Raw genomic sequence first — 60,948 nt, 5'->3', positions numbered from 1 at the left:
TGACCCAAGATCAATGTCTAGAGGAAACGTCACCCTACACCAACTGGCATAGTCAGCCGGTGACTGAGTGGATAGACAGTATACCATGTCTATTTGTGTGTCGGATTTCTTAATATTGGTATCCCTTATACAAGCACAAACTGCCATCTAGTGTTAGAATCAGTACATTAAATTTAGACATGCCAGGAATTTGCACAAGATGGTTCAAAGAAAATTGAGTTTATTGTTTCTGGTATAATCTGATAAAATATGAAAATGATGAATCAATCCCAGATAATATTGGCAACAGAACTGAAAGGACACATTTTAGATTGACAAAATCACAACGGTTAAACTCCCCTAAAAAGCCAAAATAAGTGCAAAGCAGCTTTTTTTCCAAACAAGGAAATGTCCACGTTGAACCTGGAAACCAAGTTGCCTTTGCAGCTGAATGCAAATAGGAACTAAAAACTGATTGAGGAAAGACAGGTGTGAATCAGAAAACTATGATCACAGTTCTTTGCAGACTGGAGATTAAAGTTCAAATTCAGCTGTGCAAATTATATTTATTTTCCGATTCTAAAACTTTGGTTGCGCACCCTATTCCCCATGTAGTGCACTATTTTTGACAAGGAATTAGGACGCCATTTGGGGCACATTCAATGCCTCTTACTCCATCTCTTAACCTCAACACCCACCTCGGAACCCCCTCAAACACTTTTGTTGCTGTCGCAATTTTGCAATATCTTGCGCTTCTTTTCCTCTGTTTGCGATTTGAAAACGTGTGCTCTGTAGAAGTGCAGTTCCTTGATGCTCTCCTGAATGTCGTCCAGTGCTCTAGAAAGGGAAAGTGAAAGACGATTACAAGATGGCACTTTATAACTCATACACAATCTGTATAATAATTTTAAGCTGTTCTATATTGGGTATATTCTCCATGACTTCTAACTCTACACTGTATGTACACACATGTATACATAGAGAATATTCAGTACCAGTCAAAAGTTGACACCTACACATTCAAGGGTTTTTCATTATTTTCGACATTGTAGAATAATAGCGAAGACATCAAAACTATGAAATAGACATATGGAATCATGTAATAACCAAAGTGTTAAAAATGAAATATATTTCATTTGTTTGAGATTCTTCCAAGTAGCCACCCTTTGCCTTGATGTCTAGTTAACTTCTTGTCAATATGGGGGCGCTGTTTCCACTTTGGAAGAAATCGTGCCCAAATTAAACTGCCTCGTACTCTATTCTAGATCGTACAATATGCATATTATTATTACTATTGGATAGAAAACACTCAAGTTTCTAAAACTTATATCTGTGAGTAAAACAACTCATTTTGCAGCAAACTTCCAGACAGGAAGTGAAAAATCTGAAAACGATGCTCTGTTCCAGGGCCTGCCTATTGAATTGCCTTATATTTATGGATATGCATGCACTGCATACGCCTTCCACTAGATGTCAACAGGCAGTGGAAGGTGGAATGGGGTGTCTAGATTGATCTGAGGTCGAACAAGAGCTCTTGGAATGACGTGTCCATAATTTCCTTTGTCTACCAGTGCACGGGAAGTACCTCCATATTGTCTTATGATAAGCGTTCGGTATACACGGCTAATATCTCCGGCTTTGTTTTTATTTGATACATATTAGAAAAACATCATAAAGTAGGTTTTTTCAACCGAGTTTCATCAGTTTATTCAACGTTTAATGGGACTTTGAGTTTTCCGTTCTCTGCGTCGAGAGAAATTGGGAATGTCATCAACATTGGCTAGCTTTGTGGAGCGAATTCGACAGGAGAGAAGGACATTCTAAAACCAAACAACGATTTATTCTGGACCTAGGACTCCTTGTACAAGATTCTGATGGAAGCTCAGCAAAAGTAAGAACAATTTATGATGTTATTTTGTATTTCTGTGGAAAATGTTGAGTCCTATTATTCGCCCTTTTTGCGGGCGCTGTCTCGCTATAACGTAAGCTGTTTGTATTGGTAAAGTTATTTAAAAAAATCTAACACTGCGGTTGCATTAAGAACTAGTGTATCTTTCATTTGCTGTCCAACATGTATTTTTTTGTCAAGTTTATGATGAGTTCTTTGGTCAGATTAGGTGAGTGTCCAAAATAGCTCCGGACAATTTGGTGAATCGATGCTACATATTCACAATGTATAACCACGGTTTGCAGCTCTAAATTTGCACATTTTTGAACAAAACATAAGTGTATTGTATAACCTGATGTTATAAGACTGTCATCTGATGAAGTTGGTCAAGGTTAGTGATTAATTTGATATATTTTGCTGGTTTTTGCGATCGCTACCTTTTGCTGCTAATAAATGCATTTGTGTGTTTGGCTATTGTGGTAAGCTAATATAATGCTATATTGTGTTTTCGCTGTAAAACACTTTAAAAAAAATCTGAAATATTGGCTGGATTCACAAGATGTTTATCTTTCATTTGCTGTACACCATGTATTTTTCATAAATGTTTGATGAGTATTTAGGTATTTCACGTTGCTCTCATTATTCTGGCTGCTTTGGTGATATTTTTGATGGTAGCTGCAATGTAAAACTATGATTTATACCTCAAATATGCACATTTTCGAACAAAACATAAATTTATTGTATAACATGTTATAAGACTGTCATCTGATGAAGTTGTTTCTTGGTTAGTGACTAATTATATCTCTATTTGGTCGGTTTTGTGATAGCTACCTATGCGGTAGAAAAATTGTGAAAATATGCGGTTGAGTCTTTGGCTATTGTGGTTAGCTAATAGAAATACATAGTGTTTTCGCTGTAAAACATTTTAAAAATCGGAAATGATGGCTGGATTCACAAGATGTTTATCTTTCATTTTCTGTATTGGACTTGTGATTTCATGAAAATTATATTATATGATATCCCTGTCGCGTTAGGCTAGGCTATGCTAGTCAGCTTTTTCATGAGGATGCTCCCGGATCCGGGATGGGTAGCAATGAAAGGTTAAATAAAACATTTTTAAAAACACAGCTTTGTACACTTGACATTCTCTCAACCAGCTTCATGAGGTCCCCTGGAATGCATTTCAATTAACAGGTGTGCTTTGTTAAAAGTTAATTTGTGGAATTTCTTTCCTTAACTTCTTATGGCTGCAGGGGCAGTATTGAGTAGCTTGGATGAAAGGTGCACAGAGGTGCCCATATTCAACGGCCTGCTCCTCAGTCCCAGTTGCTAATATATGCATATTATTATTCATATTGGATAGAAAACACTCTGAAGTTTCTAAAACTGTTTGAATTATGTCTGTGAGTATAACAGAACTCATATGGCAGGCAAAAACCTGAGAAGTTCCACTTCCTGTTTGAATTTTTTCTGGAGGTGGCAGATTTTCAACCAAGCTCTCAATGAAATTACAGCGAGATATGGATGAGTTTTCACTTCCTACGGCTTCCACTAGATGTCAACAGAACTTTGTCTGATGACTCTAATGTGAAGGGGGGCTGAAGGAAACAGGAATGAGTAATCACTGCCACGAGCTGATCACGCATTCACATGAGGACGTCCGTTCCACCGCTCTTCTGAAGTCAATCGAATTCTCCGGTTGGAACGTTATTCAAGATGTATGTTAACAACATTCTAAAGATTCATTCAGTACATCGTTTGACATGTTTCTACTGACTGTTACGGAACTTTTGGACATTGTCACGTTATAGTGGAGGCGCTTTGTGATTTTGGAATTGTTTACCAAAGGCACTAACCAAAAGTAGCTAATTGGACAAATAACGGACATTATCGAACAAATCAAGCATTTATTGTGGACCTGGGATTCCTAGGAATGCATTCTGATGAAGTTCATCAAAGGAAACATTTATCATGTATTTTCTGGTTTCTGTTGACCCCAACATGGCGGCTAATTTGGCTATTGTTCTGAGCTCCGTCTCAGATTATTGCATGATTTGCTTTTTCCGTAAAGTTTTTTTAATTTTAATTTTAAATCTGACACAGCGGTTGCATTAAGGAGAGGTATATCTATAATTCCATGTGTATAACTTGTATTATCATCTACATTTATGATGAGTATTTCTGTTGAAACGATGTGGCTATGCAAAATCACTTGATGTTTTTGGAACTAGTGAATGTAACGCGCCAATGTAAACTCAGATTTTTTGTTATAAATATGAACTTTATCAAACAAAACATTCATGTATTGTGTAACATGAAGTCCTATGAGTGTCATCTGATGAAGATAATCAAAGGTTAGTGATTAATTTTATCTCTATTTCTGCTTTTTCTGACTGCTATCTTTCGCTGGAAAAATGGCTGTGCTTATTGTGGTTTGATGGTGACCTAACATAATCGTTTGTAGTGCTTTCGCTGAAAAGCCTATTTGAAATCGGACACTTTGGTGGGATTAACAACAAGATCACCTTTAAAATGATATAAGACACATGTATGTTTGAGGAATTTTAAATTATGAGATTTCTGTTGTTTGAATTTGGCGCCCTGCACTTTCTCTGGCTGCTGTCATATCGATCCCGGTAGCGGGATGCAGCCATAAGAAGTTAATGCAATTGAGCCAATCAGTTGTGTTGTGAAAAGGTAGGGGTGGTATACAGATGAAAGCCATATTTGGTAAAAGACCAAGTACATATTATGGCAAGAACAGCAAAAAGAAACAGTCCATCATTACTTTAAGACATGAAGGTCAGTCAATACAGAAAATTTCAAGAACTTTTAAAGTTTCTTCAAGTGCAGTCGCAAAAACCATCAAGTGCTATGCTGAAACTGGCTCTCATGAGTACTGCCACAGGAAAGGAAGACGCAGAGTTACCTCTGGTCTTCATGGTCGAATTGCTGCAAAGAAACCACCACTAAAAGACACCAATAATTAGACTGGTGGAAATCTGTCCGTTGGTCTGATAAGTCCAAATTTGAGATTTTTGGTTCCAACCGCCGTGTCTTTGTGAGATGCAGAGTAGGTGAATGGTTGATCTTCGCATGTGTAGTTCCCACCATGAAGCATGGAGGAAGAGGTGTGATGGTGCTTTATTGGTGACATCGTGGGTGATTTATTTAGAATTCAAGGCACACTTAACCAGCATGGCTACCACAGCATTCTGCAGTGATACGCCATCCCATCTGGTTTGCGCTTAGTGGGACAATCATTTGTTTTTCAACAGGAGAATGAACCAACACACCTCCAGGCTGTGTAAGGGCTATTTGATTAAGGAGAGTGACGGAGTGCTGCATCAGATGACCTGGCCTCCACAATCACCCGACCACAGAGTAAAGTAAAAGCAGCCAACAAGTACTCAGCATATGTGGGAACTCGTTCAAGACCGTTGGAAAATAATTCCAGGTGAAGCTGGTTGAGAAAATACCAAGCGTGTGCAAAGCTGTCATCAAGGCAAAGGGTTTGAAGAAACTAAAATATATTTTGATCTATTGTGGTTATTACATAATTATTTCATAGTTTGTTTTCCCTATTTTTCTACAATGTAGAAAATAGTAAAAATAAAGAACCCTTGAATGAGTAGGTGTACAAACTTTTGACTGGTACTGTATCACACCTGGCCGTGATTGGGAGTCCCATAGGGCGGAGCACAATTGGCCCCTGCATTGTCCGAGTAAAATACACATACCCATAAATAGTAAAACCAGAGAAACTGATAATTTTGCAGTGGTCTCTTAATTTTTTCCAGAGCTCTGTGTGTGCGCAAATATATAAATAATTTTGATATTTAAAAAATGGAAACTTTTTTTTGCTTTCCCCCCCCAAAAAATGACATTTCTAAGTGACCCCAAACTTTGGAACGTGTGCGTGCATATATATATATATATATATATATCCATCCGACTCACCTATACACCTATATACCCTGACTCACCGATTGCTGCTCTTTTGAACCTATGATTACTCGGCTACACAGCGGATGCCCCCTGGACTGTTTCAATACCAAGGTACCTCATTTTGTTAACCTGTCGGCCCCAGCCTTGAACTCAGGTCCTGTATGTACCTAACTGACCCGCTCTGCCCATTCATCGCCATTTACCCGTTGTTGTCTTAGCTCTCCTGATCAACACCTGTGATTGCTTTATGCCTCTCTCGAATGTCAATATGCCTTGTCTACTGCGGTCTTGGCTAGCTCTTATTGCTTTATTTCACTGTTGAACCCTCAGTCCCGCTCAACATGCCTTAGATAGCTCTTTTGTCCCACCCCACACACATGCGGAAACCTCACCTAGCTTAACTGGTAACTCCAGAGACACAACTTTTCTCATCGTCACTCAACGCCAAGGTTTACCGCCACTGTAGTCACATCCTACCATAACATTGTCTGTACATTATGCCCTTAATCTATTCTACCACACCCAGAAATCTGCTCCTTTAATTCTCTGTCCCCAACGCCATAGAAGACCAGTTCCTATAGCCTTTAGCCATACCCTTATCCTCCTCTGTTCCTCTGGTGATGTAGAGGTTAACCCAGGCCCTGTAGCCCCCCAGTTCCATTCCCCAGGCGCTATCATTTGTTGACTTCTGTAACCGTAAAAGCCTTGGTTTCATGCATGTTAACATCAGAAGCCTCCTCACTAAGTTAGTTTTATTCACTGCTTTAGCACACTCTGCCAACCCGGATGTCATAGCCGTGTCTATATCCTGGCTTAGGAAGGCCACCAAAAATCCTGAAATTCCTTTCCCCAACTACAACATTTCCCACCAAGATAAACTGCCAAAGGGGGTGGAGTTGCAATCTACTGCAGAGATAGTTGTGCAGAGTTCTGTCATGCTATCCAGGTCTGTGCCCAAACAAGTCGAGCTTGTTGTTAAGTCTCTCACTGTTGCCACTTGTTATAGACCCCCCTCAGCCCCCAGACGTAAAGCAGCATAATAAGTCTTGTAGCAGCAGTTGTGATGTGTGTGTAGCATGAATGTGTATACAGTTGAAGTCGGAAGTTTACATACACTTAGGTTGGAGTCATTAAAACTCGTTTTTCAACCACTCCACAAATTTCTTGTTAACAAACTATAGTTTTGGCAAGTCGGTTAAGACATCTACTTTGTGCATGACAAGTAATTTTTCCAACAATTGTTTAGACAGATTATTTCACTTATAATTCACTGTATCACAAATCCAATGGGTCAAAAGTTTACATACACTAAGTTGACTGTGCATTTAAACAGCTTGGAAAATTCCAGAAAATTATGTAATGGCTTTAGAAGCTTCTGTTAGGCTAATTAACATAATTTGAGTCAATTGGAGGTGTACCTGTGGATGTATTTCAAGGCCTACCTTCAAACTCAATGCCCCTTTGCTTGACATCATGTGAAAATCTAAATAAATCAGCCAGGACCTCAGAAAGAAAATTGTAGACCTCCACAAGTCTGGTTCATCCTTGGGAGCAATTTCCAAACGCCTGAAGGTACCACGTTCATCTGTACAATCAATAGTACGCAAGAATAAACACCATGGGACCACGCAGCCATCAAACCGCTCAGGAAGGAAACGCATTCTGTCTCCTAGAGATGAACGTACCTTGGCGCGAAAAGTGCAAATCAATCCCAGAACAACAGTAAAGGACCTTGTGAAGATGCTGGAGGAAACGGGTACAAAAGTATCTATATACACAGTAAAATGAGTCCTATATCGACATAACCTGAAAGGCCGCTCAGCAAGGAAGATGCCATTGCTGCAAAACCACCATAAAAAAGCAAGACTACGGTTTGCATTTGCACATTGGGAAAAAGATTGTACTTTTTGGAGAAATGTCCTCTGGTCTGATGAAACAAAAATATAACTGTTTTGCCATAATGATCATTGTTATGTTTGGAGGAAAAAGGAGGCTTGCAAGCCGAAGAACACCATCCCAACCGCGAAGCACGGCGGTGGCAGCATGTTGTGGGGGTGCTTTGTGGCAGGAAAGACTAGTGCACTTCACAAAAGAGATGGCACCATGAGGAGAGAAAATTATGTGGATATATTGAAGTAGCATCTCATGACATCAGTCAGGAAGTTAAAGCTTGGTCTCAAATGGGTCTTCCAAATGGACAATGACCCCAAGCATACTTCCAAAGTTGTAGCAAAATGGCTTAAGGGCAACAAGGTCAAGGTATTGGAGTGGCCATCACAAAGCCCTGGCCGCAATCCTATAGAAAATTTGTTGGCAGAACTGAAAAGGCGTGTGCGATCAAAGAGGCCTACAAACCTGACAGTTACACCAGCTCTGCCAGGAGGAATGGACCAAAATTCACCCAACTTATTGAGGGAAGCTTGTGGAAGGCTACCCAAAACATTTGACCCAAGTTAAACAATGTAAAGGCAATGCTACCAAATACTAATTGAGTGTATGTAAACTTCTGACCCACTGAGAATGTGATGAAAGAAATGAAAGCTGAAATAAATCATTCTCTACACTATTATTCTGACAGTTCGCATTATTAAAATAAAGTGGTGATCCTAACTGACCTAAGACAGTGAATTTTCAGAAATACAGTGTCGACATTGTACATTTTGTAGTGTGTGTAGGCCAGTGACAACATCTCAATGTCATCCACTTTCAATTCAGGCTGTAAGACAACAAAATGTGAAAAAAGTCCAGTCCTGAAGGCACTGTATTTAAGGGTATTTTATAAATGTATTGACAGTTCTGAAAAAAAGAGCAGGATACAGGCAGGTGGGAAAAACAATGGAAAGGGTGGGCATGGGTATTGAACACCAGTCTCCATTTGGGAGATTTATATATGTGAGGGGAGTGTTACCACACAACAGTAACACTTCTATGCATCAATATCTACTTGATCCAATGCTTTTACTGGACTGTTCACTTTATGTATAACATGGCACAGCTCAAAGACATCTGTCAAAGGCCAGACATTTCTAACATGACCATGGTACTTTGAGCTTGACTCTTAAAACACTTCTGTCAGACTTGCCTGTGAGACGCTTTCTTCTGTGGTGCGAGCTTGTATTCTTCTGGAAACCACCGTCTTGAGTAGCGGGACACATACACAAATTAAACTCTGCTCCTTCTCAGAAATGACATCACATAGCAGCAATATTTGTCTGTTTGAAGACACTGTTGTTTCATATATTTATGAAGTAAGGCATTGAACAGGTCATTGCCTTTAGAAAGTTAAATGTAACCTCGTACAAGCAAGTTGCTAAGCAGAAGAGAATCTCCTAAATTAACAAAATGCATGAAAGTGCATGAATACCACAGTTCACACCAAGGCACTTAAATTGATAAATAGCCATTAAAGGAGTAGTTCACTATTTTACAACTTGATGTTAGATGGTTTCTCACCCTGAAAGTAGTCTATGGGCCAGGAGAAACTGTAGTCCATGGTTTAGTTCTCTTTAAACAGCCATTACAAACTTCAGCTAACTTTAGCCACTGCTAGCTAACTTAAGTCTATTCCACATATGGTTGTGTTACTTAAAAGGTGATTTAAAGAAATAAAACTACAAAATCAAACATGCTCACAGGCCATCACTTCCATATATTATTTAGCTAGTGGCTAGTTTGTAATGGCTGTTAAAAGAACTGAACCATGGACTACAGTTTCTCCTGGCCCATAGACTACTTTCAGGGTGAGGAACCTAACATCAAGTTGTAAAAATAGTGAACAACTCCTTTAAGTGTGCTAAAATAGGCTAACAAAGCTCCACACAGTACTTTGTTGGTCTGTAATTCCCTGTTCCAACTAATCCTAACTGACAGATACCATTACACCTGGACGTGATACAGCATTTGGTTAAAAATTGCAATTCAAAAGCGTGGGAAAATGCACTTCGTAGGAGGGCAAATAGAGGGTGAGAGTTCTCAGCTGTCTGACTAGGGCTAGAGGGGAACTTGGCCAGTTAGTTGCATCACTTCAGCTAGACACCGTCACACACACAACAAAAATAATAATATACAGTATATGCCATTTAGCAGAAGCTTTTATCCATAGCAACTTAGTCATGCATACATATACTTTATGTATGAGTGGACCCAGCGGGAATCGAACCCACAGCCCTTAGCGTTGGAAGTGCCATGCTCTACCGACAGCCACACACACCTGCAACTGCCCTGCGCCTGTTCTCTATCCATCTGAGTTGACTGAGCAAGAGACACATTGGACTGGCCACTCTCTCTGAGGACATACTGACTGACTTGGGTAAACAGGTGAAGTACCTATGCCTTATCGACACACACACACACACACACACACCTGCAGAGCTCCTTGATCGTGCTCACGTCGATGATCCTGTAGTGGAGGTGGTGCATGAACTGGGGCATGTACTTGTCCAGAAACTTCTTGTCAGCGTGCACAGAGTTCCCTGTATGAAAAAAGAAAGCATCAGTCATTCAGTTTTGGATGTGCCGAAAGTGCTACAATGCTTCCTCAGCAAGAAAAATATATATTTTCCACTCAGTGGCATAGGAGGACCTTAGCATGGTGTCGTGGCTGAATCAGAATTAGTTAGGTAACATAGATAAATAAGATGTTTTATTTACTTTCATATTATGCTTATGTGGGATACTTGTCAGTTAGAATCTCTTTTTGAACTATACTGTCGGCAGTTGCATTTTCCTTTCTCTCTAGGGAAAAGTCACTTGTGGCCCAGAGAGGGGAGGAGAATGGCAGTGTCTGGAATCATTGTATTACCCCTCTGATGTGTTGAACTTATCTTTCATGGTATATGACCTAGAGAATCACTCCCCTTTCTGAGCTTATCCAGGAGCGGGTGTATGAGATCGGAGAATCTAGAATTGACAATTGATATATGCCATTGGATGAGGTAATGTTTTGGTCCTAAGTGTTACCAAGAACGAGATTAGAACCTCGGTTAAAGAGACCAAACTGAACGATAATTTATAGCTAATGCTATAAACTATGGGATACTCCTCTTTCAAGTAAAAGCTTCTTTGAGAACTGTTCCTAAGATCTGTGTTTCATCATGCGAGTTGAGAGGGGTGTGTCTTGGCTATAAATTATACTAAGAATTGTTTTGTAGAGAATTCATTTATAGACACTGAATTGATCTGAGAGTCAAAAAGGGCTATGGTGAAGCTCATATATAATTAAATATGGACTTTATAATATAACTCCGACTTGTGTGGTTTGCTCTCTTATCATTGAGTAATACAGGAAATTACCACGACAACAGCAAAGTATAAGTTAAATTTTGCAAAGTGACAAAAGAAATGGTAACAGTGTTAAAAACATTCTAAACAAGGTGGTACCAAAAACACCTAGCCTTGTCCTAGAACTGTTTGCGCTCCTGCCAACTCCATTGCTTATTGTCAAGTCAAACATGTTTGGCATGACAACAAGTGACAAGGAGTTGGCATGATAGCCCAAACAGATCTGGCACCCAGGGAAACTCCCCGTTCCCACTGTTTTCAGAGTGTTTTCTACTGAATACGACCCAGGTGTGACAGTGTTTTAATGATGGTATTCTCTACGTTTATAGTCCAGTGAAGAAAGAGGGCCACTCACCTGCAAGGGGACAGTGGCCCGGTGGGGTGTGCTGTCTGATGAAAGAGAGGAACTCGTACTCAGCCTGCTGCAGCGAGATCTTACTGTCCCTCACTGCCTGTGTCAACCCAGACTGGGAAACAGCATGCACAGGGGTAAGTATACACTATTAAAACCGAAAAAAACTATTTTTATGAATCCGGAAAAGTGGAATAGGCATTGCGGTGCTCAAGTGAATTTACTTTATTTATCAGCTTCAGACCAATGCCTATTCTCAATTTTTATGGTTTTTACACCGGAAAGTGATTATGCAACATTACAATAGAACATTATAAAATAGCTTAACACATGCACTCTTTGTGAACCCTACAAAGTTGTGCATTTTATTTATTGATAAGATCCCAGCTCATAATCCTACTGATCATTGCTCAAAGCAAATTGAGAGCAAGGAAACAAAGACTGGAGCAAATTTTTACTAGGCAATTTAATACACAATGTAGCTGGCTAGATGACAGCGTGAAATATGGATGAGCTGTTCTCAATGGAAGGGTTCTGAAATATTCTCTTCCTTGAGAGTCAGAGCTGAGCCGTATCCACAAAGCGTCTACGAGTAGACAATTGGTCATAAGTGCTGAGCATAGTGAAAACAATCTAGACCAGGGCTTAAAATTAACACCTGTGGGTAGATTTTGACATTGGTGGGTAAAATGTCAATATCACCAGCCACGTCGCAGGGTGTCAGGGCTCCACATGTATTTCAGAATAAAAATAGTCAAGTATGATCAAAGGTATAGTAAAATAAATGCTGCAGTAGCTGTTCTCAAAGTATTTCTGCCATTTTGTTTCATAGCTGGTAAATTAATTGCACAAAGTCAAATAACTACAAATCCTGTAGCCTATTCCAACTCGCGTTGCAACACTGCCTGGCTGGGGGCTGTGCGCACGTGAAGAGCTGAGTGAAAGAATCATTTTTAGAAGCGCTGCGCACAGGCATGAAATTAGTTTAATTTACTTGAAACGAAAGTCTACAGTGAGACTCTGTCCTTGTGTTTCTTGGCTATTTACATTGTTTTGTTCACAAGCTAGGTTGTTTTTCTATGTTTGAGCATCAACTATTAGGGAAAAGAAGACAATGCTTCTACTAGTCAGACTCAATCACATTGGCACAAACCCGACTCCAGCCACATTACCACGGTAACCTCCCACCCCGTGAAAATGTTTGTCTCATCTGTGATATTTTAGTTAAACTCAGGCAACAAAAAATGAAATTAAACAATATACCACGACTTCTTACTAGTAATACATTTACTGTTTTAGAAACATTACAAAGCATGCTCATCCGTTTTTTGTTTTGTTAGAGGCCCCAAAAATATTTTGGCTTGTAAAAAATCTGAGTGGCTATTTGGAAGGGCACACACACCTGTCTATATAAGGTCCCACAGTTGACAGCGCATGTCAGAGCAAAAACCAAGCCATGATGTTGAAGGAATTGTCCATGGAGCTCCGAGACAGGATTGTGTCGAGGATAGATCTGGGACAGGGTAAGAAAAAAATTTCTGCAGCATTGAAGGTCGCCAAGAACACAGTGGCCTCCATCATTCTTAAATGGAAGAAGTTTGGAACCTCCAAGGCTCTTCCTAGCTGGCCGCCCAGCCAAACTGAGCAATCGGGGGAGAAAGGCATTGGTACGGGAGCTGACCAAGAACCCGATAGTCAATCTGATAGAGCTCCAGAGTTCTTCTGTGGAGATGGGAGAAACTTCCAGAAGGACAACAATCTTTGCAGCACTCCACTAAATCAGGCCTTTATGGTAGTGGCCAGACAGAAACCACTCCTCAGTAAAAAAGGCACATGACAGCCCACTTGGAGTCTGCCAAACGGCACCTAAAGTCTCTCAGACCACGAGAAACAAGATTCTCTGGTCTGATGAAACCAAGATTGAACTCTTTGGTCTGAATGACAAGCGTCACTTCTGGAGGAATCATGGCACCACCCCTACGGTGAAGCATGGTGGTGGCAGTATCATGCTGTGGGGATGTTTTTCAGCAGTAGGTACTGGGAGACCAGTCAGGATCGAGGGAAAGCTGAACGCAGCAAAGTACAGGGAGATCCTTGATGAAAACCTGCTCCAAAGCATTCGGGACCTCAGACTGGGACGTCGGTTCACCTTCCAACAGGACAACGACCCTAAGCACACAGCCAAGACAAGACAGGAGTGGCTTCGGGACATGTCTGAATGTGCTTGAGTGGCAACAGCCAGAGGCCGTACTCGAACATCTCTGGAGAAAAGTCAAGGGGTCTGAATACTTTCCCGAACGCACTGTATATACGCATTCGGAATGTATTCAGACCCATTCTTTTTCAAATCAATTAAATTAAATGTTTTACTCATCTACACACAATACAGGTATTGTGGTTGTTGGCACTAAGATAATGTCACTAAGTATGTCACTGAGTAAAGACTTATGGAACATAATTTAGAGTTGAAGTCGGAAGTTTACAGACAAATACATTTAAACTCAGTTTTTCACAATTCCTGACATTTAATCCAAGTAAAAATTCCCTGTCTTAGGTCAGTTAGGATCACCACTTTATTTTAAGAATTTGAAGTGTGAGAATAACAGTAGAGAGAATTATTTATTTCATCTTATTTAATTCATCACATTCCCAGTGGGTCAGAAGTTTACATACACTCAATTAGTATTTGGTAGCATTGCCTTTAAATTGCTTAACTTGGGTCAAACGTTTTGGGTAGCCTTCTACAAGCTTCCCACAATAAGTTGGATGAATTTTGACCCATTCCTCCTGACAGAGCTGGTGTAACTGAGTCAGGTTTGTAGGCCTCCTTGCTCGCACACGCTTTTTCAGTTCTGCCCACAAATTTATGGGATTGAGGTCAGGGCCACTCCAAAACCGTGACTGTTGTCCTTAAGCCATTTTGCCACAACTTTGGAAGTATGCTTGGAGTCATTGTCCATTTGGAAGACCCATTTGCGACCAAGCTTTAACTTCTTGACATGTTGCTTCAACATATCCACATAATTTTCCTCCCTCATGATGCCATCTATTTTGTGAAGTACACCAGTCCCACCTGCAGCAAAGCACCCCCACAACATGACGCTGCCAGCCCGTGCTTCACGGTTGGGATGGTGTTCTTCAGCTTGCAAGCCTCCCCCCTTTTTCCTCCAAACATAACGATGGTCACTATGGTCAAAGAGTTCTGTTTTTGTTTCATCAGACCAGAGGACATTTCTCCAAAAAGTACGATCTTTGTCCCCATGTGCAGTTGCAAACCGTAGTCTGGCTTTTGTATGGCAGTTTTGGAGCAGTGGCTTCTTCGTTGCTGAGCGGCCTTTCAGGTTATGTCGATATAGGACACATTTTTACTGTGGATATACACTGCTCAAAAAATTAAAGGGAACACTTAAACAACACAATGTAACTCCAAGTCAATCACACTTCTGTGAAATCAAACCGTCCACTTAGGAAGCAACACTGATTGACAATAAATTTCACATGCTGTTGTGCAAATGGAATAGACAACAGGTGGAAATTATAGGCAATTAGCAAGACACCCCCAATAAAGGAGTGGTTCTGCAGGTGGTGACCACAGACCAATTCTCAGTTCCTATGCTTCCTGGCTGATGTTTTGGTCACTTTTGAATGCTGGCGGTGCTTTCACTCTAGTGGTAGCATGAGACGGAGTCTACAACCCACACAAGTGGCTCAGGTAGTGCAGCTCATCCAGGATGGCACATCAATGCGAGCTGTGGCAAGAAGGTTTGCTGTGTCTGTCAGCGTAGTGTCCAGAGCATGGAGGCGCTACCAGGAGACAGGCCAGTACATCAGGAGACGTGGAGGAGGCCGTAGGAGGGCAACAACCCAGCAGCAGGACCGCTACCTCCGCCTTTGTGCAAGGAGGAGCACTGCCAGAGCCCTGCAAAATGACCTCCAGCAGGCCACAAATGTGCATGTGTCTGCTCAAACAGTCAGAAACAGACTCCATGAGGGTGGTATGAGGGCACAACGTCCACAGGTGGGGGTTGTGCTTACAGCCCAACACCGTGCAGGACGTTTGGCATTTGCCAGAGAACACCAAGATTGGCAAATTCGCCACTGGCGCCCTGTGCTCTTCACAAATGAAAGCAGGTTCACACTGAGCACATGTGACAGACGTGACAGTCTGGAGACGCCGTGGAGAACGTTCTGCTGGTGGCAACATCCTCCAGCATGACCGGTTTGGCGGTGAGTCAGTCATGGTGTGGGGTGGCATTTCTTTGGGGGGGCTGCACAGCCCTCCATGTGCTCGCCAGAGGTAGCCTGACTGCCATTAGGTACCGAGATGAGATCCTCAGACCCCTTGTGAGACCATATGCTGGTGCGGTTGGCCCTGGGTTCCTCCTAATGCAAGACAATGCCAAACCTCATGTGGCTGGAGTGTGTCAGCAGTTCCTGCAAGAGGAAGGCATTGATGCTATGGATTGGCCCGCCCGTTCCACAGACCTGAATCCAATTGAGCACATCTGGGACATCATGTCTTGCTCCATCCACCAACGCCACGTTGCACCACAGACTGTCCAGGAGTTGGCGGATGCTTTAGTCCAGGACTGGGAGGAGATCCCTCAGGAGACCAGCCGCCACCTCATCAGGAGCATGCCCAGGCGTTGTAGGGAGGTCATACAGGCACGTGGAGGCCACACACACTACTGAGCCTCATTTTGACTTGTTTTAAGGACATTACATCAAAGTTGGATCAGCCTGTAGTGTGGTTTTCCACTTAAATTTTGAGTGTGACTCCAAATCCAGCCCTCCATGGGTTGATAAATTTGATTTCCATTGATCATTTTTGTGTGATTTTGTTGTCAGCACATTCAACTATGTAAAGAAAAAAGTATTTAATAAGAATATTTCATTCATTCAGATCTAGGATGTGTTATTTTAGTGTTCCCTTTATTTTTTTGAGCAGTGTAGATACTTTACTGTTGTTCTGGGATTGATTTGCACTTTTCGCAACAAAGTACGTTCATCTCTAGTAGACAGAACGCGTCTCCTTCCTGAGCGGTATGACGGTTGCGTGGTCCCATGGTGTTTATACTTGCGTACTATTGTTTGTACAGACGAACGTGGTACCTTCAGGCATTTAGAAATTGCTCCCAAGGATGAACAAGACCTGTGGAGGTCTACAATTTTCTTTCTGAGGTCTTGGATGATTTTATTTAGATTTTCCCATGATGTCAAGCAAAGAGGCACTGAGTTTGAAGGTAGGCCTCTAAATACAGCCACATGTACACCTCCAATTGACGTCAATTAGCCTATCAGAAGCTTCTAAAGCCATGACACAATTTTCAGGAATTTTCCAAGCTGTTTAAAGGCACAGTCAACTTAGTGTATGTAAACTTCTGACCCACTGGAATTGTGATACAGTGAATTATAAGTGAAATAATCTGACAAAACTACTTGTGTCATGCAAAGTAGATGTCCTAAACTACTTGCCAAAACTATAGTTTGTCAACAAGAAATCTGTGTAGTGGTTGAAAAACGAGTTAATCACTCAAACCTAAGTGTATGTAAACTTCCAACTTCAACTGTATGTACAATATGCATGTATTAACTATTCAGCTAGCTTGGTTTGTGTATTGAGTAATTAAACTGATGACTTTTGAATTAGGAGACTTATTTGTGCTGGTGCAGCATCTTGTTCACTAGGCAAAACGCATCTGACCATTTTAGTCTGTCTGAGACAACTTGCAATGAGGTGGCATAGGCAGTCCCAATTCTGCATCTTTCTCCATTCACTTGCAAACTTTCTAACATGGATTTTTACAGTGGTGTTAGTTCCTTACAGCCAACATTTACACCAATGTTTTTAAATCCATGACAAGGGAGTGTCAAAGTTCACATTTCAGGAAAAGGTTAGAGAATCGGGTCCTAGACAAAGTTCCACAAGTTATGCTTACATTGCCATGATGTTCTTTACACCAGTCGTCCATCCCGTCCAGCAGTTCGCAGGTTGTGTTGATTATCAAATTGGGACCCTGTCAACATAACTTTCACGTCATTCTTCACATAATGTACAGGGGAAGAAAATGCAACCAATTTAATGACAGTCTAGCATCCCTGTGTAGTGCACTACTTTTGACCAGGGACCTTAAGGCTCTAAACGTAGACCACTAAGTAGGCAATAGGAATTTGGGTGGCAGCCAGAATGCGAATTACCTCAGCTAAAACATTTAATTCTTTATCTGTTATGATGCACGCCATCTCAATGATCTGGTCCTTCTCTATGTCCAGTCCTGTCATCTGAAAAAAAGAATGTACACAATAAGTGAAAATAGTGTAGGTCTACTGTAGCTAATATGCATAAAGAAGACATTCCCATTCAAAATGCTATGCTATAGTAAACAACTACATCACCAAAAATGCACCATCATTCTGCTCTGGCCTTTTCTTGCTTTCCATAACATACAAGAGAATCATGAGGCATTTAAAATGAAAAAGTTAGATACTAACGTTAATCATGACACTTAAAATGGCAGGTATGTTTAGCTAGTTAGATACAGTTACAGTACGGCATTTGAATCTCAGCCCTAGAAAACCATTACGTTACACTGACAAAATAATGACTAGGTTGACAGCTCACTGCAATGGGAGTGATGGATTAGTGGCAAAACGCATGTATAACATATTTAGTCATTTGATAGCTAATAAAGACAACTAACTATGACGTCTGCGAAAATGATTATCTGAGAGAAGCAGACATTTGATGTGGACTAGCTAAAAAGCTAACACCATGGTGTTAATTATACTAACACTAGTTCGGTATCCATAGCTGGCTGGCTAGCTGTCAAAAGTTGTTAGCCGCAAATTACCTCATTACAGTTGTCACTCTCAGGCCAAGTTCTATCTGAACAGCTAGCTAGTATGTTTTATTTTAGCTAACTTAGCTATAGCCTACCTAACAGCTAACAGTTGTTAGCTAACGTTAGCTAACTACCAGTAATGGACAAACCCGTTGCAATTGCTAGCTTCTAGCTAGCAAGGCACGTTAACGTTACCTCCAAGTCCACCCACACCATCCTCTGTCTCATGCCAGGGTCTGACCGCGAAGATGACATTTTCTTGCGGTATGTGGAGATATTATGTACAAAAATATTCAGCCCGGTCAGTCTTGAAGCTAGGCCTTTCCTCTGCACAGAAATATAAGCGCAGTTCCAACGTGTGCTTGACTGCAAAAATAAATGTCGACTGGCTGAAAACCTTTGACTGCTGCTTGGGCGAAGAGTAAGAAAATTCGCAAACTTGCAAATAAGTTTCGAGCTGAACGACCACGCTGATGCTCTAGTGCACAAGAACGCCGGCATCCTGGATCAACTTCCGATCTAAACTGCCGTAAAACCGTTGCGTCACCAACATCTCCAGCGTGCATGGAATGTGTTGCCTAGCATGCCTTCTTCTTAGATGTAGAAAGTATTTTCATGTCCAGCAACTGCACCGATTTAAATAATCAACCAATCGGGTATTTACAAGGCATGGCATTAACTATTGTGTGTACTGATATCGAAGCAATGGCATGGTTTGAGAGAGGTGGGCGCTGCTCGACGTGTTGTGTATAACTTGTAATAAACGGCCATCTTATCAGCGTCTTATTGTGCCTCAGATTGTGACATGACACCCCCTTTCTCCCACTACCCACCACTCCCATTCAAAACGAAAGAACATGACAATATTGTGCAAGAAAAACAAGTAATCAATATGCACAAGGGGAAATAGTTTGTTACAAAAGGAAGTGTGTCACCTATTTTGGTACCTAACATCCAAAAAGGGTTTTCTGAAAATATATTGAGATTTTATATAATTAAAATATATATGTAAAACCAAGTGCAGTGCAGATAAACAGAAGTGCCTGTCAGGCCGTCATACAAAACAGCTTACTGCAGACTCCGACAGGTTTGATCCACTTTGCTGGATGGCTAAACAGCAGTATTAGCCAAGTACATAACAACAAGCAGTTTCCGCAGACACTCTTCAAAGTTTAATCCACAGTGGGGCTCACACGATCAAATCCCCCCATTTCTCACATTCTAAAACATGGAAAAACAAACACCAGGTCCTGATGTACATTGCTGTCGTTGAAGAAACTGCCATAGGCATATTTTGTATTCAGACTGAGGAGAAGCAGTTGTCTTCATCACCGCTGTGAATGAACTCTAGGGTACAGAATGATGTATGAGTCAACATCTGCCTTGGAAATGGCACCCTATTTCCTATTTAGTGAACTACTTTTGACCAAGTTACATAGGAACATAGGAAATAGGGTGCCATTTGGGACACATTTAAACTTCACACCAGTTGAACTCGGGGGCCATGTCTGAAGTGATACTGGCCGTGTGTGACAGATTCAATGTTCTTCTGCTCGACCAGGCGACCATGGGACATGGGTTGTGACATCAGCGAGACAGGAAATTGCACCAGCTGCCCCAGGCGAGTGAACAGTGTAAAAGGCCAGGGACATCTGGGTCTTATTCACTAGGCACCAAATGTAAGAAAACAGACTAAAACGGGGAGGGACTATACCAGCACTTGTCCAATAAGAAACACAATTTTTTGTTTTCCGTTGCAAAACATTTCTCTACGGTGTGCACTAATGAATATGCCCCATATTCATTGGTCACCAAACAAAAGGTGGCTTGGTCAAAATAAGCGCACTATATACGGAAAAGCGTGCCTTTTGGGACAGAGTGTTGTCATCACAGCAATGTGATGCAACACTAATGCAACAGATAGACAGACATTGCGTTCACTTCTTTGGAGCATGATGTGTTTGATGTCAGCCATTTTACCTTCACTTCTTTGCAGCACGATGTGTGCGATGGGACATGACAGCACAGGTTGATTTAAAGTGAAGGCCCTGTGTAGCATAAATGTCCTATAAAATGCGTTCAGGATGACTTCTGAATAATACAGAGGTAATTTAATATGCTGTACAGGTGCTAAAGGCTGCTTCGGTGTCCTGCTAAGACAGGCTGACCTAACATGGACACAGTACAGTTGCATGGCACTCATTGATGATCCTACTCAAACTTGGATATTATATTTTTTTCTGCATGACATAGTTGATTTTGATTTGGCTGGAGATCTTGTCTGAGTTACGAATGCACTAGCTGGTTCATTCCCCTCAGAATACCCAGTAGCCAGAAATGTATAGGCCTATGTACTGTAACGATATGGCCACATATTCTGTATTGGTCACAGGAGTAGGAGTAAGTTGCCCCTATTGCTGATCTTGGGTAGGCTTTGCATTTTCCTCACAAATGGTAAAGGTCAGGATTGGGTGAGGGGAAGCTGATCCTAGATCTGTACCTAGGAGAAACTTCACCCCGGAGCTTGGTCGTAGCTGTATCTTTTTCACAAGGATAGTTTTAAACTGAGCCTTTGAATGGTGCAAGAGCATTGCTAATGTTTCATATTGCTGTAAGTGTAGAAATAGTTGGAAGATCTGGAAACAAATGTTTATAATTACTGTATTGCAGTGTCCCTTTTGGTAGGTACTTTATTGAACCATAATAGTCTTTGTATTCGGCGCATGTGACAAATACAATTTGATTTGATTTAGGGTTTTCCTTGTCAAGTCACATGGCCAGGAAAACATCAGGGGAGTACTGAGGAATGAACTGACGCTTTAATTCAAATTCAGCTATAGCATAGATTTAGACAAGTGAAGAATAAGACAGTTGTTTTTATCTGAAAGCATACTGGAAAGCATCCATATAACAATCGGTTTATTGTCCTCTCCAACTCACTCCATGATTGACTTCATGACTGAAGAAGCTAGAAAAGGAACACTTGATTATGACTCAGTATGAAAGTCATTTTATTGTGCTTCATTTTTTTCAAGACATACTGTTCTCTTCCTATGCTCTTTTGACCCTGACAACAGATACTTGGCTTTGCTGTAACGATAATTTGGCATGAGAAAGACGAAGCCTGAAATCGGAGGAAAAAGAAAACCAGGGACGACGAAATGAGAAGTGAACCAATCAGACAAGCCTTGGGAGGTTTGCTAAGGTTACCAGTGTTATTTGGTGCATTTGATATGCTTTTATTTTGTGATGTGCTCTGTTCATCATTTGTATGTAGGTACTGTAGACCTATGTGTACACTTTGGCCCTGAACTGCAGTCAGGAAACCTCTCTCTATCTCATGCCTGAACTGCTATCAGAGGCAGACGATGCCACACCTGTGTGTGTGTGTGTGTGTGTGTCTGTATCTGTACATGGAGTACCTTGATATATGCAGGTATCTGCACTTCATATATGCAAGTATGTGCCTCATGTTGGGTATGCTAGAGAGGACCTGTGTATCTTGCTATAGTCGTCAGGCAACACTATCTTCTCAGTGTGAGAGCATGCTTTCAATTGACACAGATCACTGCCCAGGGGGCGCCTAAAAAGTAATAACCCAAGTCCTTGGAAAAGCACTGATGGGTGAAATTGTAAAAAATAATCGCATTTACTATTTGCCATGCAAGTCTTCTGACGATACTACTACTATAATTAGTAGAGGAAGAAATTGTCATAATTGTCACATTGTTGTATGAAGAATATGACAACAACAATGAACATATCTCCACAATGGCCCTTCAATGAGACTTTGGAATTACATTAATTACTTGTGGTAATTCATGCAATATAAAAGAGTATGCCTACAAAACCAGGGATGAAAGGAAGAAAGAAAGAGAGAGAGAAAGAAATTAAGAAAGAAAGAAAGTGAGTGAGTGAGTGAGTGAGTGGTAATACATACTAAGATTGATATGTGTGATTGTTTGGTGCTAGTGAGCTGGCTTTAACTGTAACTAAGAGGAAGCTGTTGCTAGGGTGAACATGTAGTCATCCCAACAATCACAAAGTACTGCATTGCCCCAGGTCTTGAAAAGGAAAAATGTAACTGATTTAAAGTATAAGGAGATATCGGTGAACAAATGCCGTGGTCAAGGCTACGATGGCGCCAGTACAATGAGTGGAGCTTACTCAGGTGTTCGAAAGCTCATATCAGACCGAGAGCACAGTGTTTATTATGTAGGCTAGTTCTTTCTAAATTTTAGTTTAGAAAACAATCTCTCTGTAGGAGCAACAGTTACAGGGATGGTAAAAACAGCTTGATTGCCGTAGCAACAGCAGGGAAACTGGGCAAAAGAGAGGAGTGCTTCAAATACAGCAGTCCTGCAACATCTTTAATTGAGCCTCTCATTCTCCTTAATTGCCGGCCTCAACACGTTATGTAAAGAGATTAACTGTATAGGAAGCTCTGGGGAAAGGTATATCTGGATACTGGACAGCAAATAAATTGGCAGATGCAAAGAGATTATCATATTTAGCTGACAACAGTTTGAGGGCTTGAACAAAAAAAGTGGTTTGCGTTTTTTTGTTCATACTGGTGAACCGGCGTTTGAGTTGTGTGGTTGCGATATCAACAGTCTCTTATCTCTGGTATACAGTGCTTTCGGAAAGTATTCAGACCCCTTGACTTTTTACACATTTTGTTACGTTACAGCCTTATTCTAAAGTAGATAAAAAATATATACATATTCAACAATCTACACACACTACCTCATAATGAAGCAAAAAAAACAGAAATACCTTATTTACATAAGCATCCAGACCCTTTGCTATGAGACTCCAACCATCTCTGCAGCACTCCACCAATCAGGCCTTTATGGTAGAGTGGCCAGACGGAAGCCACTCCTCAGTAAAGGCACCTGACAGCCCACCTGGAGTTAGCCAAAAGGCACCTAAAGACTCTCAGACCATGAGAAACAAGATTGTCTGCTCTGATGAAACCAAGACTGAACTTTGGCCTGAATGCCAAGCGTAACGTCCGGAGGAAACCTGGCACCATCCCTACGGGGAAGTATGGTGGCAACATCATGCTGTGGGGATGTTTTTTAGAGGCAGGGACTGGGAGACTAGTCAGGATCTAGGGAAAGATGAACGGAGCAAAGTACAGAGAGAAGTCCTTGATGAAAACCTGCTCCAGAGCGCTCAGGACCTCAGACTGGGGCGAAGGTTCCACTTCCAACAGGACGACGACTCTAAGCACACAGCCAAGACAACACAGGAGTGGCTTCGGGACAAGTCTGAATGTGCTTGAGTGGCCCAGCCAGAGCCCGATCGAACATCTCTGGAGAAACCTGAAAATAGGTGTGCAGCAACGCTCCCCATCCAAACGGACATAGCTTGAGAGGATCTGCAGAGAATGTGAGAAATTCCCCAAATACAGGTGAGCCAAGCTTGTGTCATACCCAAGAAGACTCGATGCAGTAATCACTGCCAAAGGTGCTTCAACTTTACTGAGTAAAGGGTCTGAATACTTTATGAATATGCAAAAATGTAAAATAAATAATTTAAAAAAAAATTTGTTTTTGCTTTGTCATTATGGGCTATTGTGTTAAGATTTAATCAAACATTTAATACTTTTTACAATAAGGCTGTAAAGTAACATTTTGAAAAAGGGGTCTGAATAATTTACATCGGCACTGCATCTTGGCATGCATCATTCAAGACTAAGTTTCAATTGTGTGCAGCACAATGGATATATAATGCACAAGGAATGTCTCAGGAAAGACTGTCTGGGTTGGCAATACTTAGTATAGAAAACAGTTGGGCGAGCACCCTGGACCTACAGGCACTGGTGAAAACGTTTACACACACAAAATGAGGACTTCAGGAGAATTTCTCAAATTGGATTTAATTTGATTTACCTTGAATATTGCAGCCCATTTGTGTAGGCTATTAGCCAGATAAAACTGTTACGCGGAGCAGCACAGGGGAACCCAAGAGCAGACTCTGACGAGGAAACAGATGAATGAACCAAGGTATGTATTGTAACACAGGGAGATATGGAGTGCAGATCCGGGGAAGCTTGGATGAGTTGTAGGAAACCAGATGTGGAGGCTGAGGTTGGAGTGTGCTGGATTGGGACAGGGTAAACAGGTCCAGAGGGGAATCCAAGGGATTGGTGGTGTGGTGAGTCCGGAACAGGGTAGCAGGGTGGTGAGATGTGGAACAGGAGACAGGAGCCAGAGTCAGGGCGGCAAAACTGCAGTGAGAGGATAAACAGCGTCAAGCAGGCAAACAGGTACAGCTGGGTAACAGGATCGTGAATAATAATAATGGCTAGAAGCATAACAGATCCCTACCAGTTGCAACTCGTTCCATTATCAACACCTCTACAAATACTCAGTTCTGCCACTTAAAGTGGTAGGGATCTGGTAGGGATCTGTTCTGACTCCAGCACACCTGTCTCCAAACACACAATCACACACAAACAGAAAGGGAGGGGGAGAGAGAGTGTACTGGGGGAATGGCTGCAGGTCAAGCAGACACCGGATGACCACTAGGGGGTGTGGCAGGAGCAGATGTTACAAAAACCCGCTGAGTTCAACAAGAAATAGTGGCTGAATTTATCCTCAAGCCGATTAATTTTTTCCTCATTGTTAGGCTATTTGATGTGTAATTTTTAGCACTTAAATCTTAGCTAAAGACATTATATACTGTAGGTATAGATAGTATACTACATAATGAAACAATCTGTAGTAAGCTAGTGTGGACTGACTGTATTATTTGGCATTAATAGACTCACAACAACTTTCTATCCAAGCTGGGAGAGGGCGCGAGGACAGCTCATGTCATGCAGGTTCAGGTAGCCTATACAGGACAGCTGTATATAAAAAAAATCAATTGGTAGCTGATTAGTATTCTGTTGTAACGAAAATTGATTCGACAATCTGCAGTGTTTGAATTTCCAACTTTAATTACTGAAAAAGTAATTACATTATTGCCACCAGTCAGCAGTCTAAAAATGGCAGCATTGCGGCACTGTATAGCTTTGTGAAATGTTAGGCAAACGCCGACCTTACGAGGGCCCAGAGAAACTGCGTTACGCCAGCGCTGCAGTGTATTAGTGGAAATCTATTGCAACACAGCTCTGCCTTGGCAAACGCACAAGAAACTAGCAATGGACTTGGTGCTCTTAATCAGACGTTAATAGCATCTCTCTCCTGCTTTAAAACAAGCATTTCAGAGCATAAACCAGTCTGTTTTTTTACAGTCCAGGCAGAGTTGTAGGATAGATAGGGGATTTAACAGAAACGAGTCACCTCTTACCGGTACACACATTTCAAAGATTAGAAGCCAATTCTGCATTCCAATGTGAGGCAGAGAGGGTAACTAGGCCCCTTGGGTGTTCCACTCAATAAGGAGCCAAGTGTGCATTTTCTTTACATTACTTTTGATTGCTGTTGCAAATTTTGCATGTAAATCTTGGTGGGGAAACTAACTTTTTTTTAATGCATGCCAGCAAAGCCACTACACAACACAACACTAAACAATACATTAATTGCACTATAATGGTGCCAAATGGTGCCCACAAACTGTTAGGGCCTACATAAAGCTGTCCCCGAGTGGCACAGTTGTCTAAAGCACTACATCTCAGTGCTAGAGGTGTCACTACAGACCCTGGTTCGATTCCAGGCTGTATCACAACAGGCCATGATTGGGAGTCCCAAAAGGGCTGCGCAAAATTGGCCCAGCGTCGTCCGGGTTAGGCCATCATTGTAAATAAGGATTTGTTCTTAACTGACTTGCGAAGTTAAATAAACAGCAGAGCTTTCTTTTCAGCACCATGGAGTGAATCCTTACCACTGCCACACCTGGCTATCAGCCTTGTCTGGATGCAAAACAGTTAATTCAGCCTCATTTATTGCTTTAAAAAAAAGTAAATGTGGTTTCTACTGACAATTGAGATCTACAAACTATGGCTTGAGGGAACGATGAGGCAACAGGTGGGGCATCTTCCCCGAATGATCGGTTGCCACTGCCGCTGTCTAATAAAGCATGGAGAGAACTGTAATTAGCAACACCGGCGGCAGAAGTAGCAGCATGGGCTATCCATCTGATACCTCTCCCCTTCTGTATCCCACCACTGCTACTAACGTTGATTATACCTGGGGTCGTATCAAGCATATCAGAATAGAAGAACTGATGTAACCTTATTCATTGTGACTTAAAAGGCAAAACTGATCCTAAATCAGCACTCATATGAGCTGCTTCATGAATATGAGCCCTGTTCTCGCATTACTGTCTAGGACCACCAGGGGGCAATTGCTCACTCCTCTAACAATGCCTTTGTGTGTTTTGATCTCTCTCTCTCTCTCTCTACTCTCTCTCTCTATTCTCTCTCTCTCTACTCTCTCTCTCTCTACTCTCTCTTTTTTTCTCTCTCTCTGTCTTTTTCTGTTCTTTTGGTGGAATTCTAACAGGCATAATGACAAAAAAATATTAAACAAATAAGCACTTAGTGGGGAAAAAAGTCTCTAAACCTTGTGGATATTAGTATTGACATTATTTGAGGTTGCCATATGCATCCGTTGCCAAGACTAGAATTGGAGCGACCACGTTCATATCCATATTAATGCATGTTGACATACTTATAATATAACATAAGATATTTAATGTATTTAATAATAGCATTACATTTACTATGGATAATAATGATGAGAACAGCTGTGGGAATTAGTAGATGTAAGTGTTTTCTCACTGCTGTGTGTTGCGTTTTCTTCTTCTCCGCTACCTTTGTTGTCAGTTTATTTCACACGGATGCTTGGGGAATAAAGTTAAATAATTTGACAAGAAAGATCAACTGGCATCTGAATTAGTAAAAACAGTGTTATTAGTGCCTTCACTTAATGGTAATTTAATGTACAGGTGCCATGAAGGCTGCTTCAGTGACTATACAGTTGTCTGGTGACCTGCTGAGGATGTCCTAATATGGACACCGTACAGCTGCAAGGCACTTATTAAAAGGCCCTACTCATGATCTGTTTTTCTGCATTACATAGTTAATTTTGATTCGGCTGGAGATTTTGTCTGAGGTACGAACACACTAGCTGGTTCATTCCCCTCAGAATACCCAGTAGCCAGACATGTATAGGCCTATGTACTGTAACAATATGGCCACATATTCTGTATTTGTCACAAGAGTAGGGTATTTTTTCTCAAGGATAGTTCCAATCTGAGCCTTTGGATGGTGCAAGAGCATTGCTAATGTTTCATATTGCTGTAAGTGTAGAAATGGTTGGAAGATCTGTAATTTTTTTGGTATAATTACTGTATTGCAGTGTCCCTTTTGGTATGTACTTTATTGAAAAATAATAGTCTTTTCCCCTTTTTTGAATACTACAAGGTGATGCTTTTTGCATCAAATGATGCGTCAGGGCAAGTTTCTGCTCTCCTGAATGTGTTTTATCTTAAAAAGTTGACTGCTGAGATGCACACTTTTTGGGGTTTATATTTACAGTGGACTAATTGACAAAATACTAAAAGATAGTTTAGAGTGTCAAATTCCTTTAACAGTATCCATGTCTGCACGCCATCTACCCACTGGTAATATATCAAATCAGTATAAGACTGTCAGGTGTTGGAAATACGTATATTATTCAACCATATACTGTTATGCTAGATATCCATATGTTTTTTTGTGTTATTTGTAACTTATTTTGTACATAATGTCTCTGTCACCGTGTCTTATAACCGAAAAGATCCTCAGAACAGCGATTACTCACCCCGTACTGGAGGAATACTTTTTCTTCAATGAGATGGATGGAAAGCATTTACAAGGCCCTCCTCCCCGTCATTCGCAGGAGAAAGAGACGGAGGTATCGTGGACGAAGGTCCGGGTGCCTTGTAAGGATCTGTTGCCGAGAGGGTAATCTACCTTTACCATCGGTCCTATTAGCCAACGTACAATCAATCGATAATAAAATAGACAAACTACAATCACGTATATCCTACCAACGTGAAATTAAAAACTGTAATATCTTATGTTTCACCGAGTCGTGGCTGAACAACGACATGGGTAACATACAGCTGGCGGGTTTTAAGCTTTTTCGGCAGGATAGAACAGCGACCTCTGGTAAGACAAAGGGTGGTGGTCTATGTATATCTGTAAACAACAGCTGGTTGAAGAAAATTTCACCAGAGAGGATAGTTTAACAGGTTAATTCATGCAAATGTTGCACACATACACAATCCATGTCTCAATCGTCTTAAGGCTTAAAGATTTCAGTCTATGTTAAATGTCATGGAAAGAGCAGGTGTCCTTAATGTTTTGTGCACTCAGTGTAGAATGACCAGGTGAATCCAGGTGAAAGCTATGATCCCTTATTGATGTCACTTGTTAAATCTAGTTCAATCAGTGTAGGTGAAGGGGAGGAGACAGGGTAAAGAATTTTTTTAAAGCCTTGAGACAATTAAGAAATGGATTGTGTATATGTGCCATTAGGCTATGTGTTTGTACATCGATTGAGGTGAATGAAGCTACAGCAACCAAGGTGATAATGGCTGGGGTAATTTTTTGCTTGTTTTTGCTGTTCTCCAAATAGCATTTTAGAGTTTTAAAATTGTATAGAAATGGAGTAAATGACTTTCAACTTTCTTCTTCAAAAAAAATGTAGATTGGTAAACGAGTCTAGTTATTATGACCGAATTACTGAAATTAGCCGAAAAACCGGACATTTTTTTCTTCTGTTAAAGCAAACTAATTTGTTTACTTTTTGTTATTAAAATACATTTTCTGCTAAACAGATCCCTTTGTTTTTATTAAATAGTTTTTGTTGTGTATTGATATTCTAGTTTTGTCCCTTTAGGGCACCTGTAACCCCCCCTTGCTTACCTACGTTGAAATGCTTGGAATGTTCTTCCTGTGAAACGCATTAAACAATGCCCACGTTAATTTCTACTCCCGTCTCATGTCCTGTCCTTATATTAGTTGTATAAGTAATACAGTGTGCTATACAACAAAACTGGCGACGAGGAAGAAACGTTCTCACGTTTGTGCTCATCATCTTTGGCAGAAAGTCTGAGTTATTGTTTTTTCGCCTTAGAAAGACGCAAACAAAACGTGGAGCTAGCCAGTCGAGTGATGCTAGCTAGGCTCTTGTTGCCGTGACATCAAAAGCTAGAGGGATAGGAAGAGTTTCGCTGCGGGAGAAAGTGAAGTCAGCGTGAGTTAAAAGAAAGAACAGGGTCTGGGAGTAAGGGACCGTCTGAAAAGTGTGAGAAAGAAAAATAAACCGAAAATGTCTGCATTGATTGGAAATATAGGAAGATTTGATGAATCTGTGGCACAATGGAGTTCTTACACAGAACGTTTTGAGTACTTTGTGTTGGCAAATGGAATTAAAGCAGAAGTCGTTGTGCCAACATTTTTGACTGTTATGGGGGGAAAAACATTCAATCTACTGCGCAGCCTAGTAATGCCTGAAAAAACAGGTGATAAATCATATGATGAAATTGTGGCTACCTTAAAAGGACATTATTCTCCCAAACCACTGATAATCGCAGAGAGATTCCGGTTTCATAAGAGAAATCAAGATGAGGGGGAATCAATCTCACAGTTTGTGGACTGTATTGAAACAATTATCTGAACACTGTGAATTTGGGTGATCAATGAGTGACACTATACGTGATAGGTTAGTGTGTGGCATGCGCAGCGAGGCAATTCAGAAACGCCTTTTGACTGAGAGTAACTTAACATTGCAGAGAGCAATAGAAGTGAGTACGTCAATGGAAATGGCAAATAAAGACGCACAACAGCTAAGTGCTTCGACCAAAGTGCCTAAGGTGTCTACGTGGTTAAAAAACAAGGCAGGAGGTGGCAAGCCATGCTATCGCTGTGGGAAACCAGGTCACCAAGCAGAGGAGTGTTGGTGCAAAGACTTAGACTGCAGAAGTTGTGGAAAAAAGGGTCACATCGAACGTGCATGTAAAAACAAAAAGACACAATCAAACAAAAGTACTGAACAAAGGAAAAGCGACTTCAGGAAGTACAAAAAGAAAGTGCATAAAATGGAGCACACAGAGGATGAACAAAGTGATACCCTGTCTGAAGGGGAAAAATCTTTGCATGTTATGTCCGTTTCAGACAATGGATACGGCTACTGGGTGACACCGCTACTGGATGAAAACGCAGTACGGATGCAAGTGGACACTGGAGCAGCCATATCTTTGCTGTCTGAGGCTGTATACAAGGAGAAACTACATCACCTCACACTACAGCCCACAAAGATGACGCTGAAAACATACACCGGTGAGTTTGTTCCAGTGAGAGGAAGTGTGATTGATACGGTGGAGCTCAACAAACAGAAGGTAAAGCTACCACTCTACATTGTGAAAGGCAACCATCCAGCATTGCTAGGACGCACATGGCTGGAAAAGATCAAACTAAACTGGCAGGAAATTCACATGGTTGCAAAAGAGGACACAAACCTACAAGGGATATTGAGGAAACACGCGGATGTGTTCAAAAAAGAACTTGGCGGTATGAAGGACATAACAGTTAAACTGACCGTGAAACCAGACAGCAAGCCAAAATGCTTCAAAGCTAGACCTGTCCCATACGCCATAAAACCAAAAGTTGAAATTGAGCTAAACAGACTAGTCGAGAGTGGAGTATTGGATCCAGTGAATGTTAGTGAATGGGCTACACCCATTGTTCCAGTCATAAAAAAAGATGGATCACTCAGACTCTGTGGTGATTTCAAAGTCACCATTAACCCAGTCATGACTGCTTAAAAATTATCCACTTCCCCTCATTGACGACCTCTTTTCTGGTTTAGCTGGAGGACAAAAATTCAGTAAGATACTTATGTCAGGCCTATCTACAGATGCATGTGGACCAAGAGTCACAAGAACTGTTGACCATAGTGACTCACAAAGGACTGTACAGGTACCGGAGGCTTCCTTTTGGAATCACCTCAGCTCCGGCCTTGTTTCAGGACCAGATACTATGGACCAGATACTGAGCGGGCTCACTGGGGTCCAATGTTACCTCGATGATCTACTCATCACCGGCAAAGATGAGCAGGAGCACCTGAGAAACCTGAACACTACACTACAGAGATTGGATGAGTATGGTCTGAGGGTACGGAAGGACAAATGCAAGTTTTTCCGGCCCTCTGTTGAGTACCTGGGCCACGTCATCGACAGTTCTGGGCTCCACAAGGCGCCATCGAGGGTGAAGGCTGTTGCGGAAGCTCCATCCCCACAGAACGTGTGTCAGCTGAGATCATTCTTAGGACTACTGACATACTACGCAAAGTTTGTGCCAAACCTAGCTAACATGTTAAAGCCACTGCATGAACTTTTGAACAAAACCAAACAGTGGAAGTGGACAGACAGATGTGAGGAGGCCTTCAAGAAAGTGAAAACAGCCGTAGCTCAGTCAGAGGCCCTAACCCACTTCGACCCCAACTTGCCATTACAGTTGGCATGTGATGCATCGCCTTATGGCGTTGGTGCAGTTGTCTCACACATCATGCCATCAGGTGAAGAAAGGCCAATTGCTTTCGCATCACGGACCTTAAGTAAAGCCGAGAGCAATTATGCACAGATAGAGCGTGAAGCACTCGCCATTGTGTTTGGAGTTAAGAAATTTCATCAGTTTCTGTTTGGCCGATAATTTACACTGCTGACGGACCATAGACCCCTCACCTCCATCTTTGGTCCCCACACCGGCATTCCGTCGCTTGCAGCCAGCCGCATGCAGCGATGAGCGTTATTGTTGTCTGCTCACCAGTACGATATCAGGTACAGAAGGTCTGAGCAGCACTGCAATGCAGACGGCCTCTCAAGGCTTCCCTTACCTGTCGCACACACTGAGCACTCCCAGGCTGAAATCTTTTACTTCAAGGAAGTGACGAACGCCCCAGTTACATCTGTCCAAGTGAAAAAGTTCACCCACACTGATCCAGTGATGTCTGAGGTCGTGGACATTGTCACTCGTGGAAAAGAAGTAGAGATGTCGGACAGCCTACAACCTTACCTAGTGAGGAGAAACGAGCTCACAGTTCAGTTTGGATGCTTGCTATGGGGTTTTCGAGTCATCATACCGCTGCCACTGAGAAGGCAGGTGCTTGAAGAACTCCATTCAGGGCACTGTGGCATGGTGCGAATGAAGGAGATTGCACGCAGCTACTTTTGGTGGCCAGGTCTGGACGCAGCTATCGAAGACAAGGTCAAGTCATGTTCTGCATGTCAAAAGATGAGGAACATGCCTCAGCTAGCGCCACTACACCCATGGGACTTCCCAGAGGAGCCTTGGCAGCGAGTCCACATAGACTATGCAGGCCCACTAGAGGATTGTATGTTCTTAGTCGTAGTTGACGCACACAGTAAATGGCCTGAGGTCACAGTGATGAAAAGCACCTCAGCGGAGAGAACCATCGAAGAGCTACGGTCAATCTTCAGTCGCTTCGGCTTGCCAACGCAACTCGTTAGTGATAATGGCCCCAACTGGTGTCTGAAGAGTTCCGGTCATTCATGGAAGCAAATGGAATTCAACACATCAAGTCAGCGCCGTATCACCCTGCAACGAACGGCCTCGCTGAAAGGTTTGTCCAAACGATGAAGCAAGCTTTAAAATCATCACAAGGGAACGGCTCCCTCAATAGGCGTCTAAACACCTTCCTGTTAACATACAGAAACACTCACCACGCTACAACCAAAGTGGCACCCGCGTCAGCCATGATGAAAAGACAGCTTCGCACGCGACTCGACCTCCTGAGACCTCCAAAGACGAAACAGGTTGTACAGACACAACAGAGAGCACAGGTGGAGAGACGGAGAAAAGCAAAATACAGAAGCTTCATGGCTGGAGAGAGTTCTTGCTCGGAACTACTGCAAAGGTCCAAAGTGGATACCAGCTACAGTGGTTGCACAAACAGGGCCTGTGTCCTACACAGTTCACACATCGGAAAACATAATCTGGAGGAGACACGTGGATCAACTGTTGCCAGGAACCAACCTCAGAGATGACTCATGTCAAGTGACAAACCAAGATCAGCTACTGGAGACCTACCATGACTACGAGCCATCACCTGAACATCCACTGCAGCAACCTACAAATGTGGAAAGTGCTCCAGACTCACCTGAACCAGCCAGAGTGCCTACGCAGGGTACTGTTGCACCCCAGTCTGGGCATACACCATCACCACTCAGACTCAGAGATAATGTGACTGTAGACTCACCTGTACGTCGTCATTACCCTGTAAGAGAAAGACTACCCCCTGACAGGTTGACTATTTAGTTCAGACTAACCTCTGACATTGGGGCAGAATACACCCCAGGGTTAAGTCTGGGAACTGAGGCAGTCTACCCTCTTTCCCTTATTTAGAAAAGGTTATTCTGAAAAGTTCATTTATTTACATTAGGAGGACTTATGTTAAAAAGAAAACAGTGAATATTTACTTTTTCCTTATGAGTCATCAAAGGTAAAGGGGGAGGAATATGTTGTGTATTGATATTCTAGTTTTGTCCCTTTAGGGCACCTGTAACCCCCCTTGCTTAACTACTTGAAATGCTTGGAATGTTCTTCCTGTGAAACGCATTAAACAATGCCCACGTTAATTTCTACTCCCGTCTCCTTATATTAGTTGTATAAGTAATACAGTGTGCTATACAACAGTTTTTAATCCTGGTGCTGAGTTAATGTGTGGCTGCTAACTGTATAGTGAATAGGCTATGTGTTTGTGTGTCGATTGAGGTGAATCAAGCTACAGCAACAAATGTGATAATGCTGTTCTCCATATAGCATAGAATGCATATAGCATATGGAAATGCAGTAAATGAGCTTTAACTTTCTTAAAATGTTCCCCTCCTCCTGTCCGGACCTCACTAAAACGCACACCCTGGTTACGGCCATGGATGTGGGGGCTTGTTACTACTCCGATAAATGACAATATCCATCCAGACCTTTGCCACCTAGGCAATTTGTGTGACCAGACCTTATCGAATTGTGTGTGCCACTAATCTGGTCCTCTGTGTTTCCTGGTGTGGACCATCGTGGAGAGTGTAGGTTAAAACCAGGGCTGAACAATTGTGATTGATAACTGAATTACAGAATAAGCCTTGTAGGTGCAGGGGCATGTCACGTGTGGTAGCGCAAAACCAAGAGACAGACAAGGCAATTCAGCACTCAAAATGGCCCTTTAAGTCAATAACGTAAACTTAAAAAACGTAAATAACTGGGGTATATAGTATTTTACCCCAGGGCAGAGAGAGCTTAGGGTGCTGGCTGGTCCGACGACTGCAACAGAGCTTCCTCACCACCATGAATACCACTGCATGGCCTATTGATGCGTTCACATGCTAGTTTGAACTAGGACACTGACATTTCCGAGTTGCTAACAGGTTGTAGTTAAACACGTGATGCGTTCAACCAGTTAGCAAGCAGAACGTTTCTAAGTTCCCTAGATCCGACTAGCACGTGAATGTGGCATATATGCTGCTGCTGCAGCCAGGTGTGCAAGGTGTTCAGGTGCAGTCAATTAAATCTTTGTGGATTGCTGTGACACTTTGTAAAGAGTCACTCAGCCATCAGAAGGGGCCAAAAGCAGGCCTTTTCCCACCGCTACACCCGTTGGTTTGTCACACCAAATATGGAATTAAAGGGCCAGGTCAAAAACGTTATTTCCCTTTGTTTTGTAATTACTTCCATACTATGAGGTAGGAAAAATATTATGAAATTGTGAAAAGTTTGATAATACCTTTCTAGTATAAGCGCTGTTTGAAAACATCGCCTGAAATGTCATCATGTTTTGCGTGGGTGGAGTGTTGGCCTAAGTTAAAAACTTCTTATGGCTGCAATCCCGTTAACGAGATGATATGACAACAGCCAGTGAAAGTGCAGGGCGCCAAATTCAAACAACAGAAATCTCATAATTAAAATTCCTCAAACATACATGTATTTTATACCATTTTAAAGGTAATCTTTTTGTTAATCCCACCAAAGTGTCCGATTTCAAATAGGCTTTACAGCGAAAGTACCACAAACGATTATGTTAGGTCACTGCAAAATCACAGAAAAACACAGTCATTTTTACAGCCAAAGACAGGAGTCACAAAAAGCAGAAATAGAGATAAAATGAATCACTAACCTTTGATGATCTTCATCAGATGACACTCATAGGACTTCATGTTACACAATACATATATGCTTTGTTCGATAAAGCTCATATTTATATCCAAAAACCTCAGTTTACATTGGCGCCACGTCAAATAACATAAATACTCATCATAAACTTTGATGAAAGATACATGTTTTACATAGAATTAAAGATACACTTGTTCTTAATGCAACCGCTGTGTCAGATTTCAAAAAGCTTTACGGCAAAAGCACAATATTCAATAATCTGAGAACAGCGTTCAGCCACAAAAGGAAGCCATACAGTTACCTGCCAAATTGTGCAGTCAACAAAACTCATAAAAAGCATTATAAATCTTCACTTACCTTTGCTGATCTTCATCAGAATGCACTCCCAGGACTCCCACTTCCACAAGAAATGTTTGTTTTGTTCGGTAATGTCCATCATTTATGTCCAAATAGCTATTTTTATTAGCGTGTTTGGTAAACAAATCCAAAGTCAGAAAGCGTGTTCACTAAAAGCTGACGAAATGTCAAAAAGTTCCGTAACAGTCAGTAGAAACATGTATTGAATCAATCTTTAGAATGCTTTTAACATAAATTTTCAGTAACGTTCCAACCGGAGAATTACATTGACTTCAGATAAGCGATAGTACAGAGCTCCCTCATGTGAACGCGCATGGTCAGAGCATGGCTAGGTCATGGTAGACCTGACTATTTCCTGTCTCCTTCGGCCCCACTTCACAGTAGAGGCATCAGACAAGGTTCTACAGACTGTTGACATCTAGTGGAAGCCGTATCCATATCCCACTGTTTGTTCAATAGGGGCTGTGTTGAAAATCTACCAACCTCAGAATTCCCACTTCCTGTTTGGATTTTTTCTCAGGTTTTTGCCTGCCATATGAGTTCTGTTATACTCACAGACATCATTCAAACAGTTTTAGAAATTTCAGAGTGTTTTCTATTCAATATGAATAATAATATGCATATATTAGCAACTGGGACTGAGGAGCAGGCAGTTTACTATGGGCACCTCTGTGCACCTTTCATCCAAGCTACTCAATACTGCCCCTGCAGCCATAAGAAGTTAATAGACCAATAACAAAGAGTGTTTCAAACCTTTCTTCCAATACCAGCTAGTTTTCAGGTTACATGTCCCTCCCATTAGGCTCCTCCAATTATGTCCCACACTCAGACACTTCCCAGACAGTACTAACCATTTTTTGGTTGTTGTTGCTAAGAAACATTTTTTGTTTGTTTTTGACCATTTTAATTGAAAACAATCACAGTAAGGTATTTAAATATTGAGATACAAAAAAGGCTGCATTGGACCTTTAAGTTTAGCTTGATTTAGGCTTAGATTAAATCAGATCAAGGGATAACAGACAAGTAAGATAGTGGATGGTTTGGCAGTGTCGGAGGTGGAGCTACGTTGGCGCCTTCAAATCGAGTCATGGGTAACTAAAAACGTGGAGTGTGTCTGGAAGTGGGGTTGTCAACAGAAGTGGGAGGATCAACAGAAGTGGGTGTATGGAAAGCAAATCAGGTGGTTAAGCAAATTTGTTGTCACTCAAGACCCTTTGCGTGGAATATTGGGCTGCAAGACAAGTCAATTGTTGACATATGTATCATTTTAGCTAACCATAACCCTTTTCCTAACCTTAACCTCATTCTCCTAACCTGCCGTGTTAACTATCCTAACCTGCTAAGCATTTTAGCCCATACTTGGTCAAATCGGTGAGAAGCTGCTCTTGTGATCATTGTCACAAAGCCACACCTGCCCACTCATGTTAGAAGTTCAGAATGAAAAAGTGTAGGCTATATAGAAATAATTACCCTCAAAATCATTAAACCGAATAATGAGGATTTTTTTATCATCCTAATCAAGGTGTAGATTACATCTCACATTCCAGTGTTTGAACTTGTAAACAAAGTTGCATGGGATTTCTGTTAATGCCAATCCATGCAGTCAAGGGCAATATCTACTTTGGTATAATGCCGGGAGCAACTTGTGAATTTGACAGTTCTAACACTGCCAAAACAACAACAAATGTCGGCTGAAGAAAATCTGAATGAATCAGCCCTTTAAAGGGCAACTCCACCAATTTTCAACCTCATATTCATTATCTCCAGCACAATACTAATGTCTACATATGTGAAAATTGCGCATTTCTATGTTTTGTTGAAAATATATATATTTTTGAATAAATTCTACCCGATGACATCATCTAAAGTTAAAACAAAACAAAAAAACTGTGATTTTAAGCACAGATCATAGAAAACCGCGCCGTTTTCACATAAGTAGACACTGGTATTGTGCTGGAGATAATGAATATGAGGTTGAAATGTGGCGGAATTGCCCTTTGAAGTTAGTTACGGCACATATTTCCCATGTGTGTCCCACCACCCTTTGCCTCTCCCATCGTAAAAACATTAGATGAAAAGCCCTTACACACAAACACAATTATGGATATTTAAAAAGTTACAAAATATTTTATTCTGAATGTATTATTTATATATTTTTTGCTCTGCCCATCAGATGCCTGTGAGCTGACATTGGACCGAAACACACACACAGATTCCTCTCTCTGTCTGAGGAGAACAGGAAGGTTACATGGGTGAAAGAGGAGCAGCCGTATCCTGATCACCCAGAGAGATTTGAGAACGACGAACAGGTGCTGTGTGAAGAGGGTCTGACTGGGTGCTGTTACTTGGAGGTAAAGTGGAGTGGGGGAGCTGAGATAGGAGTGACATATTAAGGAAGATCATGATAGTATACCTGGTAATGACAGTGAGCTTGGACACACACTTCTGCTTTCTGGACTGCTATGGTAAAAACTTCTCTGCCTGGCACAATAATGAGAACACTACTATACCTGTCCTCTCCTCCTCTTGCCCCAACATATGCATGAGTACTGGCCAATTTTATAAAAGCATGCTAGTTAATACTGTATGTTCTATTACATGTTAACCGTAAACAACACAATTACATTATCACAGGGCTATCCAACCCTGTTCCTAGAGAGCTACCGTCCTGTAGATTTTCACTCCAACCCTAATCTAGCCGATCTGATTCTAATATTTAGCTGGTTGATAAGCGGAATAAGGTTAGTTACAACTGGGGTTGGAGTGAAAATCTACAGGAGGGTAGATTTCCAGGAACACGGTTGGAGAGCCCTGTTCTAGAACCTATTGGTCATATTAGCATCTATTACTGGTCACTTCTTGGTAAAACATTCAAATATACTGTGCCATCACTTCAATGTCATTTGTTATTTAATTGACAATGCCTGAGAAACCGGTGTTCGGAGGATATATTGGCACGGGTGTTGTTAGGCCCGAGACGAAGTCCAGTAAACCGTGACAATATATCCTCCAAACAATGGCTTCGAGGGCATTATCACTTTTATACAATGGGTTACCAACATATTCAAATAATGATTGACATATTTTCATGAAAAAAGTTATTTTGATGAATATATTCATACTATTTCATCCTTCCACAAGATATAGTCCCGAAACAAATCTAAGGTTGCTACCCAAGCTGGCTGGTCGTTTGTTCTATTGGTTCGGTTGCCAGAGATGCGACCCAGTCGTTCAGTCTTTTGTTCTGTGTCTATGGACGTGACCCAGTTGTTCGTTCTAGATGAACTATTTGCCATACTGGCTGGCAACATTCTTATCCCTTGCTTGCTAGCTAGCCAACTATGGCTAACTTACAGTGACGTCAAACAGTGCAGACAGAATAATAACATTAGCTGCATTTGTTTAAGCTGTTTTCTAGTGACATTCATTTGGATACATCCATAACAATGAGCTAATGAGGCACGATTTCACTTGGCATAGAAAATGTGCTCTCTCAAAAAAATATATATTTGTCACACGCGCCGAATACAACAGACCTTACCGTGAAATGCTTACTTACAAGCCCTTAACCAGTTCAAGAAGAAAGAGATTTAAGAAAAAATATACTCAATAAATATAAAGTAAAAATACAAAGAATGTTAGGACACTGTTAGAGGAGCTAGCCAACAACACAGCTAACACAATAACTTCAAACTGAAGCTGGAAAGACTGCAAACTAGCTGCACTTCGTTCTTTCGTATATATCCATAAAAATTATGCCAGCTGATTCATGATTTCAACTGGCTGAGAAACACTGCCTGCCTCTCTCTCTCGTCCCGACCCCTACATGTTCATTACTATGGGACAGTTGGAGATCGAATTTGAATATTGAAACAATGTTGCAAATGTCAGAGAGATAGACAGTAAGGTTAATACAAATCTCCGCTGTTGAAAACTAAATGTTAGTCTAAATGAAAAGTGAGAAAATGTCTAGATGCTTTTTATAGTGGAGATCAAGTTTATAACTTCCCTGGATGGGCTGATGAGACAGTCAGATGGAACAGAGTACAGTGCCTTGCAAAAGTATTCATCCCCCTTGGCGTTTTTCCTATTTTGTTGCAGTACAACCTGTAATTTAAATTGATTTTTATTTGGATTTCATGTAATGGACATACACAAAATCGTCCAAATTGGTTAAGTGAAATGAAAAAAATTACTTGTTTAATAAAAGAAAATTATAAACGGAAAAGTGGTGCATGCATATGTATTCACCCCTTTGCTATGAAGCCCCTAAATAACATCTGGTGCAACCAAATACCTTCAGAAGTCACATAATTAGTTAAATAAAGTCCACCTGTGTGCAATCTAAGTGTCACATGATCTGTCACATTATCTCAGTATATACACCTGTTCTGAAAGGCCCCAGAGTCTGCAACACCACTAAGCAAGGGGCACCACCGAGCAAGCGGCACCATGGAGACCAAGGAGCTCTCGAAACAGGTCAGGGACAAAGTTGTGGAGAAGTACAGATCAGGGTTGGGTTATGACTGGGGGTGGCCGTCATTGTAAATAAGAATTTGTCCTTAACTGACTTGCCTAGTTAAATAAAGGTTACATTTTAAAATTAATTACATAGTAGAAAGTTTACCTATTCTATTGGTCAGCTTGTTGAGAAAGAAATTGGCCAAACAGACTCTGGGACAGTTGTGGGACAATAGATCCTAAATTCATACAACCTGTAGACCAAGGCTACATTTTTTTTAAATCAATAAATCTGATGCAACAGATCAGAATGTTTGCTTAAAATGTTGATAAACTATTGTTTCTTAACATTAGTAGCGTATCAATACGCACAAGACAGTAGGCTACGTGCGAATGTTCATTTGGCTACCAGACAATAAAATACATTTGGAAACCAATAGAACATGAGAGAAATAGGTTACTGGTTTCAATGGCATGTAGAAGTCTTTATTAAAAAATTGCCTCCACGGATATGGTTGGATTTTGCCAAGGCTACTTTGAAGCAAGGTAAAACATGCCTCATAATATGTTGTAAAACATTCAGGTTTCAAATAATTAAGTAGCTATATATTTTCAAAATGCATACTGCCTCCAGCTCAATGCAAAGTGGTGTGTGATGCGCTGATGAACCCTGCCTTCTGTTGCCTATGCATTTGAATGGTGAATGGGAAACACCATTCAATTAGCCTACCAGTTGAGAAATACAAATAGTAGCTCTTTTGAATAATGGCCAAAAACAAAAAATGTTATCACAGGATTGCATTTTGAATTGTTGCACATTAACTGGGCTTATAAAACCACTCTCTGACAGATTTTAGGATCAAAGGCTCTGTATCTGTAGGCCCTATGCTGTGCGAGTGTGATAATAATATACACAAGAGCCAATTTAATTCCACAAAATTATGCAGATTAACCCATAGACCTATAAGCATGATCAGTCAAATGTATTTCCATCAACTGGTACTTCTATCAATGAATAGGCTAAAAATAATTATTTTGCAATGGGACCGTTGTTTTCTTCTCCCGTGGCCAGTGGCAAATTCATTTAAAGTATTTCCCCCCCCAAAATTATGGCCAAAAGCCGCTATTACTGGTTGATGGAAACACACACACACACACACACACACACACACACACACACACACACACACACACACACACACACACACACACACACACACACACACACACACACACACACACACACACACACACACACACAGTATTCAGTCAGCAACAAATATCATCATACAGGCGTATTTGAATGCTCAATCTTGCTTGTTCCCCGCCATTCTTTAATTTTTGTAGAGCACATCCCGGATTTTGATTATCAACACGTGGATGTGAAAAGACGATTATCTTCCTCAATAGAGTGCATCATCTTTGGATCTGTCCCATTATGGTGTCTGTGAGGGCATGGGCAGCGCCATTGAGGTATCTCCATTTTGAAGTAGTCAATTTTATTCTTCTTCTACTTCTATGAGTTGGTAAACAAACTGAACAGGTGCATATTGCCACCTGGAGAGATTTCCAAGTAGTGATCAGTATCCATCTCTATGAGCAAATTCTACTAGATGAAAATCCAAAATGAGTAGGACATCCGGGCATTTATAGTATACTAGTTTTTCTAAATTATTAAACCAAATAAAAATTCACATACTCAACAGCTTAATATTTAGGATGGAAGTACGTGTATTCAGACACGGTCTGTAGCTCTGTACAACATTCCAGGGAGAAGGAAGGAAGCAAGGAAGGAAGCATGCCTGTCAGCTCACGCCAGCAGGAGTCTCCCATCCCCATGGAAACAACGCGCTGGCTCGCCTCGAGCTGAGAATCTACAGTCCCAGAAGTCTGGAGCGAGAGAGAGAGAGAAACAGAAGGCCAGAGAGAGAGAGCGAGAAAACATTTTTTAAGTAACTAGTGAAGAAGTCAACAATTCACCGACAGAGAGGGATCAGATCAGACAAGCTGTTATCCCCAAGGGGGATGCTAGACAGCAGAGGATTCGAGCCTTTAGCCTCGAAGGAGGATGTTAGACACCAGAGGAGACTAGCCGTTAGCCCCGAGACACCAGAGGAGACAAGCCGCTAGCCCTGAGACACCAGAGGAGACGAGCCGTTAGCCCTGAGACACCAGAGGAGATGAGCCGATAGACCCAAGGGGGATGTTAGACACTGGAGGAGATGAACTGATTGCCCTAAGACACCAGAGGAGATGAGTTGATTGCCCTAAGACACGAGAGGAGATGAGCCATTAGCCCCGAAGGGGGATGTTAGACACCAGAGGAGACAAGCCGTTAGCCCCGAGACACCAGAGGAGACGAGCCGTTAGCCCCGAAGGAGGATGTTAGACACCAGAGGAGATGAGCCGTTAGCCCCGAGACACCAGAGGAGACGAGCTGTTAGCCCTGATACACCAGAGGAGACGAGCCGTTAGCCCTGAAACACCAGAGGAGATGAGCCGATAGACCCAAGGGGGATGTTAGACAATAGAGGAGATGAACTGATTGCCCTAAGACACCAGAGGAGATGAGTTGATTGCCCTGAGAAACCAGAGGAAACGAGCCGTTAGCCCTGAGACACAAGAGGAGACGAGCCGTTAGCCCCGAGACACCAAAGGAAACGAGCCGTTAGCCCTGAAGGTGGATGTTAGACACCAGAGGAGACAAGCCTTGAGCCCCGAGACACCAGAGGAAACGAGCCGTTAGCCCCGAGACACCTGAGGAGACGAGCCGTTAGCCCTGAGAAACCAGAGGAGACAAGTTGTTAGCGCCGAGGGGGATGTTAGACACCAGAGGAGATGAGCTGTTAGACCCGAGGGGGATGTTAGACACCAGAGGAGAGGAGTTGTTAGCCTCGAGGGGGATGCTAGACACCAGAGGAGAGTTGTTAGACCCGAAGGGGATGCTAGACACCAGAGGAGAGGAGTTGTTAGACCCGAGGGGGATGCTAGACACCAGAGGAGAGGAGTTGTTAGACCCGAGGGGGATGCTAGACACCAGAGGAGAGGAGTTGTTAGACCCGAGGGGGATGCTAGACACCAGAGGAGAGGAGTTGTTAGATCCGAGGGGGATGCTAGACACCAGAGGAGAGGAGTTGTTAGACCCGAGAGGGATGCTAGACACCAGAGGAGAGGAGTTGTTAGACCCGAGGGGGATGCTAGACACCTGAGGAGAGGAGTTGTTAGACCCGAGGGGGATGCTAGACACCAGAGGAGAGGAGTTGTTAGACCCGAGGGGGATGCTAGACACCAGAGGAGAGGAGTTGTTAGACCCGAGGGGGATGTGAGACACCAGAGGAGAGGAGTTGTTAGACCCGAGGGGGATGTCAGACACCAGAGGAGAGGAGTTTTTAGACCCGAGGGGGATGCTAGACACCAGAGGAGAAGAGTTGTTAGACCCGAGGGGGATGCTTGACACCAGAGGAGATGATCTAATTGACACCAGAGGAGATTAGGGGGTGTTATACATCACACAAGATGAGACGAAGCATTAGCCCTGAGGGGGGTGTTAGACATCAAAAGAGATGTGCCGTTAACCTCAAGGGGGATGTTAGACACCAGTGGAGATTAGGGGGTGTTAAACACCACAGCAGATGAGACGAGGAATTAGCCCTGAGGGGGATATTAGACAACAGAGGAGATGAGGGGGTGTTAGCCACCACACTAGATGAGATGAGCCATTAGCCCTGAGGGGGATGCTAGTCACCAGAGGAGATGAGCCATAAGCCCAGAGGGGGATGTTAGACACCACATCAGAGGATAAGGAGCTGAGTGTATGTTCTCTTTCCCTTAGTTTTGATGGCTGCTGTCTAATAAAGCAAGGAGAGAACTCTAATTAGCAACACCAGAGGCAGTAGCAGCAGCATGGGCTATCCATCTGATACCTCTCCCCTTCTGTATCCCACCACTGCTACTGCCGTAGATTATACCTGGGGTCGTATGTATCAAGCGTATCAGAATAGAATAACTGATGTAACCGTATTCATTGTGACCTAAAATGCAAAACTGATCCTAAATGAGCACTCATATGAGACTCTTTATGAATGTCAGCTCTGTTCTTGTATTGCTGTCTAGGACCACCATGGGCACGGCCGGCTCGCTCATTAGGCAGGATTAGGCGGGCGGCAGATTGGCGAGGGCAGAATTTTCTGAGCTAAGCTGACCAAGTCTCACCTCCAACAACAACACATAAAACCTCACATAATTCTGCCCCAAAACAATGACAGTTTGTCTCAACCAGTGGCGTAAGGGATTTTTAGGTGAGTGTTGATGCCACTCGGTAATAAGCAGTGCCCATTTTGTCAAATGCAGGGGCGCAAAATATTTAGCTTGTCAATTTCCAGCGCACCTCTCCAGGGTACTGTTGGAGCAACGCATTGCTGTGGCGCTCCACCAACGTTCCGTCCAAAAAATCATCTAACATAAATCATGTAGCTGATACACTATATGATATGGTAGAAAGAGTTTGTGGCCTTTTCCATAGGCTACAGGTTGAAGATAAAATGTAATGAGATGGACACTTTTTACATCATTCAGGTTTCTCCGATCAAATAGCCTAACCTATATGATGCCCAATCAAATAAAAAAGTGTGGTGTCATGTTAACAAACAACATATTCTAAAAACAGGACAGGTCAAACTAAAATGGACAATATGGAATGGACAATCACAACTGTTGTCCAGGAGTTTCACCCCATTGTCATGATCAGTGGTTTCAAGTTTGTATCTGTACATTTTTGACAAGCTGATCATAGCGATAAAGAAAATACTTCAGCATTTTCGCTGTGTTAACATTGCAAGTAGGGTCATGATAACTTCTGATAAAGTTGGGTAGCTGATATCCAGAGCTTAAATAGCACATTTATTAGTCACAGGAATCAGGACTAATAAAGCCAATGCAACGGCCTGTTTTACAAATGGTGGGCCTACCACATGGATGGGCATTCATAAATTTCGATTGCGGGCTGACATGATAGGCTACACCCCAGTAAGCACGAGCCAATGTCTTTTGGACGTCTATTTTTGGTCCTGTCTAGACCGGACTTCTTTTTTTGGGGTGTTTTACAAATGATAGGCGTACCACAGATGGGAATTCATAAAATTATATTTCAGGAAACACTGTAGGCTGTACCTCAGTGCCTCTTTTTTTGGTGCAGTCCGGACCGGCCTTGATTTCCACAACCACGGACATAGATTTTTGGCACAGGCCGGACCAAATCTAAACCAATCATGCACGTCTGCGTTTGGTTCAGATTTTGTCCAGTCTGGACCAGTCTTGATTTGGCCCAAACATAGACGTCTATAAATTACGTTATTTCAACTTTCATTCAGAACCAAAAATGTGCCTGATTTCAACAACCTGGGAAATACATATTTTCAATGTCTGGACAATATGTATTTTCAACATTAGGGAAAATAAGTATTTTCAACTTTCATTCAGAACCAAAAATTAACCTGATTTCAACGCCCGGAAAATACGTATTTTAAAATGTCCAGAAAAGATACCTTTTCAACATCCTGGAAAATATGTATTTTAAACATACGGGAAATACGTACTTTAACCTTTCATTCAGAACCTACAATGAACTTAACTTCAATGTCTGGGAAAAACGTATTTTAGATTGCTGGGACTATTCTAGTTTTGCGGGGAGGCGTTTTCTGGTCTTGCCTAGGCTGGCAGATCGGCAAGGACCGGCCCTGACCAGGGGCAGTTGCTCACTCCTTTAACCAACCACGGGGAACACACAATGCCTTTGTGTGTTTTGAGAGAGATCTCTCCCTCTCTAGTCTCTCTCTGTTTTGAGAGAGAGATCTCTCCCTCTCTCTCTGTTTTGAGAGAGATCGCTCCATCTCTAGTCTCTCTCTGTTTTGAGAAAGAGATCTCTCTCTGTGTGTTTTGAGAGAGAGATATCTCTCTCTCTGTGTTTGGAATTCTAACAGGCATAATAAAAAAATTATGAAACTAAGAGTAACCCAAGCACTTACTGGGGAAAAAGTCTCTAAACCTTGTGGATATTAGTATTGACATTATTTGAGGTTGCCATGTGCATCCGTTGCCAAGAATAGAATTGGAGTAGCCAGGTTAATATCCATGTTAATGCATGTTGACATACTTAGAATATAACATCATACAATATTTAATAATAGCATTACATTTACTATGGATAATAATGATGCGAACAACTGTGGGAATTAGTTGATGTAAGTGTTTTCCCACTGCTGTGTGTTGCGTTAGGACATTTTCTTCTTCTCTAATATCTTTTTTTGTTGTGGGTTTATTTCACACGGAAGTTTGGGGAATAAAGTTCAATAATTTGACAAGAAAGATCTACTGGCATCTGAATTAGCATAGACAGTGGGGTCCTAAATTATTAACACCCTTGATAAAGATGAGCAGTAATGACTGTATAAAATAAATAATTCAAATACTGAGCTGTATTGTATGCTCAAAAACATTGGGAAATAATTGTATTTTATACTAATACTATTGCTCAGATGACACCCCTAAAGATTTGTGTAAATAAGTAGTCGTAGGTTTAGTATTTGGTCCCATATTCTGACTACATCAGCAGTTCCTTTTGGTTGTGTTTCAGATGATCAAAGATCATACCACCCAAGACATGCTAACCTCTATAACTTTCTCACTCATCATTTTTCACAATTCATTCAGGATTATCCGTAATCATGGTAGCACCCACATGAATGTAGAAGTCACTTTATTTATAATAAAGGTGCCTCCAAATGACTCAATACATTATTTACCATTAATTTCTATTGGGCACAAAATAATCTGAAACATAACCAAAATGAACTGCAAATGCATCCAACAAGCTTGATGTAGTCATTGCATGCAAGAAATATGGGACCAAACACTAAACTTTTGACTACTTTGTTCATAAGAATCTTTGGGTGTGTCAATAATTTGGACTACTACCATTTTGATTATGACATGTTAAACAAAATCTCTTTCTCTGAGCAATAGTATTAGTATAAAATAATATAATTTCCAAATTGTTTTGAGCATACAATATATGACAGTATTTATTTTATACAGTCATTATTGCTTATCTTTATCAAGGGTGTCAATAATTTCGGACCCACACAGTACATCTTAATTAATAATGAAAAACATAATTGTGGAGTGACGTGTAGAATTAGGTAGTGCTGAATTAGGCATCTAGAAGCCTTTAAAATACATTTTCATATATAAAAAAATGTTTCAATAAAAAGAGTATAGCCACTGGTCCTCAACATTTTCTAATAGATTTCCCTGTATGAGTTGATGTTATGCGATTACCAGTGCAACATAGTGAATTAAGTAATCAAACATACTCCAGTGCTTACATTTCCATACAATCAATGTCATGGTGGGAGAAATAGCTCATGTGATTCTTTAACATTTCCTTGGTGCCTCATTGGCCAGTTTGAACCTGGCTGCATCCCAAATGTCACCCTATTCCTTATAACCTTGTAGATGTAAAGTCCCCTATTTAGGGGACTTTGAGCGGTTGTGGACCGGTTCCGACCCTCATTTTTGTGTACAGAGCGCTCTGTAAAGTGTGCAACATCAATAGCTTTATATTCTGCTAACGAGCTGAGCTTCGCTTAAGCTCCCGCTGCCCGCTCTGATCTGAGACCAAGTCTGTGAAATCTGAGACCTCATTTGCATAGGGAATGGTCACATTTTCTGGCCTATCAAGACAAATAATAAATTTTCTCTGCCTGCCAGAGCATAGGTACTTTTGAGGGAATGAGAAACTCCATTGGAATCGTATTAATGCCTATTGTGGATGTTTCCCATGCATTGTCAATGGGCCGCGCGGTGCATTCTGGGCGATTCTGGGGCAAGGAGATCACTCCTTCTGCTGGGTTTTTCACACTCAACAGTTTCCTGTGTGTACCAAGAATGGTCCACTACCCAAAGGACATCCAGCCAACTTGACACAACTGTGGGAAGGATTGGAGTCAACATGGGCCAGCATCTCTGTGGAACGCTTTCAACACCTTGTAGAATCCATGCCCGACTAATTGAGGATGTTCTGAGGGCAAAGGGGGGTGCAACTCAATATTAGGAAGGTATTCCAAATTTTTTTGTACACTCAGTGTATGTTTGTCTATTCATTGGCCACTGGGATTCCTATTTCCTCCGTTCTAAGTATCTCTAGCCAGAGACACAGTTCCACGTGGGTTATATTTCCTCAAAGGGCAAACCAGTGCGCATCTGTTAATGTGTGTTTGATCTTGTTGTGATGTTCTCAGATGGATTTAGAGCTCTCAACATGAACATTTCATAGAATTGAAACAAGGCCACCTTCTCTTGGTCACAGAGTGACAAAATCACTTAAAGATGAAGTTGTATCTAGTCGGCAGGCATTTGAATAGTGTCTCTGAGTACTCAGGATGCAGTGCAGAACATTCTCTGTTGTCAGTGATATGTGATGGTGCCAGTTTTATTCTGTCACTAAATATGATCATATCTATTTCACAGTGATAAGGAAGGTACAATCTTATAGATAGGCATTTGATTGTTACTATATTTAGAAAGCATTTCAACCCTTTCAAGCACTATTCCCCACATCATATATCATCTTATTTTTACTATGTAGGCCTCCTTGAGCTTATGTCCTCAAAAGTGAGTACACCTCAGCAATTTATATTACCAGAAAGGTGAGATTTTCATCTTTCTTGGAGTATGCAGCACTACTAGTTATTGTTTATGGCCCTCTCATAATACAGTGCCTTCGGAAAGCATTCAGACCCCTTGACTCTTTCCACGTTTTGTTACGTTACAGCCTTATGCTAAAATGAATTAAGTAAAAAAAAATCCTCATCGATCTACACACAATACCCCGTAATAACAAAGCGAAATCAGGTTTTTTGAAATGTTTGAAAATAAAAAACTGAAATACTTATTTACATAAGTATTCAGACCCTTTGCTATCGGACTTGAAATTAAGCTCAGGTGCCGGTTTTAGCCAGCCGGCTAATTTTCAACCGCAGTCCCTGGGCAGGTTATTAAAACAATTACAATAACAATACAGACAATCAATGAGCAGTGAGCACATGCAGAGCGACATAGGACAAGCAACATGTAGCATGCAGACAGAGCAATAGCACAAAAAGCAACAAAACAAAATACATAAAAGCAACAAAGTGTTTCCTTACCTCACAAGCTACAGACAACAGACGACATGGAAAGCGACAATACACAGCTAAGGTTTATGTTCACAAGTCTGATTGGCCTTTCGCCATGTTTTCATGTTTTTTGTGAAGGTGTGATAGGTGGTGCAGTTGTGTGTGTCTGATGGCAGTGTGTTCCAGACAGTGGAAGCTCTCACAGAGAAAGCAGATTGACTAAAGGTGCTTTTCCTTAAGGGAACTATACATTCACCTCTCATGGCAGACCTTGTGGATCTGCTGCCATGGGTTTGGGTTTTCTGTTTAACAAAAGTACTAAGTGGAGGGAGAGCCAGGCCATTTAGGATCTTGAATACAAGACATGTGTCTGCACAAGATTTTTCCAACTCAGGAGCTCATGCTTTCTGAGGATGTAACAGTCATGATGGCTATTGGGCTTCCTATCAAGCACTTTGAGAGCCTGTTTGTAGACAGACTGAATGGGTTTTAATATTGTACAGCAAGCTAGTCAAGCAGTATGTTAAGTGGGGGAGTATCATAGATTTGAAGTACGGTTTTGCAACCTCTGTAGTCAAACAATGTTGTTTGAATCGGAAATTAGCTACTGTAGGTTGAATTTGGTTATTTTAGTTACGTTCTTCACCTGCTTCTTAAAAAAGAGGTTGGAATCAAGTATGATGCCAAGGTATTTAAAATTGGATACCACTTGGAGCTTCTCCCTTGACACATAGACATCTTGCTCAGTAGCATCAGTTGCCCTCTTTGTGAAGAAAATGCAGACAGTTTTTTTTTCACATTGAGATGCAAACATGAGTCACTGAGCCACTTTGTAACCTTGTAATATTACAGTAGTGAGTTCTTGTGCAGCTTGTTGTTTGCTCTTTGCATGCACATATATCACTGTATCATCTGCATACATTTGAACTTCAGACCCAGTACTGACAGAAGGCAGATCATTAATGTACAGGCTAAACAGGAGGGGCCCCAGTACTGATCCTTGGGGCACGCCCATATCATAGCTGAGAGTGGGCGACAGCTCATTGCTCACTCTGACACACTGGGTTCTGCCTTCCAGGTATGATTTCATCCATCTCAAGTCGTCGGGGGAAAAGTTGAACTTGGACAGTTTTGTGATGAGAACCTCATGGTTAGCAGTATCAAAAGCTTTCCTTAGTTCTAGAAATACAGCCCCAACAATACCCCCTTTGTCCATCTTGGATATTTCCCAGAAAAAAGCAGTTGGCCATTTCTGTGGAGTATTTTGCTCTGAACACAAACTGCATGGAGCGTAATGTGAAGGGGCTTTTGTGAAAGGTGGTAAATCAGTTCCTCTGCTACACACTTTTCAGCCACCTTCGACACCATAGGTAGTATACTAATGGGCCTGTAGTTACTCATGTCAGCGGGATCTGATTTAAATTATTATTATGGCTGACTTCCAGACCCTTGGAAACCCCCCCTGACCAATAGATTTGTTGGTGACCTTAGTAATGGGGCCAATGAGTGACTCTTTTTATTTTTATTTTTATTTTTTTTAGAGGGTGGATCAGCTTTAATATAATGGATAGATTGTTGCTCCATCAACGTAATTGTCTGCATCATTTCCTATCCCCCATATATTTTTTGGGTATATATATATATACACATACCCATATATATATATACATATATTCCCTGCAAACTCTACCACCCCTCTGTAACGATTCTCATCTGGTGAAGGAGAAGAGGACCAAAATGCACCGTGGTAAGTGTTCGTCATACTTTAATTTAAAACTGAACACTACACAAAATAACAACAATGAGAAAACGAAACAGTTCTGCAAGGTGAACAGACACTAAACAGAAAATAAACACCCACAACCAAAATGGGAAAAACAGGCTACCTAAGTGTAATTCTCAATCAGAGACAACGATCGACAGCTGCCTCTGATTGAGAACCATACCAGGCCAAACACAGAAATATAACAACATAGAAAAAAGAACATAGACTACCCACCCCAACTCACGCCCTGACCAACCTAATACAAAGACATAAAAAAAGAACTAAGGTCAGAACGTGACCCCCTTCCCCAATTGGAGTAAACTAATAAACAATAACACCTCGGCTTCTACTTCCAGCTAATACATACTATACACATTTTACAGACACAATGCATTTCACAATCGTTATATTTTGTTTGTTTTTAGGCCTAGCCTTCCTCTTTCTCTTTCTTTCTATTTGCCATATATTTGTAACTGTGCTATTTCACAAAAGTTCTGAACCAATATACATTTTACAGAACCCGTATGTTTTACATTTGTTATCTTGTTGTTATTAGTCCCAACCTTCAGCTCCATTCAACCCCTCCCATCTATCTCTTATTAACCTGCTTGCGGAACCCCTCGCCAACAGCCAGTGAAATTGCAGGGTGCCAAATTCAAACAACAGAAATCTCATAATTCAAATTTCTCAAACATACAAGTATTAGACACCATTTTAAAGATAAACATCTCGTTAATCCAACCACAGTGTCCGATTTCAAAAAGGCTTTTCGGCAAAAGCACAACATATCATTATGTTAGGTCAGCACCCAGTCACAGAAAGCATACAGCCATTTTCCAACCAAAAAGAGGAGTCACAAAAAGCAGAAATAGAGATAAAATTAATCACTAACCTTTGATATTCTTCATCAGATGACACTCCAGGGACAACATGTTACACAATACATGTATGTTTTGTTCGATCAAGTTCATATTTATATCCAAAAACCTCAGTTTACATTTGGCTTTGCCTCCAAAACATCCCGTGAATTTGCACAGAGCCACATCAATTTACAGAAATACTCATAATAAACTTTGATAAAAGATACAAGTATTATGCACAGAATTATAGATATAGATATACTTGTAACGAACGTCGTCGGGAGAAGGAGAAGACCAAGGTGCAGCGTGGTAAGTATTCATAATCCTTTTAATAAATACGAATACTAGAACAAAAAACAACAAAACGACAAACGAACAGTTCTGCAAGGTGCAATACACAAAACAGAAAACAACTACCCACCAACACAGGTGGGAACAGGCTACCTAAGTATGGTTCTCAATCAGAGACAACAATTGACAGCTGCCTCTGATTGGGAACCATACCAGGCCAAACACATAGAAATACAACACACAGAACAAAACATAGAATGCCCACCCCAACTCACGCCCTGACCAACCAAAATAGAGACATAAAAAGGATCTCTAAGGTCAGGGCGTGACAATACTTCTCCTTAAAACTTTTTAGGGATAGGGGGCAGCATTTTCACTTTGGATGAATCGCGTGCCCATGGTGAACTGCCTCCTACTCTGTCCCAGATGCTAATATATGCATATTATTACTACTATTGGATAGAAAACACTCTGAAGTTTCTAAAACTGTTTGAATTATGTCTGTGAGTATACAGTGGGGCAAAAAAGTATTTAGTCAGCCACCAATTGTGCAAGTTCTCCCACTTAAAAAGATGAGAGAGGCCTGTAATTTTCATCATAGGTACACTTCAACTATGACAGACAAAATTAGAAAAGAAAATCCAGAAAATCACATTGTAGGGTTTTTATGAATTTATTTGCAAATTATGGTGGAAATTAAGTATTTGGTCACCTACAAACAAGCAAGATTTCTGGCTCTCACAGACCAGACCTCTCACAGACCTTCTTTAAGAGGCTCCTCTGTCCCCCACTCGTTACCTGTATTAATGGCACCTGTTTGAACTTGTTATCAGTATAAAAGACACCTGTCCACAACCTCAAACAGTCACACTCCAAACTCCACTATGGCCAAGACCAAAGAGCTGTCAAAGGACACCAGAAACAAAATTGTAGACCTGCACCAGGCTGGGAAGACTGAATCTGCAATAGGTAAGCAACTTGGTTTGAAGAAATCAACTGTGGGAGCAATTATTAGAAAATGGAAGACATACAAGACCACTGATAATCTCCCTCAATCTGGGGCTCCACGCAAGAACGGTGAGCAAAAATCCCAGAACCACACGGGGGGACCTAGTGAATGACCTGCAGAGAGCTGGGACCAAAGTAACAAAGCCTACCATCAGTAACACACTACGCCACCAGGGACTCAAATCCTGCAGTGCAAGACGTGTCCCCCTGCTTAAGCCAGTACATGTCCAGGCCCGTCTGAAGTTTGCTAGAGAGCATTTGGATGATCCAGAAGAAGATTGGGAGAATGTCACATGGTCAGATGAAACCAAAATATAACTTTTTGGTAAAAACTCAACTCGTCGTGTTTGGAGGACAAAGAATGCTGAGTTGCATCCAAAGAACACCATACCTACTGTGAAGCATGTGTGTGGAAACATCATGCTTGGGGGCTGTTTTTCTGCAAAGGGACCAGGACGACTGATCCGTGTAAAGGAAAGAATGAATGGGGCCATGTATCGTGAGATTTTGAGTGAAAACCTCCTTCCATCAGCAAGGGCATTGAAGATGAAACGTGGCTGGGTCTTTCAGCATGACAATGATCCCAAACACACCGCCCGGGCAACGAAGGAGTGGCTTCGTAAGAAGCATTTCAAGGTCCTAGAGTGGCCTAGCCAGTCTCCAGATCTCAACCCCATAGAAAATCTTTGGAGGGAGTTGAAAGTCTGTGTTGCCCAGCAACAGCCCCAAAACATCACTGCTCTAGAGGAGATCTGCATGGAGGAATGGGCCAAAATACCAGCAACAGTGTGTGAAAACCTTGTGAAGACTTACAGAAAACGTTTCACCTCTGTCATTGCCAACAAAGGGTATATAACAAAGTATTGAGATAAACTTTTGTTATTGACCAAATACTTATTTTCCACCATAATTTACAAATAAATTCATAAAAAAATCCTACAATGTGATTTTCTGGATTTTATTTTCTAATTTTGTCTGTCATAGTTGAAGTGTACATATGATGAAAATTACAGGCCTCTCTCATCTTTTTAAGTGGGAGAACTTGCACAATTGGTGGCTGACTAAATACTTTTTTGCCCCACTGTAACAGAACTCATATGGCAGGCAAACTTCCAAACAGGAAGTGGAAATTCTGGGGCTGGTTGATGTTAAACTCATCGTCTATTCACATCCCAGTAAGATATGGATCTGTTCGCACTTCCTACGCCTTCCACTAGATGTCAACAGTCAGTAGAACGTGGAATGAAGCCTCTAGTGTGATGTGGGGCCGGATGGCAGCTATTTGAGTCAGTGGTCTGGCAGAATGGTAGTTCCTGGTCATGCGCACTAGTCATGATATGGCCATGCGTTCCATTACTCTGTAGACAAAAAGGAATGCTCCGGTTGGAACGTTATTGGATATATATGATAACAACATCCTGAAGATTGATTCTCTACTTAATTTGACCAGTTTATTCGACCTGGAATATAACTTTTTGAAGTTTTCGTCCGAGTTCGCCTGGACCGGCGCCAGCGTTTGGACATGTGAACTAAACGTGCTAGCAAAAGTAGCTAATTGGACACTAGTAATGGACATTATCGAACAAAACAACGATTTATTGTGGAACTAGGATTCCTGGCACTGCATTCTGATGAAAGATCATCAAAGGTAAGGGAATATTTATGATGTAATTTCGTATTTCTGTTGACTCCAACATGGCGGAGAAATGTTGTGTATTTCTGAGCGCCGTCTCAGATTATTGCATGGTATGCTTTTTCCGTAAAGTTTTAAAACAATCTGACACAGCGGTTGCATTAAGAACAAGTGTATCTTTAATTATATGTAAAACATGTATCTTTCATCAAAGTTTATGATGAGTATTTCTGTTATTTGACGTGGCTTTCTGTAATTACTCCGGATATTTTGGAGGCATTTCTGAACATGGCGCCAATGTAAACCGAGATTTGTGGATATAAATATAAACATTATCGAACAAAACATAAATGTATTGTGTAACATGATGTTCTATGAGTGTCATCTGGTGAAGATTATCAAAGGTTAGTGATTAATTTTATCTCTACTTCTGCTTTTGTGACTTTGGCTGGGAAAAATGGCTGTGTGTTTTTTGGATTTGGTGGTGATCTAACATAAATATATGTGTTTTCGCTGTAAAACATTTAAAAAATCGGACACGATGGGTAGATTAACTTCTTGAGAATACAGGGGGTGCTATTTTCCCATTAGCATAATTTGCTCTACAGATTAAACTGCCTCTTATTCAATTATTGCTCTTACTATATGCATATAAATAATACCATTGGAAAGAAAACAATCTCTAGTTTCTAAAACCGTTTCAATTTTGTCTCTGAGTGATACACAAGTCATTTGACAGCACTTTCCCTGACCAAGAAGTAGAATGCAAGAAGTCTATGCTCGCTTCAACGCTCTGCCTATATATGGTCATGACCCCTATGACCAGAAACACACTTCATTCGCCTTCCTCTGGGTGTCAAGAGGACGTCAGAGGAGAAATTCTTTGTTTATCTGGTACTGACGTGAAATAAGACCTATTTCTTTGGCGTGACCGACAACTTCCTGTTTTCTGATTCGCACGAGTTGGAGCTGCGATTGTGTACTGTTTTGCTGGCGTTATGGATGAAAACTATCTCCGTGTCGAATTTTGTTTGATACATGTGACCATATCATCGTAATGTATGTTTTTTCAATATAGTTTAATCAGATTATTTGAATTTTTTCGGGAGTTTTGTGGTGTTCCGTTGTCTGATTTTATTTACGTTTGAGAGATCCGTGCCACTCGACCAGTACCTGTGCTAAATGGAGTGGGAAAGGAACAATTCTGAACGGAACCAACGACTCATCTTGACAAAGGACACTTTGATCAACATTCTGATGAAAGATCAGCCATAGTAAGACCCAATTTACGATGTTATATCATATCTGTTGTGCATGTGAACTGGCCGTGGGCGCCTAGCCGAATCTGCCTGGTATAGCTATGCTAATTTAGCGCTACATTTTGTTTTCGTTATAAAACATTTAATAAATCTGAAATATTGTTTGGATTCACCAGATGTTGGGCTTTCAATATCTGTACGCTGTGTATTTTTCTGAAATGTTTTAAGATGAGTAATTCGTTATATGACGTTGGTCTCTGTAATTGTTCTGGCTGGGTCAGCACTATTTCAGATTGCAGCTGCAATGTAGAACTGTGATTTATACCTGAAAAATGCACATTTTTCAACAAAAAAAACTATGCTATACCATAAATATGTTATCAGACTGTCATCTTATGAAGTTGTTTCTTGGTTAGTGGCTATATATATTTTTATTTAGTCGAATTAGTGATAGCTACTGACGCAGGAAAAAACTATTGGGAGTAAAAAAATCGTGTCCTTTGCTAACGTGGTTAGCTAATAGATTTACATATTGTGTCTTCCCTGTAAAACATTTTAAAAATCTGAAATGGTGGCTTTATTCACAAGACCTGTATCTTTCATCTGGTGTCTTGGACTTGTGATTTAATGATATTTAGATGCTACAAGTTACTTGTGACGCTATGCTAGCTATGCTACTCAGTGGGGGGGGGGGGGGGGTGGGGGGTGCTACCGGATCAGGGTTGGTGACTCGTGAGAAGTTAACAAGATATTTATCTTTCATTTGCTGTATTGGACTTGTTAATGTGTGAAAGTTACATATTTCTAAAAAACATTTTTGAATTTTGCGCGCTGCCTTTTCAGCGGAATGTTGTGGGTGTTCCGCTAGCGGAACCCCTGGGCTAGAAAGGTTAATGCAACCGCTGTGTCAGATTTCAAAAAAGCTTTACGGAAAGAGCAAATCATGCAATAATCTGAGTACGGCGCTCAGAGACCAAAACAAGCCAAACAGATACCCGCCATGTTGTGGAGTCAACAGAAGTCAGAAATAGCATTATAAATATTCACTTACCTTTGATGATCTTCATCATAATGCACTCCCAGGAATCCCAGTTCCACAATAAATGTTAGTTTAGTTTCGATAAAGTCCATCGTTTATGTCCCAATACCTCCTTGTTGTTCACAAATCCAAATGAATGACGCGCGATCACTAGGTCCAGACGAAAAGTCAAAAAGTTCTGTTACAGTCCGTAGAAACATGTCAAACGATGTATAGAATCAATCTTTAGGAGGATTTTTACATAAATCTTCAATAATGTTCCAACCGGAGAATTCCTTTGTCTTTAGAATTGCAATGGAAGCAGGTCGCTCTCACGTGATCAGCTCATGTCACTCTGGGAGAGACCTTACTCAATCCCCTCTCATTCGCTCCCACTTCACAGTAGAAGCCTCAAACAAGGTTCTAAAGACTGTTGACATCTAGTTGAAGCCTTAGGAAGTGCAATATGACCCCATAGACACTGTGTATTTTGATAAGCCAAGAGTTGAAAAACTACAAACCTCAGATTTCCCACTTCCTGGTTTGATTTTTCTCAGGTTTTCGCCTGCCATATGAGTTCTGTTATACTCACAGACATCATTCAAACGGTTTTAGAAACTTCAGTGTTTTCTATCCAAATCTACTAATAATATGCATATATTAGCATCTGGGCCTGAGTAGCAGGAAGTTTACTCTGGGCACGCTTTTCATCCGAACGTGAAAATGCTATCCCCTAGCCCAAACAGGGTTTAACACCATCCATATTGGATTTCTATTTGCCATTTATTTCTCAACTGTGCTGTGATGCTTCACAAAACTACTGAACCTTTCTATTCTCATAGTTTCTACAGATAATAATTATTACATTATTGATCGATTGACTATGACTTTTCAAATCACCCAGTATTGCTATCTGCAGTGTTAGCTCTAGGTAAATGTTGCCATTCTTCAGCCATTCCTGGACCTGTGACCAAAAACGAGCTACATATGTACAGTACCAACATACATGATCTAATGACTCTGCCTCCTCGCAGCCAAATCTGCAGAGCTGGGAAGTTTGTATCCCCCAATTATAAAACATTCTATTGGTTGCAAGAATTTTGTATAATCATTTAAATTGAAAAATTCTAAGTTTTGAATCTGGCTTCATTTTGCGGGTCAATTCATAAACCATGTGCCACGGAATCTGTACATCGAAAATCTCTTCCCAACTCTTTTGGAATTTATATGGCACAGCTGTCAATTTTTTGGTCCTTAAATGAAACTGATATATATTTTAATTTTTCAACATTTTCTTTAACCAATTTTGGTCTTTAACGCAGGGCCGACAGACAAGTTCCTTAAGAAAAAGTAAGGAACTTGTCTGTCGGTTGTAACGCTCTAAGGCGTAGTGGGTGCGGAGTCAGGCGCAGGAGGCAGAAGGTACAGAAATTGTGCTTTATTTACACACAGGACAATCGTACACGCCAAGCTACTGGGCACACAACGCGATCGCCCGAAACCAGGACTAAACAAGTCCGGAGGAAAAACCCACAACTGAGACGCACTACCACACAATAACACAGTGGGAAAAACAAGCCCGCACAAAGAGCAGGCGGGCCTACCGGCGTAAATAGCCCAACTAAAAAACCTAAACAAGAAACAGGTGTAACTAATAAGACAAAACCAACAGAAAAGAAAAAGGGATCGGTGGCAGCTAGTAGACCAGTGACAACGAGCGCCGAGCGCCACCCGAACACGCGGCTCCCGCAGCGCGTCAGGGGGGGGTGGTACTGTCATGAGGGCGACCCGGAGGGCGAGGCGCAGGGCGATCCGGATGGAGGCAATGGAAATCCCTCAACAGTGATGGATCCAAGATGTCCCCCACCGGTACCCAGCACCTCTCCTCCGGGCCATACCCCTCCCAGTCCACGAGGTACTGCAGGCCCCTCACCCGGCGTCTCGAGTCCAGAACAGCACGTACTGTGTACGCCGGGGACCCCTCGATGTCCAGAGGGGACGGAGGGACCTCCGGCACCTCACCTTCTTGCAGGGGACAAGCTACCACCGGCCTGAGGAGAGACACATGAAACGAGGGGTTAATACGATAGAAGGAAGGGAGTTGTAATCTATATCACACCTCGTTTATCCTCCTCAGCACTTTGAAGGGCCCCACACACTGCGGCCCCAGCATCCAGCAGGGCAAGCGGAGGGGTAGGTTTCGGGTCGAGAGCCAGACCCTGTCCCCCGGTACGAACACGGGGGCCTCACTGCGGTGGCGGTCAGCGCTCCTCTTCTGCTGTCCACCGGCTTGTTTGAGGGATTCCTGGACGGCCCTCCAGGTCTCCTTGGAACGCTGCACCCACTCCTCCACCGCAGGAGCCTCGGTCTGACTGATGCCATGGCGCCAGGACCGGCTGGTAGCCCAACACGCATTGGAATGGTGACATGTTCGTGGAGGAGTGGCGGAGTGAGTTCTGGGCCATCTCTGCCCATGGGACGTACCTTGACCACTCCCCTGGCCGGTCCTGGCAATATGACTGCAGAAACCTACCCACCTCCTGGTTCACTCTCTCCACTTGCCCATTACTTTCGGGGTGATAACCAGAGGTCAAGCTGACCGAGACCCCCAGACGCTCCATAAACGCCCTCCACACTCGGGACGTGAACTGGGGACCCCGATCAGAGACGATGTCCTCCGGCACCCCGTAGTGCCGGAAGACATGGGTAAATAGAGCTTCTGCAGTCTGTAGGGCCGTAGGGAGACCGGGCAACAGGAGGAGACGGCAGGACTTAGAAAACCGATCCACAACAACCAGGACCGTGGTGTTCCCCTGAGACGGGGGAAGATCGGTAAGGAAGTCCACCGACAGGTGAGACCACGGCCGTTGTGGAACGGGGAGGGGCTGTAACTTCCCTCTAGGAAGGTGCCTAGGAGCCTTACTCTGGGCGCACTACGAACAGGAGGAGACATAGAACCTCACATCCCTAGCCAAGGTGGGCCACCAGTACTCCCCCCTAAGACCTTGCACTGTCCTCGCCGCACCAGGATGACCCGAAGAGGGTAGTGTGTGTACCCACCGAATCAGTTGATCACGGACACCAAGCGGCACGTACTTGCGATCTGTAGGACATTGTGGAGGCGCAGGTTCCACCCGTAACGCCCGCTCAATGTCCTCGTCCACCTCCCATACCACCGGTGCCACCAGCCGAGAAGCTGGAAGGATGGGAGTAGGATCGATGGGCCGATCTTCCGTGTCATAAAGACGGGACAGCGCGTTGGCCTTCGTGTTCAGGGAATCTGGTCTATACGAGATGGTAAACCTAAATCGGGTGAAGAACATGGCCCACCTTGCCTGAGGCGGATTCAGTCTCCTAGCTGCCCGGATATACTCCAGATTCCGGTGGTCTGTCCAGATGAGGGAAGGGTGCTTAGCCCCCTCAAGCCAGTGTCTCCACACCTTCAGGGCCTTTACCACAGCTAACAACTCCGGGTCCCCCACATCATAGTTACGCTCCGCCGGACCGAGCTTCCTCGAAAAGAAAGCGAATGGGCGAAGTTTCGGTGGCGTACCCGAGCGCTGTGATAGCACGGCACCCACCCCAGCCTCGGACGCGTCCACCTCCACTATGAACGCTAAAGTGGGGTCCGAGTGCGCCAACACGGGTGCATCAGTGAACAGCGCCTTCAACCGATTGAAGGCTCTGTCAGCCTCTGCCGACCCCCCTT

The 60,948-nt window shown here is 41.9% G+C and overlaps 2 protein-coding genes across 2 annotated transcripts; both read right to left on the bottom strand.

The window, feature by feature from the left end:
• Positions 1-203: 203 nt before the first annotated feature.
• On the bottom strand, positions 204-18,896 carry smfn (small fragment nuclease). Its single transcript, XM_071339328.1, has 7 exons — positions 18,485-18,896; positions 17,646-17,729; positions 17,387-17,464; positions 11,451-11,562; positions 10,179-10,287; positions 8,898-8,951; positions 204-816 (listed from the first exon to the last, which is right to left on the bottom strand). Exons 1-7 carry the CDS (start codon positions 18,788-18,790, stop codon positions 690-692), a joined length of 870 nt encoding a protein of 289 aa, XP_071195429.1. The 5' UTR covers positions 18,791-18,896; the 3' UTR covers positions 204-689.
• A 24,109-nt stretch (positions 18,897-43,005) lies between these two features.
• On the bottom strand, positions 43,006-57,352 carry LOC139536735 (uncharacterized). Its single transcript, XM_071337332.1, has 2 exons — positions 57,273-57,352; positions 43,006-43,702 (listed from the first exon to the last, which is right to left on the bottom strand). The coding sequence occupies exons 1-2, from the start codon at positions 57,350-57,352 to the stop codon at positions 43,006-43,008; spliced, it is 777 nt and encodes a 258-aa protein (XP_071193433.1).
• Between the last annotated feature and the right edge of the window lie 3,596 nt (positions 57,353-60,948).

Source organism: Salvelinus alpinus, chromosome 13 (assembly GCF_045679555.1).
Source record: "Salvelinus alpinus chromosome 13, SLU_Salpinus.1, whole genome shotgun sequence".
Lineage (NCBI taxonomy): Eukaryota > Metazoa > Chordata > Actinopteri > Salmoniformes > Salmonidae > Salvelinus > Salvelinus alpinus.
The sequence above is the reverse complement of the archived record's forward strand: the minus strand, read 5'-3'. Positions and strand labels throughout refer to the sequence as shown.

Excerpts from the sequence above, each read along its gene's own strand:
- LOC139536735 (XM_071337332.1), bottom strand. The coding sequence starts at position 57,352 with ATGGACTTTATCGAAACTAAACTAACATTTATTGTGGAACTGGGATTC. Across the intron at positions 43,703-57,272 it reads TATGATGAAGATCATCAAAG|ATCATCTCCTCTGGTGTCAA; the intron begins GTAAGTGAATAT and ends GGTGTCAATTAG.
- smfn (XM_071339328.1), bottom strand. The coding sequence starts at position 18,790 with ATGCCGGCGTTCTTGTGCACTAGAGCATCAGCGTGGTCGTTCAGCTCG. Across the intron at positions 17,465-17,645 it reads AATTAAATGTTTTAGCTGAG|GGTCCCAATTTGATAATCAA; the intron begins GTAATTCGCATT and ends TTATGTTGACAG. Across the intron at positions 11,563-17,386 it reads GTAAAGAACATCATGGCAAT|TCTGGGTTGACACAGGCAGT; the intron begins GTAAGCATAACT and ends GCTGTTTCCCAG.